The 60,948-nt window shown below is 49.4% G+C and overlaps 1 protein-coding gene across 1 annotated transcript; it reads left to right on the top strand.

Annotated features, from left to right (window-relative positions):
• Positions 1 to 4,620: 4,620 nt before the first annotated feature.
• LOC141145700 (uncharacterized) lies at positions 4,621 to 34,642 on the top strand. Its single transcript, XM_073632576.1, has 4 exons — positions 4,621 to 4,770; positions 5,889 to 6,015; positions 6,623 to 6,700; positions 26,280 to 34,642. Exons 1-4 carry the CDS (start codon positions 4,762 to 4,764, stop codon positions 30,710 to 30,712), a joined length of 4,647 nt encoding a protein of 1,548 aa, XP_073488677.1. The 5' UTR covers positions 4,621 to 4,761; the 3' UTR covers positions 30,713 to 34,642.
• Positions 34,643 to 60,948: the final 26,306 nt, after the last annotated feature.

The following is a 60,948-nucleotide window of genomic DNA, read 5'->3' as shown; positions in this document are numbered from 1 at the left end:
GATGGAGAGGACATCCAACAGATGGGAGGAGGAGGATGGAGAGGACATCCAACAGATGGGAGAAGGAGGATAGAGATGGACGGAGAGGACACCCAACAGATGAGAGGAGAAGGATGAGGAAGGACAGGGAGAACACCCAACAGATGGGAGGAGGGGGATGGGGGGGAGGTCACAACAGATGGGAGGCGGAGGATGGAGATGGACAGAGAAGACACCCAACAGATGGGATAATGGGGATGGACGGAGAGGAGACCCAACAGATTGGAGGAGGAGGATGGTGATGGACGTAGAGGCCACGCAACAGATGGGATGAGGAGAATAGGGATGGACGGAGATGACACCCAACAGATGGGAGGAGAAGGATGGGGATGGACAGAGAGGACACCCAACAGATGGGAGGATGAGGATCAACTGAGAGGATCCCCAGCAGATGAGAAAAGGAGGAGGAGGATGGATGGAAAGGACCCCCAGCAAATGAGAAGAGGGGATGTAGATGGACAGAGAGGATACCCAACAGATGGGAGGAGGAAGAAGATGGAGAGGACATCCAACAGATAGGAGAAGGAGGATAGAGATGGACAGAGAGGACACCCAACAGATGGGAGGATGGGGATGGATGAAGAGGACACCCAACACATGGGAGGAGGAGGAGGATGTAGATGGAAAGAGAGGACACCCAACAGATGGGAGGAGGAGGATGGGGATGGGTGGGGAGGTCACACAACAGATGGGAGGCGGAGGATGGAGATGGACGTAGAGGACACCCAAAAGATGGGAGGAGGATGGGGATGGACAGAGAGGACACCCAACAGATGGGAGGAGGAGGATGGGGCTGGATGGAGAGGACATCCAGCAGATTGGAAGAGGAGGATGGGGATGGACGGAGATGACACTCAACAGATGGGAGGAGAAGGATGGGGATGGACAGAGAGGACACCCAACAGATGGGATGAGGAGGATGGGGATGGACGGAAAGGACACCCAGCAGATGGGAGGATGGGGATGGATGGAGAGGACACCTAACAGAGAAGATGAGGAAGATGGAGAGGAGAGAGAGGACCCTACAAAGTGGAGGGGTAATTGTAGGGGGATAGAGGACACCGATATGGGGGGGATGAGAGGGCTCAAAAGGGGGAGGTTGATGGGTAGGGGGAAAAGGACACTTCTGTAGGGGGGAGGGGGGTGGACCGAGCAGACACCCAACAGATGGGAGGAGGAGAATGGGGAGAGGACATCCAACAGATAGGAGGAGGAGGGTAGGGGTGGACGCAAAAGATACCCAACAGATGGGAGGAGGAGGAGGATGGGGATGGACAGAGAGGACACCCAACAGATGAGAGGAGGATGGGGATGGATGGAGAGGATACCCAACAGATGGGAGGAGGAGGATGGGGATAGATGGAGAGGACATCCAGTAGATGGGAGGAGGAGGATGGGGATGAACAGTGAGGCCCCCCAGCAGATGGGAGGAGGGGGTGGAGAGGACACCCAATAGATGGGAGGAAGAGGATGTAGATGGAGAGGACAGCCAACAGATGGGAGGAGGAGGATGGAGAGGACATCCAACAGATGGGAGGAGGAGGATAGAGATGGACGGAGAGGACACCCAACAAATGAGAGGAGAAGGATGAGGAAGGACGGAGAGGACACCCAACCGATGGGAGGAGGAGCATGGGGATGGGGGGGAGGTCACAACAGATGGGAGGCGGAGGATGGAGATGGGCGGAGAGGACACCCAACAGATTGGAGGAGGAGGATGGTGATGGACGGAGAGGACACGCAACAGATGGGATGAGGAGAATAGGGATGGACGGAGATGACACCCAACAGATGGGAGGAGAAGGATGGGGATGGACAGAGAGGACACTCAACAGATGGGAGGATGAGGATGAACTGAGAAGATCCTCAGCAGATGAGAGAAGGAGGAGGAGGATGGATGGAAAGGACCCCCAGCAGATGGGAAGAGGGGATGTAGATGGACAGAGAGTACACCCAATAGATGGGAGAAGGAGGAAGATGTAGATGGAGAGGACATCCAACAGATGGGAGAAGGAGGTTAGAGATGGACAGAGAGGACACCCAACAGATGGGAGGATGGGGATGGATGGAGAGGACACCTAACAGAGAAGAGGAGGAGGATGGAGAGGGACAGAGAGGACACCCAACAGATGGGAGGATGGGGATGGATGGAGAGGACACCTAACAGAGAAGAGGAGGAGGATGGAGAGGGACAGAGAGGACACCCAGTAGATGGGAGGAGGAGGATGGGGATGGACGCAAAGGATACCCAACAGATGGGAGGAGGAGGATGGAGATGAACGGAGAGGACACCCAGCAGATGGGAGGAGGAGGATGGGGATGGACGGAGAAGACACCTAACAGATGGAAGGAGGAGGATGGGGAGGGACGGAGAGGACACCCAGCAGATGGGAGGAGGGGATGGAGAGGACACCCAACGGATAGGAGGAGGAGGATGGGGATGGATGGAGAGGACGCCCAACAGATGGGAGGAGGAGGAGGATGGGGATGGATGGAGGACACTCAACAGATGGGAGGAGGAGGATGGGGATGGACGGAGAAGACACCTAACAGATGGAAGGAGGAGGATGGGGAGGGACGGAGAGGACACCCAGCAGATGGGAGGAGGGGATGGAGAGGACACCCAACGGATAGGAGGAGGAGGATGGGGATGGATGGAGAGGACGCCCAACAGATGGGAGGAGGAGGAGGATGGGGATGGATGGAGGACACCCAACAGATGGGAGGAGGAGGATGGGGATGGATGGAGGACACCCAACAGATGGGAGGAGGAGGAGGATGGGGATGGATGGAGAGAACACCCAACAGATGGGAGAAGGAGGAGGATGGGGATGGATGGAGGACACCCAACAGATGGGAGGAGGAGGAGGATGGGGATGGATGGAGAGAACACCCAACAGATGGGAGGAGGAGGAGGATGGGGATGGATGGAGGACACCCAACAGATGGGAGGAGGAGGATGGGGATGGATGGAGGACACCCAACAGATGGGAGGAGGAGGAGGATGGGGATGGATGGAGAGAACACCCAACAGATGGGAGGAGGAGGAGGATGGGGATGGATGGAGGACACCCAACAGATGGGAGGAGGAGGATGGGGATGGATGGAGGACACCCAACAGATGGGAGGAGGAGGAGGATGGGGATGGATGGAGAGAACACCCAACAGATGGGAGGAGGAGGAGGATGGGGATGGATGGAGGACACCCAACAGATGGGAGGAGGAGGATGGGGATGGATGGAGGACACCCAACAGATGGGAGGAGGAGGAGGATGGGGATGGATGGAGAGAACACCCAACAAATAGGAGGAGGAGGATGGGGATGGATACAAAGGATACCCAACAGATGGGAGGAGGAGGATGTAGATGGATGGAGATGACATAGATGGGGGAGGAGGATGGGGATGAAGATATCTCTCTAGTTGCTGGTATGGGGACACCTTTCCTCACTTCCTGTCTGGGTGTCACCTTTCCTCACCTCCTGTCTGGGGGACACCTTTCCTCTTTTCCTGTCTGGGGGAAAACCTGTCCTCACTTCCTGTTTGGGGGACACCTTTCCTCACTTCCTGTCTGGGGGACACCTCTCCTCACTTCCTGTCTGGGGGACAACTTTCCTCACTTCCTGTCTGGGGACACCTTTCCTCACTTCCTTTCTGGGTGTCACCTTTCCTCACTTCCTGTCTGGGGACACCTTTCCTCACTTCCTGTCTGGGGGACACCTTTCCTCACTTCCTGTCTGGGGTCACATTTCCTCACTTCCTGTCTGGGTGTCACCTTTCCTCACTTCCTGTCTGGGGACACTTTTCCTCACTTCCTGTCTGGGGGACACCTTTCCTCACTTCCTGTCTGGGTGTCACCTTTCCTCACTTCCTGTCTGGGGGGCACCTTTTCTCACTTCCTGTCTGGGTGTCACCTTTCCTCACTTCCTGTCTGGGGGGCACCTTTTCTCACTTCCTGTCTGGGTGTCACCTTTCCTCACTTCCTGTCTGGGGGACACCTTTCCTCACTTCCTGTCTGGGGGATTACACCTTTCCTCACTTCCTGTCTGGGTGTCACCTTCCTCACTTCCTGTCTGGGGGACACCTTTCCTCACTTCCTGTCTGGGGGACACCTTTCCTCACTTCCTGTCTGGGGGACACCTTTCCTCACTTCCTGTCTGGGGGACACCTTTCCTCACTTCCTGTCTGGGGGACACCTTTCCTCACTTCCTGTCTGGGGACACCTTTCCTCACTTCCTGTCTGGGGACACCTTTCCTCACTTCCTGTCTGGGGGACACCTTTCCTCACTTCCTGTCTGGGGGACACCTTTCCTCACTTCCTGTCTGGGGGACACCTTTTCTCACTTTCTGTCTGGGGACATCAGGATATATAGAAGGTGAATGTGTGCAGAGGGGACACAGGCAGCCATGAACACCTGACAGAGGTCCCTCCTCCTGTATTCGGCCCCCAGGGGCCCCTCTATGGAGAGACATGTCGGTAGAATATCGGGCGGTGACATTTATATATTCGGCGGCATTATCGGACTCCGCCCCCTCACACACCCACCGCTGTCTCCGCCCCTTCCATATTTCACCTCCGTCACCAGCCCCGCCCCCTCCACTATTTCTCCCCTCAGGACGGGGCGGGGTGTATTGTACCGGAAGTGGGCGGATCCCGGAAGTAGTTTTCTCCGTCGGTATCGAGGAGCGCTTCCGCCTCTCAGAGATCCCCCGGAGAGGAGCCATGGAGCGGGTGAGACACCCGGAGAGGGGAGGGGAGAGAGAGACCCGCTACATACATTATATACTCCACACAGGGGGCGGGGCCTTTCCGGCTTCCTGGTCCCCGATATGTGGGGGGAGGGGCTGTGACCCCGGGGAGGGCGTGGATTGTGGGGGGAGGGGCTGTGACCCCGGGGAGGGCGTGGATTGCGGGGGGAGGGGCTGTGACCCCGGGGAGGGTGTGGATTGTGGGGGAGGGGCTGTGACCCCGGGGAGGGCGTGGATTGTGGGGGGAGGGGCTGTGACCCCGGGAAGGGCGGGGGGAGGGGCTGTGACCCCGGGGAGGGCGTGGATTGCGGGGGGAGGGGCTGTGACCCCGGGGAGGGCGTGGATTGTGGGGGGAGGGGCTGTGACCCCGGGAAGGGCGTGGATTGCGGGGGGAGGGGCTGTGACCCCGGGGAGGGTGTGGATTGTGGGGGGAGGGGCTGTGACCCCGGGGAGGGTGTGGATTGTGGGGGAGGGGCTGTGACCCCGGGGAGGGCGTGGATTGCGGGGGGAGGGGCTGTGACCCCGGGGAGGGCGTGGATTGTGGGGGGAGGGGCTGTGACCCCGGGAAGGGCGGGGGGAGGGGCCGTGACCCCGGGGAGGGCGTGGATTGCGGGGGGAGGGGCTGTGACCCCGGGGAGGGTGTGGATTGTGGGGGAGGGGCTGTGACCCCGGGGAGGGCGTGGATTGCGGGGGGAGGGGCTGTGACCCCGGGGAGGGCGTGGATTGCGGGGGGAGGGGCTGTGACCCCGGGGAGGGCGTGGATTGTGGGGGAGGGGCTGTGACCCCGGGGAGGGTGTGGATTGTGGGGGAGGGGCTGTGACCCCGGGGAGGGTGTGGATTGTGGGGGAGGGGCTGTGACCCCGGGGAGGGTGTGGATTGTGGGGGAGGGGCTGTGACCCCGGGGAGGGTGTGGATTGTGGGGGAGGGGCTGTGACCCCGGGGAGGGTGTGGATTGTGGGGGAGGGGCTGTGACCCCGGGGAGGGTGTGGATTGTGGGGGAGGGGCTGTACCAGTGCCATCTCCTGGTCTTGGTGGGTGGGGGTATTAGTGGGGGGCGGTTCTGTATTGGGTGATAATATAAGCTCCGCCCTTCTCTTCCAGGCTCAGGTGACGTTTGATGATGTCGCCGTCTATTTCACGGAGGAGGAATGGAGGAGTCTCCGGGAGGAGCAGAAGAGTCTCTACAAGGAAGTGATGAACGACAATTATCAGATGATCCTTTCCCTGAGTGAGTCCTCCCATCCCCCACCTTCCCATCCCCCATCATCCCCCATCATTCCCCATCCCCCATCATTCCCCATCCCCCATCATCCCCCATCATTCCCCATCATTCCCCATCCCCCATCATCCCCCATCCCCCACTATTCCCATCCCTCATCATTCCCATCCCCCATCACCGGATCCATCTCCACCATTCCCATCCCCCACCATCATCCCCCATCCCCCACTATTCCCATCATCCCCTTCCCCCATCTCCACCATTCCCTTCCCCCATCTCCACCATTCCCTTCCCCCATCTCCACCATTCCCTTCCCACCCCCCACCATTCCCCATCCCCCACCATTCCCCATCCCCCACCATTCCCCATCCCCCACCATTCCCCATCCCCCACCTTCCCCATCTCCACCACCCCCCATCTCCACCATTCCCATCCCCCATCTCCACCATTCCCATTCCTCTTTTCCTCTGTTTTCCTGGGATAATCTTCCTCTATTGGGGTGTTTCTCTCTCTGGAATCCCCTCCCCCCTATCACAGTACACGATCGGTCTGGGAATATTCTGGTTGGGGGTTGTGTGATTGACAATGTTGATCTTCTTTTTTTCTTCCCCTGCAGATCGTCCGGACCTTATAACCAACATTGAGTTGGGTTGTGAGCCGTACATCACCACAGCCCGGGACAGCACCATCCAAGGTAAGAATACATCAGTGTTTTGTCTGGATCAGAGTAAGGTTTGGATGTTCAGAATTGCCTCATATCATGGGGCCCCCCAGGGTTCAAAATCTGTTATCTCAGTGTGCTGCGCCCCACGGGGTCTAGTAAGCTTGTATGGAGGGGCACCATGTCCCTCAGGATCCAATATATTGTATGGAGGGGCACCCCGCACCTCAGGATCCAATATATTGTATGGAGGGGCACCCCGCACCTCAGGATCCAATATCTTGTATGGAGGTGCACCATGTCCCTCAGGATCCAATATATTGTATGGAGGTGCACCACGTCCCTCAGGATCCAATATCTTGTATGGAGGGGCACCCCGCTCCTCAGGATCCAATATCTTGTATGGAGGGGCACCATGTCCCTCAGGATCCAATATCTTGTATGGAGGGGCACCCCGCCCCTCAGGATCCAATATCTTGTATGGAGGGGCACCCCGCTCCTCAGGATCCAATATCTTGTATGGAGGGGCACCCCGCCCCTCAGGATCCAATATCTTGTATGGAGGTGCACCCCCGCCCCTCAGGATCCAATATCTTGTATGGAGGTGCACCCCCGCCCCTCAGGATCCAATATCTTGTATGGAGGGGCACCCCGCCCCTCAGGATCCAATATCTTGTATGGAGGTGCACCCCCGCCCCTCAGGATCCAATATCTTGTATGGAGGTGCACCATGTCCCTCAGGATCCAATATCTTGTATGGAGGGGCACCACGTCCCTCAGGATCCAATATCTTGTATGGAGGGGCACCACGTCCCTCAGGATCCAATATCTTGTATGGAGGGGCACCCCGCTCCTCAGGATCCAATATCTTGTATGGAGGGGCACCCCGCCCCTCAGGATCCAATATCTTGTATGGAGGTGCACCATGTCCCTCAGGATCCAATATCTTGTATGGAGGGGCACCACGTCCCTCAGGATCCAATATCTTGTATGGAGGGGCACCCCGCTCCTCAGGATCCAATATCTTGTATGGAGGGGCACCATGTCCCTCAGGATCCAATATATTGTATGGAGGGGCACCCCGCTCCTCAGGATCCAATATCTTGTATGGAGGGGCACCATGTCCCTCAGGATCCAATATATTGTATGGAGGGGCACCCCGCTCCTCAGGATCCAATATATTGTATGGAGGGGCACCCCGCACCTCAGGATCCAATATCTTGTATGGAGGGGCACCACGTCCCTCAGGATCCAATATATTGTATAGAGGGGCACCCCGCACCTCAGGATCCAATATCTTGTATGGAGGGGCACCACGTCCCTCAGGATCCAATATATTGTATGGAGGGGCACCCCGCCCCTCAGGATCCAATATATTGTATGGAGGGGCACCCCGCCCCTCAGGATCCAATATCTTGTATGGAGGGGCACCATGTCCCTCAGGATCCAATATATTGTATGGAGGGGCACCCCGCCCCTCAGGATCCAATATCTTGTATGGAGGGGCACCACGTCCCTCAGGATCCAATATCTTGTATGGAGGGGCACCACGTCCCTCAGGATCCAATATCTTGTATGGAGGGGCACCACGTCCCTAAGGATCCAATATCTTGTATGGAGGGGCACCCCGCCCCTCAGGATCCAATATCTTGTATGGAGGGGCACCCCGCCCCTCAGGATCCAATATCTTGTATGGAGGTGCACCCCGCCCCTCAGGATCCAATATCTTGTATGGAGGTGCACCACGTCCCTCAGGATCCAATATCTTGTATGGAGGGGCACCACGTCCCTCAGGATCCAATATCTTGTATGGAGGGGCACCACGTCCCTCAGGATCCAATATCTTGTATGGAGGGGCACCCCGCCCCTCAGGATCCAATATCTTGTATGGAGGGGCACCACGTCCCTCAGGATCCAATATCTTGTATGGAGGGGCACCACGTCCCTCAGGATCCAATATCTTGTATGGAGGGGCACCCCGCACCTCAGGATCCAATATCTTGTATGGAGTTGCACCATGTCCTTCAGGATCCAATATCTTGTATGGAGGTGCACCACGTCCCTCAGGATCCAATATCTTGTATGGAGGTGCACCACGTCCCTCAGGATCCAATATCTTGTATGGAGGTGCACCACGTCCCTCAGGATCCAATATCTTGTATGGAGGTGCACCACGTCCCTCAGGATCCAATATCTTGTATGGAGGTGCACCACGTCCCTCAGGATCCAATATCTTGTATGGAGGGGCACCCCGCCCCTCAGGATCCAATATCTTGTATGTAGGTGCACCACGTCCCTCAGGATCCAATATCTTGTATGGAGGTGCACCACGTCCCTCAGGATCCAATATCTTGTATGGAGGGGCACCCCGCCCCTCAGGATCCAATATCTTGTATGGAGGTGCACCCCGCCCCTCAGGATCCAATATCTTGTATGGAGGTGCACCACGTCCCTCAGGATCCAATATCTTGTATGTAGGTGCACCACGTCCCTCAGGATCCAATATCTTGTATGGAGGTGCACCACGTCCCTCAGGATCCAATATCTTTTATGGAGGGGCACCCCGCCCCTCAGGATCCAATATCTTGTATGGAGGTGCACCACGTCCCTCAGGATCCAATATCTTGTATGGAGGGGCACCCCGCTCCTCAGGATCCAACATCTTGTATGGAGGTGCACCCCGCTCCTCAGGATCCAATATCTTGTATGGAGGTGCACCCCCGCCCCTCAGGATCCAATATCTTGTATGGAGGTGCACCACGCCCCTCAGGATCCAATATCTTGTATGGAGGTGCATTACGCCCCTCAGGATCCAATATCTTGTATGTAGGGGCACCCCCGCCCCTCAGGATCCAATATCTTGTATGTAGGGGCACCCCCGCCCCTCAGGATCCAATATCTTGTATGTAGGGGCATCCCGCTCCTCAGGATCCAATATCTTGTATGTAGGTGCACCATGTCCCTCGGGATCCAATATTTTGTATGGAGGTGCACCCCGCCCCTCAGGATCCAATATCTTGTATGTAGGGGCACCCCCGCCCCTCAGGATCCAATATCTTGTATGTAGGTGCACCCCCGCCCTTCAGGATCCAATATCTTGTATGGAGGGGCACTCCTCACCTCAGGATCCAATATCTTGTATGGAGGTGCACCCGCCCCTCAGGATCCAATATCTTGTATGGAGGTCCATCCCGCACCCCCAGGATCCAATATCTTGTATGTAGGTGCACCCCCGCCCTTCAGGATCCAATATCTTGTATGGAGGGGCACTCCTCACCTCAGGATCCAATATCTTGTATGGAGGTCCATCCCGCACCCCCAGGATCCAATATCTTGTATGGAGGTGCACCACGTCCCATGGTATCCCTCTATTACAACCATCTGAAATAATCAGGACTGTACATGTTACATTGTCAGTGTTGTGCAGATGTTTGTCCTCCTCCTGGCCATAATGAGGAGTTTTCATTATAAAGTAACAATCAGAGAGCCGTGGCTGGAGGGACACACTGGAGCCGTCCATAGACATTAGTGGATATACAGAGCTGTGAAAGAGACAATTTCTTATCCATTGAGAGACACAGGAAGTCTTCACCTTCGGGTTATACTGCCACCTACAGGAGGCTGTATAACCCGAAGATGTCCGGTCCCTCTATGGCACCTCTCTGAGGTGACCGACCTCAGCCTGGCCTTTGGAGTGCCGCGTCCGAAACCAGGTCTTTGTTGGGGAGGCATGGAAGTGACCTTCAGGCGCTGGGTTCTGTGTTATTCTTTCCAGCCCCAAATCCAGGTATTGCCTCAACACTGAATCTGTAAATAGGCTGAACTCCGGGAGCTCCCTCTTTTGCATAGACCACGGGGCCCCATTCAATTCTGTTATATGCCGGTTTACGCCATGGAAGGGGTCAACAATGTGGGACTGACTGTTGCCATGATGCACTGGGTGGAATGTCATCAACACTATGCTTGTTCCTTTTATTCAGTGTTGAGGAGCCATCTCTCTGCAGCTGCGGCGGAGGAGCCATCTCTCTGCAGCTGCGGCGGAGGAGCCATCTCTCTGCAGCTGCGGCGGAGGAGCCATCTCTCTGCAGCTGCGGCGGAGGAGCCATCTCTCTGCAGCTGCGGCGGAGGAGCCATCTCTCTGCAGCTGCTGCGGGGGAGCCATCTCCCTGCTACTGGTACTGCTGCTGCTGTGGGGGAGCCGTCTCTCTGCTGCTGGTACTGCTGTGAGGGGGCCATCACTCTGCTGCTGGGGAGCCATCTCCCTGCTGCTGGTACTGCTGCTGTTGTGGGGGAGCCGTCTCTGCTGCTGGTAGATCGTCTCGCTGCTGCTGGTCGATTAGTCCCCTTTCCTACAAGTCCCGGACCTTGCTTTGCACCCCCTTGTATGTAGGTGCACCATGTCCCTCAGGATCCAATGTCTTGTATGCAGGGCCGGATTTCCCACAAGGCCACTGAGGCCAGGCCTCGGGGCGGCAGTGGTGCAGAGGCTGCAGCGAATTCTCAGCTTTCGTAGCCAGCCAGATAGGAGCTCAGTACAGAGGGGGGAGACTGTATGCTAAGTACTCCTTATCTGCATCGGGCTGTGCTGTGACGTCCTAGTCCGCCCAGGACACTCTCACCAACTTTGGCTGTAGAAGTTCTCCCCGGGAACAGGTCAGTGTGCCCCCCCCCACCGGACACGACTTCCATGGGTGCCAGGAGTACCTGGCTCTGATTCCCAGTGGAGCTGTCCTCTATGACTCCCATTTTAGGATTTCTATAGGTGTTCTCTATGACTGTCCCACGGGTGAGCCCTATGACTGTCCCACGGGTGAGCCCTATGACTGTCCCACGGGTGAGCCCTATGACTGTCCCACGGGTGAGCCCTATGACTGTCCCACGGGTGAGCCCTATGACTGTCCCACGGGTGAGCCCTATGACTGTCCCACGGGTGAGCCCTATGACTGTCCCACGGGTGAGCCCTATGACTGTCCCACGGGTGAGCCCTATGACTGTGCCACGGGTGAGCCCTATGACTGTGCCACGGGTGAGCCCTATGACTGTGCCACGGGTGAGCCCTATGACTGTGCCACGGGTGAGCCCTATGACTGTCCCACGGGTGAGCCCTATGACTGTCCCACGGGTGATCCCTATGACTGTCCCACCGATGATCTGAGTGGGGGCGGCATTGAAGGACTCGGCCTTGGGGTGGCAAAGGGAGTAAATCCGGGCCTGCTTGTATGAAGGGGGCACCACGTCCCTCAGGATCCAGTATCTTGTATGTAGATGCACCACGTCCCACAGTATCCCTCTATTACAGTCATCTGAAATAATCAGGACTGTACATGTTACATTGTCAGTGTTGTGCAGATGTTTGTCCTCCTCCTGGCCATAATGAGGAGTTTTCATTATAAAGTAACAATCAGAGAGCCGTGGCTGGAGGGACACACTGGAGCCGTCCATAGACATTAGTGTATATACAGAGCTGTGAAAGAGACAATTTCTTGTCCATTGAGAGAAACGGAAAGTCTTCATCTTTGGGTTATACTGCCACCTACAGGAAGCCGTATAACCCGAAGATGTCTGGGAGCTCCCTCTTTTGCATAAGCCACGGGGCCCCATTGAATTCTGTTACATGCTGGTTTACGCCCTGGAAGAGTTCAACAATGTGGGACTGACTGTTGCCATGATGCACTGGGTGGAATGTCATCAGCACTACGCTTGTTCCTGTTATCCAGTGTTTAGAAGCCATCTCTCTGCTGCTGCGGGGGAGCCATCTCTCTGCTGAAGGAACAGAGGAGGAGCCATCTCTCTGCTGAAGGAACAGAGGAGGAGCCATCTCTCTGCTGCTGCGGGGGAGCCATCTCTCTGCTGAAGGGACAGAGGAGGAGCCATCTCTCTGCTGCGGGGGAGCCATCTCTCTGCTGCTGCAAGAGAGCCGTCTCCCTGCTGCTGCGGGGGAGCCATCTCACTCCTGTTGCTCCTGCTGGGGAGCCATCTCCCTGCTGCTGGTACTGCTGCTGGTGAGCTGTCTTCCTGCTAGTTAGCCATCTCGCTGCTGCTGGTGGGCCATCTCGCTGCTGCTGGTGGGCCATCTCGCTGCTGCTGGTGGGCCATCTCCCTGCTGCTCCACTACATTGCCTGTGGTGACCTCCATCCATCTGACTCTCACCTACTGTCAGTACCTGGGATCTTTCCTCACATCCTGAGCTTATGTGGCCTTAGAATGTGGTCATCTCTCTATTTTTAGACAGCGAGGGGACAGTTCTGTTGAAACAGGTGACCTCGGCCTCCACTCCATTCATAGTTGCGGGTATTTTATTTCTTTGCCGTCCTTGTAAGCTGGAATCCTGTTATCCTTAGAGAGTCTAACCTACCACCGTAGTCCTCCCTACCCCCTCCAGGTGGGTCCCCTGCATCGTCAGCCAGGCTCTGGATTACAGTCCTCTATCTACCCCCACAGTGGATCGGTCAGTGGCCCACCGTAACCGGTATTGCAGGGCTCTCTGTATCCAAGGATCCCACCGCTCATCTGTTGGAATCCCTCTTTAACTCCTTGCTTCCCAAGGTATGTTTATAAAAAGACATGATAGACGAGGGGTTAAATCACGGCTGTTGCTGCATCGGTGAGCTCGGTAATAGCATTAAAAGCCAGAAAAGGGCTGATAACAGGGATCCAGGCGGCTTTAGAGCCAACTGATCCCTTTTTATGGGGCTCTCAAATGACGCACCCCCAACCACCCTCCCTCGTCATCCCCGCTGGCGGCACCCATGATGGTTCCTGGGATCTCCTGTGTGACGACACCCCGAGTATGTAAGGGGTTAAAACACAAAGTCAGCTACCGAACACTTCCATCAGCCGAACAAGGAACCCATACAAATAATTCTCCCCCAAATACGAGACAAGATATTCCTGCTTGAACCTCAAGATAGAGCGATTCTTTATTCAAACACATTATACAGATCCTACTTCAAAACACTTCCCCCCCCCACCCTTGGAAAACAGGGCGGGTTAAACTGTCCAATGACAATGGACACACAGTTCAGGCGTTCAAACTTCTCATCAGTACACAGTCTTATCAGCAGGGAGAGCTGTTGGAGGAATCCCCCCCCTCCCCCCATAGAGATACAAATCCTGTGATATCCAAGGCAGACACAATAGAACATTAGAATACAGCCCCACCCCAAACCAGCACAGCAAATAGTACACAAGCATGAGACAACAAACAATATATACACAACATTGTGAAGCAGTCACTATCTATAATATGGCACATACGGGGTTCCCAGAGTTTTGTGTTTTGGGGGGACATGGACTTGAATCCAAAGTAACATTACTTTCAGGGTCCTCAGGCATACAGCTCACAATGAGCACCGTTCCCCCAAATGCCAGGGCCCATAATCGGTGGGCAAGAGGCTGGCATTCAGTCCCCTCCAAAAGCCTCTGTCCCGGCTAGGTCTGTCACATTTCTCCCCTTTCGGCAGGAGACTAACACAGGAGGAGACCCCAGACAGGGTGACTTTGAAGTTACTCCATAGTTCAAGTCCTCTAATGCCTGTACCCACACAGTACCCCAAACAAATTGTTCCAAACAGAGTATTACCCGGCCAACCTCTGCCTCTCTCAGAGAACATATCTGCCGCTGGGGAGAGGCCTGGACTGGCCCTTCTCTCTGGAGTCTTTTCAGCCACTGGAGAGAAGGCAGGGTGTCTGGGCTCACTTCATCATGCTGTTGGGGATCTGGACCGACTGCCCACCATCTCTGGGGTATACAGGTGTGGACTGAAGCTCCATCCACCCTTACACGAAATTCGTCCTCTGTTAGTTGTGGGCAGAGGCCAGCAGTACTCTGCCCTGCTGGAAACCCCACACCATCTGCTCCAGGTAACTGTTGGGGAGGGAGGCCGACTGCCCCGGCTCCCTGGAACTCTGTAGTTTTTGCCAGTGCTGGGCAGAGGTTGGTAGCACTCTGCCCTGTTGCCAGCGCTTCAGCTGGGTTGGTGTCGTCATTCTGGGGCGCCGTCTGCTGTTAGAACTCCCTTTCCCTGGTATTGTCTCCCAGGTGCACAAACCCTTGTTGGGGAGGGTAAGTGGCTGCTTCTCCTCCCTGCATCTCTGAAATCCACTGGGAAGTGATTGTCACCTTCTCACCCTGAGCCTCCAGAACTGCCACAGGTGTGGGGCAGAGGTCTTGGACCCTCTGTCTGGTAACCAGCGCCTCAGCTGGGGAAGTTCCTTGCAACTCCACAGATACTGCTGTTGGTGCTGGGCAAAGCACAGTGAAGTTTGGCCCCAATACCAGCTCTTCTGCTGGAGGCTCATCCAGTTGTTCTTCAGCAGAAAAGTCTATCAAATCCCCTGTCTCTATAACTGGTGTCTGGGGATAGAAGTTCACCATCTCCTGTCCGTGGAACACAGAAGATGCTATCAGTGCTGGGCAGAGGTTAGCAGAACTCTGCTCTGTTGTCAGCACTTCAGCTTTGGGGATGGCAATCTCCAGATTTTTCACTGCCGATTCTTCAACAAGGATTTTGGAGTTGTCAACTGGTATTTCCTGATAGTCCCAGGCAAAGGGAGCCCAGCCCTGCTGCTGAGCAGAGTCTAACAGCTGTCTGTAGGCGATCTCCAACTCCCATTCCTGAACGGCCAGAAACTCCAAATCTTCCAGTGCCCTTCCGAGACATTCAGTCTTCACTCTCTGTGCTCCATTATTTCCTCCAAACGCCACTCCCGATCACTCCCAAAGTCAGGGTCCCTGGACAGCCTCCAATACAACAATCCCAGGCCATCGTAGTCAAAGCCTTCCGTGGGGCTGTCATCCGCTGTCCACGGGCACTCTTGGGCTACATACCACCGGAAGGCTCTGTAGCTCTTGTCCAACTGCATTTCTGCCCGGATCAGCCTGCTTAACTCGGCTGTCCACTCCTGCTTTGGTTGTTCCCCCAATAACAGCATTCGTACTTCATACTGCGACCAGTCCCTCACATGGATGGAGGGGAGAACCTTTCCCTGGTGTTGCTGCTCGAGAGCTAGCGCTTCCTTCCAGAGTTTGCATTGGATAGAATCAGACCATCCCAGCAGGACCTGCTCTGATACTGGTCCTCTGTGCTGTATCTGCATCTCTCGCAACCTCCTTCTGAATTCCTCATCCATGGTGGCTGGTATCTGTACCTCTCCTCTCCTGGTATCTGGACCTCTCCTCTCCTGGTATCTGGACCTCTCCTCTCCTGGTATCTGGACCTCTCCTGGTATCTGGACCTCTCCTCTCCTGGTATCTGGACCTCTCCTCTCCTGGTATCTGGACCTCTCCTGGTATCTGGACCTCTCCTCTCCTTTCAATTGGTGCTGCTTTTACTTCTGTTGCTGCAGCACCTCTTTGCTGTAGCCAATTTGCATCCACAGCCGCTATAACTCGGTCTATGATCTCCGCTGTAGGATGAGGACCATAATGTGCCAGTCTTATGTTAACAGCCCGATCAAACCATGCCACTTCGGGTGTCCTGTCTGTTATGCTGGGCCTTTCGGTTATGTTGGGTCTTTCGGCTCTATTCATTTCGACTAGTTCTGTGATAATGTCCCTCTTCTTACGGTTGTTGTCCAAACTGTTTTTATTGAAGAAAGATTACATCACAAACAGTATATTCCCCTATATCGTTTGTGGTGAGATCTTCAATAAAAACTATTTGGACGTAATGGAAGATCTGTGGTGCTTTGGCAAATATTTACATTGTATTACCAGACCACGGTGTCAGAATGATTTCCAGAGTTGTACTTCAGCCCGGTCCCTTTTCCCAAGATAACTTCTGTCACTTTTGGAACCAGTAAGTCCTAAAAGTTAGCATAGTATGCCATCAGATCTTATCATGCCAGTCCAGGGGGACTTTCTAGCTTCTGGGGTCGATTAGTCCCTATTTCTACTAGTCCCGGACCTTGCCCTGCACCCCCCTGTATGGAGGTGCACCACGCCCCTCAGGATCCAAAGTCTTGTATGAAGGGGGCACCCCGTACCATGGTATTCCTCTATTACAACCAGCTGAAATCATCCGGACTGTACATATTACATTGTCAGTGTTGTGCAGATGTTTGTCCTTCTCCTGGCCATAATGAGGAGATTTCATTATAAAGTAACCATCAGAGAGCCGTGGCTGGAGGGACAGACTGGAGCCGTCCATAGACATTAGTGGATATACAGAGCTATGAAAGAGATAATTTCCTCGTCCATTGAGAGAAAAGGAAAGTCTGTATAACTCGAAGACGTCCGGTCCCTCTATGGCAGCTCTTTGAGGTGGCCGACCTCAGCCTGGCATTTGGAGTGATGCATCCGGAACCAGGACTTTGTGGGAGAGGCATGGAAGTGACCTTCAGGCGCTGGGTTCTGTGTTATTCTTTCCAGCCCCAAATCCGGTAATTGCCTCAACACTGAATCTGTAAATAGGCTGAACTCCGGGAGCTCCCTCTTTTGCATAGACCATGGGGCCCCATTCAATTCTGTTACATGCCGGTTTACGCCATGGGAGGGCTCAACAATGTGGGACTGACTGTTGCCATGATGCACTGGGTGGAATGTCATCAACACTATGCTTGTTCCTATTATTCAGTGTTGAGGAGCCATTTCTCTGCTGCTGCTGCTGTGGGGGAGCCATCTCTCTGCTGCTGCTGCTGTGGGGGAGCCATCTCTCTGCTGCTGCTGCTGTGGGGGAGCCATCTCTCTGGTGCTGCTGCTGAGCTGTCTCTCTGCTGCTGTGGGGGAGCCGTCTCTCTGCTGCTGCTGCTGCTGTGGGGGAGCCATCTCTCTGCTGCTGCTGTGGGGGAGCCATCTCTCTGCTGCTGCTGTGGGGGAGCCATCTCTCTGCTGCTGCTGTGGGGGAGCCATCTCTCTGCTGCTGCTGTGGGGGAGCCATCTCACTTCTGCTGCTGCTGTGGGGGAGCCATCTCACTTCTGCTGCTGCTGGTGAGCCATCTCACTTCTGCTGGTGAGCCATCTCACTTCTGCTGCTGCTGGGGAGCCATCTCACTTCTGCTGCTGCTGGGGAGCCGTCTCTCTGCTGCTGCTGTGGGAGAGCCGTCTCTCTGCTGCTGCTGTGGGGGAGCCGTCTCTCTGCTGCTGCTGTTGCGGGGGAGCTATCTCTCTGCTGCTGCTGGTGAACGTCTCGCTGCTGCTGCGGGTGAGCCATCTCGCTTCTGCTGCGGGTGAGCCGTCTCCCTGCTGCTCTACTACATTGCCTGTGGTGACCTCCATCCATCTGACTCTCACCTACTGTCAGTACCTGAGATTTTTCCTCACATCCTGAGCTTATGTGGCCTTAGAATGTGGTCATCTGCCTGTTTTTAGACACCGAGGGGACAGTTCTGCTGAAACAGGTGACCTCGGCCTCCACTCCATTCATAGTTGCGGGTATTTTTTTTCTTTGCCGTCCTTGTAAGCTGGAATCCTGTTATCCTTACTGAGTCTAACCTACCACCGTAGTCCTCCCTACCCCCTCCAGGTGGGTCCCCTGCATCGTCAGCCAGGCTCTGGATTACAGTCCTCTATCTACCCCCACCGTGGATCGGTCAGTGGCCCTCCGTAACCGGGTAGTGCAGGGCTCTCTGTATCCAAGGATCCCACCGCTCATCTGTTGGAATCCCTCTTTAACTCCTTGCTTCCCAAGGTATGTTTATAAAAAGACATGATAGACGAGGGGTTAAATCATGGCTGGAGCTGCTGCTGTGAGCTCGGTAATGGAATATAACGGGGATCCAGGCGGCTTTAGAGCCAACTGATCCCTTTTATGGGGCTCTCAAAGTGTGCACCCCCAACCGCCATCCCGACCCATGATGGTTCCTGGGATCCCCTGTTCCTCTGATGAGCCCGGGACCGCAGGAGACGTCTGGTACTGTGAGAGTGGGAGGAGCTCAGGAAACTTCCATCGCCCTATCTCTCCTGTGACTAATGTCCTCCGGGAGTGACCGGTCTAACATCACTTCTGTCACGTCAATTGAGAATGAGATTAAAAAATCCCAGCGCCTTGGCTCACGGCTCACTTTAAACTGATGGCCTGTAAAGGACTTAAAGCCTCACCTATGGAGAATATGGGGTATTGCAGTTGTCTTCTATTTCATGGGCAACTTTAAGACTCGATACATTTCGTATCTATTTATGCAACACAACCCCCATCTTTTGTATTTTACCAAAAATGTGGGTATTGCGTTGTGTATGTTTTTGCACCAAAATTCGCTTTAGTGTATTTTTTTCTTGAAAACATCCGTTTGATAAATAGCAGCGCAAACATTGCGCAACATAAAACATAATAGAAGATCTTTCGTGCTTTGGCAAATATTTACATTGCATTACCAGACCACGGTGTCAGAATGATTTCCAGAGTTGTACTTCAGCCCGGTCCCTTTTCCCAAGAGAACTTCTGTCACTTTTGGAACCAGTAAGTCCTAAAATTTAGTATAGTATGCCATTAGATCTTATCATTCCAGTCCAGGGGGACTTTCTGGCTTCTGGGGTCGATTAGTCCCCATTCCAACAAGTCCCGGACCTTGCCCTGCACCCCCCTGTATGGAAGTGCACCACGCCCCTCAGGATCCAATATCCAATGCACCACGCCCCTCAGGATCCAATATCTTGTATGGAGGGGCACCACGCCCCTCAGGATCCAGTATCTTGTATGGAGGGGCACCCTGCTCCTCAGGATCCAACATCTTGTATGGAGGTGCACCACGCCCCTCAGGATCCAGTATCTTGTATGGAGGGGCACCCTGCTCCTCAGGATCCAACATCTTGTATGGAGGGGCACCCCGCTCCTCAGGATCCAATATCTTGTATGGAGGGGCACCCTGCTCCTCAGGATCCAATATCTTGTATGGAGGGACACCCCAACCCTCAGGATCCAATATCTTGTATGGAGGTGCGCCCCGCCCCTCAGGATCCAATATCTTGTATGGAGGTGCACCCCGCTCCTCAGGATCCAATATCTTATATGGAGGGGCACCATGTCCCTCGGGATCCAATATCTTGTATGGAGGGGCACCCCGCCCCTTAGGATCCAATATCTTGTATGGAGGTGCACCCCGCCCCTCAGGATCCAATATCTTGTATGGAGGTGCACCCCGCCCCTCAGGATCCAATATCTTGTATGGAGGTGCACCCGCCCCTCAGGATCCAATATCTTGTATGGAGGTGCACCCCGCCCCTCAGGATCCAATATCTTGTATGTAGGTGCACCCCGCCCCTCAGGATTCAATATCTTGTATGGAGGTGCACCCCGCTCCTCAGGATCCAATATCTTGTATGGAGGTGCACCCCGCTCCTCAGGATCCAATATCTTGTATGGAGGTGCACCCCGCTCCTCAGGATCCAATATCTTGTATGAATGTGCACCACGTCCCTCCAGGATTCAATATCTTGTATGGATGTGCACCACGTCCCACAGTATCCCTCTATTACAACCATCTGAAATCATCCGGACTGTACATATTACATTGTCAGTGTTGTGCAGATGTTTGTCCTCCTCCTGGCCATAATGAGGAGTTTTCATTTAAAAGTAACCATCAGAGAGCCGTGGCTGGAGGGACACACTGGAGCCGTCCATAGACATTAGTGGATATACAGAGCTGTGAAAAAGATGATTTCTTGTACATTGAGAGACTCAGGAAGTCTTCACCGTCGGGTTTTAACTGCTGCCTACAGGAGGATTGGACACTGGCAGGACAACTATGCCAGCCCTGGAAAAGCACCTCCCACTCCCAGAATATCTTCAGCCAGTGTCCTAGGAGAATTGATGTCTGGACTCTCTATGACAGCTCTCTGAGGTGATCGACCTCAGCCTGGCCTTTGAAGTGCCACTTCCGGAACCAGGACTTTGCGGGGGAAGCATGGAAGTGACCTTCGGGCGCTGGGTTTTATGTAATTCTTTCCAGCCCCAAATCCAGGTATTGCCTCAACACTGAATCTGTAAATAGGCTGGTCGGGCCGAGTACCGGGAGCTCCCTCTTTTGCATAGTCCACGGGGCCCCATTCAATTCTGTTACATGCCGATTTATGCCATGGAAGAGGTCAACAATGTGGGACTTACTGCTGCCATGATGCACTGGGTGGAGTGTAATCAGCAACACGCTTGTTCCTGCTATTTAATGTTGAGGAACCATCTCGCTGCTGCTGGGGAGACATCCTGCTGCTGGGGAGCCATCTCCCTGCTGCTACTCCCATTTGCAAATATTTGGTTCTTTCCAGCTGTTTCCCTACACTGCCTGCAGTCACCTCCAGCCGTCTGACCCTCACCTGCTGTCAGTACCTGAGATATTTCCTCATATTCTGGGCTCATGTGGCCTTAGTGCTATGTGGTCACCTGTCTGTTTCTAGATACAGAGGGGACAGTCCCGCTGAAACGGGTGACCCCGACTCACACTCCATTAATAGTTGTGGGTAGTTTTGTTTTGTGCCTTCAGGTGCCGCCCCTGCAAGCTGGAGTCCTGTTGACCTTACTGAGTCTAACTCAACACCGTAATCCTCCCTACCTCCTCCAGGTGGGTCCGCTGCCATGTCTTCTAGGCTCTGGATTACAGTTCCCTACCTACCCCCACTGTCTCTGCTTTCAGAAAATAAAGACTTTTTTTTGGGGGGGGGGGGGAGTTCTAAGCAATTTCCAGAAAAAAATGCAGATTGTAACATGTATGCAAAAAATGTTAAAAATATCCTCGGTAGGAGAGTGAGTAAAACTGGCTGATTGGCCCTCCGACCTATACTGGCTGCGACTTTCTCAGATTGTGGCAACACCCCGTACAAGTCATCTTTCTGCTGCAGCAATGGGTCCTTCATTGATGTGAGTGAATGGAGCCATACACTTCTGCTGTGATGGCGACTGGAAGCCCTGGTCAAAGTACTTTGGTGAAAGTGCTGGTCTGTAGACCCTCAATCCAAGGAGCACCTGACCAGCATGGTCTTCAAGGGACGTCTCTTCAGTTTAGCCCCTGATATTATTAAGGCATTCTCTGGAGGCAAGAGCATCCTCCTTCCTCAGATTAAGGAACCTGGAGAAAGGTAGGTCTGCAAAGTCTCCCCCCAATCGTACTTCTGGAGTATGTAATCATGGGGTTGATTTACTAAAGGCGAATTCACTTTGCACTACAAGTGCACTTGGAAATGCAGTCGCTGTAGATCTGAGGGGAAGGCTCTATTGATTTTATCATCCAATCATGTGCAAGCTAAAATGCTGTTTTTTTTATTTTCCTTGCATGTCCACCTCCAAGTGCACTGGTAGTGCAAAGTGGATTTGCCTTTAGTAAATAACCCCCCATAGCTTGGTTCTCAGCCCCTCGCAACGTGTGGGGTAAAAACTCAGGCCTTCATCAACATGAAGGTGCACCCTGAAGTGGGGGGGGACACTTGTTAATTAGCAGACCAACCTCTGCCAGCTCATGGTGTCTTTACCGGACCATAATAACAGTCCTTCTTTCCATCACACATGTTCCTGGAATATGGTTTGTGGTGAGATCTTTCTTCAATAAAAACCATTTGGACGTAATGGAAGATCTGTGGTGCTTTGGCGAATATTTACATATTACCGGACCACGGTGTCAGAATGGTTTCCAGAGTTGTACTTCATCCTGGTCCCTTTTCCCAACAGAACTTCTGTCACTTTTGGAACCAGTAAGTCCTAAAATTTAGTATAGTATGCCATCAGATCTTATCATTACAGTCCAGGGGGACTTTCTGGCTTCTGGGGTCAATTGGTACCCATTCCTACAGGTCCCCGTCTTTCCAGTGCTATGATTGTGCAGTCTTGCCCCTGCACCCCCCTATATGTAGGTGCACCACGCCCCTCAGGAGCCAATGTTTTGTATGTAGGTGCATCACGCCCCTCAGGAGCCAATGTCTTGTATGTAGGTGCATCATGCCCCACAGTATCCCTCTATTACAACCATGTGAAATCATCTGGACTGTACACGTTACATTGTCAGTGTCCTCCTCCTGGCCATAGTGAAGAGTTTTTATGGTTTCCATCACAGAGCGGTGGCTGGAGGGACACACTGGAGCTGTCCATTGACATTAGTTAATAACACAGATCAGTGAAAAAGATGATTTCTGGTCCTTTGAGAGACAAAGGAAATCTTAATCTTTGGGTTATACTGCCACCTACATGAGGCTTGGTCACTGGCAAAAAACTAGACCAGCCCAAGATGGCACCTCCCACTTCCAGCTTATCTTTAGCCAGTTTCCTAGGACAATGGATGTCTGGTCCCTATATGTCAGCTCTCCTAGGTGGCCATCCTCAGCCTGGCCTTTGGAGTGTCTCGTCTGGAAGCACTTGGACAGGACTTTGCGAGGGAAGAGTTAAAGTGACCTTCAAGTGCTGGGGTTCTCTATAATTCTTTCCAGGTCCAAATTCAGGCATTGCCTCAACACTGAACATTGAATGTGTAAAAAAGGCTGGCTGACCTGAGCACTGGGAGCCCCAGCATTTGCATAGGCCCCGAGATGCCATTAAATTCAGTTACATGCCGGTTTACGCCATGGAAGGGGTCAACAATGTGGGACTGACTGCTGCTATGATGCAATGGGTGGAGTGTCATCGGCACAATGCTTGTTCCTGTTATTCAATGTCGAGGGAAGCATCTCCCTGCTGCCGGGGGGGACCCATCTTCTTGCTCCTGGAGAGGGGAGGAGCCATCTCCCTGCTGCCGTAAGGGAACTATTTCCCATTTGCAAAGAAGCCATGTGGAGCTCCAATACTTGGTTGTTTCCCGTTGCCCCCCTACATTGCTGTGGTCACCTCCAGTTGTCTGACTCTTGCTTGCCTCCAGCTAGCAGTACCTGAGGTCTTTCCTTGTATCCTGAGCTTATGTGGCTTTAGTGCTATGTGGTCACCTGTCTGCTTCTAGACACAGAGGGGACAGTCCAGTTGAAACGGTTGACCCCGACTCCCACTACATTCATAGTTGTGGGTAGTTTTGTTCTGTGCCTTCAGGTGCCGCCCCTGAAAGCTGGAGTCCTGTTATCCTTATTGAGTCTATTTTACCACCGTAGTCCTCCCTACTGGTGGGTCCCCTGTATCAGCCAGGCTCTGGATTACCTAATTACCTACCCTACCTATCCTGACTATGGATCAGTCAGTGGCCCACTGTAACCGGGTAGTTGAGGGCTTTCTGTATCCAAGGACCCTACCGCTCACTTGTTGGAATCCCTCTTTAATCCCTTGCCTGCCAAGGTATGTTTATAAAAAGGCATGGTAGACGAGGGGTTAACTCACAGTCATGGCTGCTGCTGCGTCTGTGAGCTCAGTAATAGCATTAAGAGCCATAAAAGGGCTTTCTGATAACAGTGATCCAGGCAGCTTTAGAACCAGCTTATCACTTTTCTTGGGCTCTCAAAGTGCACACCCCTCCCCTCCCCCCCATCCTCAAAAGCGGCACCCATGTTGGTTCCCGGCTCCCCTGCTCCTCTGGGGACCCAAGGGCTGTGGGGAAACTTCTGGTACAGTGAGAGTGGGAGGAGCTCAGGAAATTGGGTAAATAGCCTGCTAAACTGTCAGAGAGGCCTTCATCAGCATGAAGGCACACCCTAACCTTTCAAAGTGGCTGGATGCTTGGTAACTTTTTTTCTGGACTCCTAAATTAGCGGACCAACCTCTGCCATACTATGGTGTCCTTACTGGACCACCCCCACCTTCTGGAAGAACCTATCATCGGACGTCAACCTTCTCCAAGCTTCTCCCTTCACTGCACTTAACTTACAGAGTTATTCCTGTTTAGGCAGTTGTTGGGGATTGTTGACAGATTCCGTTTAGACATTAGGTCATCAGCCTTGACATTACCATTTGGATTGAGTGGAGCTCTATGGGTGATGATGTCATCTAGAGGTCGACCGATATATCGGCCAATATTTGGTGTTTTTTACTTAATCGGCATCGGCTGATTGTGCTGATAAGAAAGGCCGATATAACTTCAGCGCGACTTGCAAATGACTTCTGTAATAGAAGTCAATACAAGTTGCCTGAAATCTGTGAAGCGACTTCTCCCCTCTCTGGGCAGCCAAATCTGATAAAAAGAACCTGAAGAGATACAATGTTTACACTTATGAATGGACTGAGCTCCGTGTGTAGAAGTTCTCAGTTTAACCAGTTAAAGACTAAATTTTTCTGACACTTGTTGCTTACAAGTAAAAATCCTGTATTTTCTGCTAGAAAATCACTTAGAACCCCCAAACATTATATATATATATTTTTTAGCAGAGACCCTAGGGAATAAAATAACGGTTGTTGCAATATTTTATGTCACACGGTATTTGCGCAGCGGTCTTTCAAACGCAATTTTTTTTTGAAAAAATACATTAATAAATAAAAAAAAAACTAAGCAGTAAAGTTAGCCCATTTTTTTTCATCCAAAAGTTTTGATTACCTGTTTTTGTATATTTAATATTTAAGATATAGTTTTTTTTTTCTAAATTCTACATACAAGTGAACTGATTGGAGGTTTGTTTTGTTTAATAAATGCTTAAATGTAAAAAATTTTCTGTATCACTTAAGGTTGCCTTCACACTAGAGCGGGCATGCGTTGACGGTATTCGGCTGCTAGCGGGGAGCTTATAACCAAGCTAGCGGCCGAGCAAGGGGTTAAATGCGCCCCTGAAGCGCCGCTGCCTAAACGCTTTGCAGGCGCTTCGGCAGCGGTGTGCATTCATTTCAATGGGCAGGAGTGGTGGAGGAGGGGTATACACCGCTCCAAAGATGCTGCTTGCAGGACTTTTTTTTAACATCCTGCCGGCGCATCACCTCAGTGTGAAAGCACTCGGGATATCACACGGAGACTGCAGGGGAGACGTTTTACAGGCACTTTGCAGGCGCTATTTTTAGCCCAAAAGTGCCTGAAAACGCCCCAGTGTGAAAGGGGTCTGTTAGATTTTATGAGGTGAAGGGGGAAGAAAAAAATAAAAATAAAAAAAAATAAATCGGCCTAATATATCGGCCCAAAAAAATCGGCATTACATATCGGCCACCGAGATTTCTAAATATCGGCATCGGCCAGAGAAAAACCCATATCGGTCGACCTCTAATGTCATCTAATGTCTGTGGGCCATGGTGTCACCTGACGTCTGTGAGTGTTGTGTGGTGTGATGTCTGTGGGCGATGAGGTCATCTGATGGCTGTGCGATGTTGTGTTGTCTGTGGGCCATGGTGTCATCTGACATCTGTGGGTGAGGGTGTAGCCCAATGTCTGTGAGTGTTGTTGCTGCCTGATATCTGTGGACCATGGTGTAGTGTTTTGTCTGTGAGCGAGCATGTCATCTGATGTCTGTGGGTCATGGTGTCGCCTGATGGCTGTAAGTGTTGTTTTGTGATGGCTGTGGGCCATGGTGTGATGTAATGGCTGTGGGCCATGGTGTGATGTGATGGCTGTGGGCCATGGTGTGATGTGATGGCTGTGGGCCATGGTGTGATGTGATGGCTGTGGGCCATGGTGTCCATCAGATATCTGTTGAAAACGTACTGCCTTACCATCCTAACCTATCCATAGTTTGCACTCAGAATGGGTAAAATGCAATATAGTCTGACTTGTATTGGCATTCCTGTATAGTGGCAGAAGTTATGAGCCTTTGTTCTCTGACATCTATTCATTGCTAATCCATTTTGCTTCATCTTCCATTAGATTCCTGGCAAGGTGAGCGGTTGGCAGCCTCTGACAGAAGCATATTCCAGAAGAGCATTGATAATACGAAGAGCACCGAACCCATACTACCACTGAAGAGACAGCGGAGATACCCCAGAGTGAACCCCTTCAGGTGGATAAAGAGACACAAGAAGAGTAAAAGTCGTTCTTCCCGAACATCAAGAAGGTCGGAGCAGAGAGAGAATGGAAATTTTAAAGAGAGTAACTACGAGGCCCCTCCAGTGCGGGGCGATGTCTGCACAGATGAAGCTGGGGGCAGCAGGGAGGGGCACTCCGAAATGTGCACAGAGGACTCCTCAATCTCTGTGCAAACCAGTGAAAAGGAAATGGAGCAGAGCGGCCGTCAGACTGAAGGTGGGAACAGAACAAGTAAAGACAGTCAAAGTTCTCGGACAGTTCAAATAATGGGCACCAAGTATAAACCAGATCTGAGGGTGACTCTGAGCATCTCAGAGGAGGAACCTGGTAGTGTAGCGGAGAGAGGCAAGGGGATAGCAGACCTGGAACATTACACACTTCATGCAGCTGAGGCTGAGAGAGCCACAAGCTCATCAGATACGACTCTGTTCCCTGACCAGCACAACACTGATCAGAGGGATGAAGATGGACATACTCAGAGCTGTAAAGGTGCTGCAAGTTCTCCTCTGTCCTTACCTGAAACCACAGATACTAGGAAGTCTCCTCATCTGAATGAGGAGAGGCACCAAGAAAAGACTAGAATGGATTCTGAATGTGAGGGAATGACTTTGCCACGGAAGAAAGTAAAACACGTCCAGTTCAGTGACACGGTTACCACGTTTATTATTGAGTCTGAAGAAGCTGAAATCGCAGAGAAGGAATTTTTTGATAGCATTAGGCTGCAGAGGAAAATCCGTCCTCGTGTTGTTATTGTGAGTAAGGACATTAACAGAAGCATCACAGCAGAGCCAATCATGGTTACCAAAAGTCAGGACTCCAAGCCTAAAGCCACCCAGCCAGAGTGGAAGACCACCGTGGTGCGTGACACTCTGGAAGGAGGGAGCCAAGACCTGAAAAGTCCACATTCCATGAAATACAACAAGACGATGAAGACCACAGAGGAGGTTGAAGGATCTCTGCCAAGCGCAGTATGTAGGAGAGACGCTGCAGAGCCATCCCCGTCTACAAGGCCTCCATTGCAACCAAAGGACAGAGAAGAAAGGTCTATGGTTACCAGGAGTCAGGACCTCAAGCCTTATGCCACCCAGCCTGAGCGGAAGACCACCAAGAAACGTGACACTCCGGAAAGAGGAAGCCAAGATCTGAAGAGTCCAAATTCCATTAAATGCAACAAGACGATGAAGACCATGGAGGAGGTTGAAGGATCTCTGCCAAGTGCAATAAGTAGGAGAGAGACTGCAGAGCCATCCCTGTCTACAGGGCCTCCGCTGCAACCAAAGAACAGAGATGAAGGGTCCATGGTTACCAGAAGTCAGGACTCCAAGCCTAAAGCCACCCAGCCAAAGCAGAAGACCACCACGGAACGTGACAGTCCAGAAGGAGGAAGCCAAGATCTGAAAAGTCCAAATTCTGTCAAATGCAACAAGATAATGAAGACCACAGAGGAGGTTGAAGGATCTCAGCCAAGCACAATATGTAGGGCAGAGACTGCAGAGCCATCCCCGTCTACAGGGCCTCTACTGCAACCAAAGAACAGAGATGAAGAGTCCTTTGTTGCCAAGAGTCGGGACTCCAAGCCTAGTGCCACGCTGCCAGAAAGGGAAACCACAGCGGTGTGTAACATGCTGGGAGGGGGAAGCCAAGATCTAAAAAGTCAAAATTCCATCAAATGTAGCAAGATGATGAAGACAATGGAGGAGGTTGAAGGATCCCCACCAAGTACAGTATGTGGGAGCAACACTACTGAGCCTTCCCCCTCCACAGAGCCACAGCTGCCGCCAAGCAAAAAGGACGTAGGGACGCAGATAGATCTGATTCACAAAGAAGAGCTGCAGCAACCAGCAAGTGAGATTCAGCTCACCCCACAACACCCAGCTGAAAGCGATCAGAACTTCATGAAATCTTATTCTTGCTCTAATTGTGGAAAAATTACCCACTGGACGAGGCTCAACGACCAGCAAAAAGCCGATGTAGAAAAGTCCTCTCTTCATATGTGCAGAATGTGTAGCAGGCAGAGAGATAAATCACCCTTTAGTCCAGACAAGGGTACACCAAATACAACTCCCACCAAATGTGCCACCTCAAGTAAAAATGTTGTGACCGGAAGCCCTGATAGAAAGAGGCCACATTGTTCGCTTCTGGACGATTCCCCCGACACTAGTTCACCTGCTAAGAAGAAGCAAAGGCAAGACGTAAAGGGTGATGTAGAAACACCAAGGAGCTCAACCAATCCCAATGGTCAGCTGAAGAAGGGTGAAGAGGCATCACAGAGGAACCTAACCAGCCATAATGTCCACCCGAAGAAAGGTGAGGCATCACCAAGGACATCAACCAGTGATCATGTTCAGCTGAAGAAGAGCGAGGAGGCATCACTGAGTACCCCAACCAGTCATAATGTTCAACTGAAGAAAGTTGAGGAGGTTTCACTAAGAACTTCAGCCAATCACAATGTCCAGCTGAAGAAAGGTGAGGCATCACCAAGGACTTCAACCAGTCTTAGTGCTCAGCTGAAGAAAGGCGAGGAAGCTTCACCTAAAACTTCAGCCAATCCTAATGCTCAGCTGAAGAAAGGTGAGGCATCACTGAGGACCTTAACCAGTGATAATGTTCAATTGAAGAAGGGTGAGGAGCCATCACTGGGGACCTCAACCAGTCATAGTGTTCAGCTAAAGAAGGGTGAGAAGGCTTCACCGAAACCGTCAACCAATCATAATGTTCAACTAAAGAAGGGTGAGAAGGCTTCACCGAAACCATCAACCAATCATAATGTTCAACTAAAGAAAGGTGAGGCATCACCAAGGACCTCAACCAGTCATTCTGGACACCTGAAGAAGGGTGAGGAGGCATCACTAAGGACCCCAATCAGTCATAATGATCAGCTGAAGAAAAGTGAGGAGGAGTCACAGAGGACCAAAACCAGTACTAATGTCCAGCTGAATAAGGGTGAGGAGGAGTCACTGAGGACCTCAACCAATCAGAATGCCCAGTTGAAGAATGGAAAGGAATCCTTGTCTAGGACCTCAGCCAATCATAATGTCCAGCTGAAGAATGCGGACAACAAGTTTTTAGCAGCACAGAACGCTCCCACTGATAACAATTTCAACCTATGCAGGCATTGTAGACATTGTGAATCCCCGGAAGATGCTAAACTCCACCACAAAGTAAAAACTATTAAAACTGCTACGAGAAGCTCTTCTACAAAAGTTCTTTCAAATCCAGATCCTAAAAATGATACACCAGAGAAAAGGAAATCCAACCAAATTCTTCAGAATAAGCAAAGTCCTGTTCAAGAGCAGAAACTCCCATCTGATTCCAAATCCAATAAAGGCACCACAACCCCCCAGGATCAGAAGAATGGTGCTCAGACAAAGAAAGATGCGTGTGTGAAGTGCGGAAAACTGTTTCTTAAAAGACAAAAGACCAAACCCCTGGCAAATATTCAGCATAAGAAACCTGTCCCTGGTGCCTCCACCATTTCCACAGATAAAATTCTGAAACTGGGTACAAAATCTGATGCTGTCAGAAAAAAACAGGTGAAGAAATCACTCGGTGAACCTAAAGCAAAGAAGCCTCGAAACGCTGAGGGCACCAAAAGTCCCAAACCCCCCAGAGGGGCCAGAGATAAGGATCTTTGCACCAAATGTGGTAAAAGATTAGCCTTGCATGTGGCGCCCAGCCAGGACGGCCCAAGTGAGGGCGGAAATGATGAGAATGAATGTGTTGTTCTTCCCAGGAAGAAGCGGAAGCGTCGTCTTGCTGGCATGGAACCTTTCACATGCAGCGACTGCGGCAAAATCTTCACCCGGAACTTCACTCTCCTGCAGCACCGACTAATACACACCGGAGAGCGCCCCTACGCCTGTAAAGTGTGCAGGAAGACCTTCAGGGACAGCAGCTATCTCATCGTTCACATGCGGTCCCACACCAAGGAGAAGCCATACACATGCACTGAGTGCGGGAAGTGCTTCACGCAGAACTCTGCCCTCCATGTCCACAGCAGGACGCACACACACGAGCGACCCTTCCAATGCCAGTGCGGGAAGAACTTCACTGACCGATCAACCTACCGCCACCACCAGAGGATTCACACTGGGGAGAAGCCCTATGCCTGTTCATACTGCGGCAAGAAATTCACACAGCAGCCACACATGAAGAGACACGAGACGATCCACACGGGAGAGCGACCCTTCGAATGTTTACAGTGCGGGAAAAGGTTTATCGAAAGGACAAAGCTGCAGAAACATGAACGTGTTCATCAGAAAGGGAAGGACTGAGCACCGGTGACGGGACCGAAAATGTTCCACCGGGGACAGAACATATCATAGAGAAGGGGGGAGAACCTTCCATGGTAGAGGCCCCATCACAGATCTGTGAGGACTTCTTATGAGGAACACAATGGCGGAGTATTAATGTAGAGAAGGACAAATCCCACGAACCAGAGCACATGGAACGTCCAACTGGTGCCTCACATTACCGACCATTATTACACCCAACGAGCTCCCAGTTGCATTTGTGTGCAAATATATGTGAAACCCCTCCAAACCCACAACGTCCTCCCCTCCATGAAGAGTTCCAATCTCCCCCACAGTGTCCCCCTCCATGAAGAGTTCCAATCTCCCCCACAATGTCCCCCTCCATGAAGAGTTCCAATCTCCCCCACAATGTCCCCCTCCATGAAGAGTTCCAATCTCCCCCACAATGTCCCCCTCCATGAAGAGTTCCAATCTCCCCCACAATGTCCCCCTCCATGAAGAGTTCCAATCTCCCCCACAATGTCCCCCTCCATGAAGATTTCCAATCTCCCACGCAACAGCCCCCTCCATGAAGTGTCCTCCTCCATAGGATGAAGTCTTCATCTGCCCCAACCTCCCAGCATAGTGGTTTCCATGTCAGCATGTGCCGCAGTGTTGGTACTCCTATAGAAAAGCACCTTGTTTGTGGATTGAGGCTTCCCCATATGTATGCAGCTGAGACCTCTGCTTTTTTTATTTTTTTTTTTATTTAATTTGACTAGGCTGTCTAAGACAGCAACCCTCAAAAGTCTTGTAGAGAGAGCCAACCAATCAACATTTTAAGAGTCTGAAATCAGCAAAGTCCCATATAAGGGAGGGTGGCTTCCAAGGCCAGAGCCGCATAGAGACGAACATTTCATAGAAGTCTGCTGTGCAGGCTTTGAACTCCACCAGAGCTACAAAGGGCCCCACAGATGGAGATCCAGATCCCTCAAAAGATGTTCTCTATTTTTATGTGGACTGATAATAAACTGTATGGAATAATTTATATTGTTTTATAATCTGTAATTTGGTGTACGGCCTCAGCGGGGGTTCGTACACCGATATAAGCACTTAAAAAAGAACCCTGGATACAAGCTGACTTCTGTATTGGCCATAGGGATCGGTGGGAGTGGCTCTGCAACACTTGTAGCAGTTTCATAGGATATACATATATAGGAGTAGATGTATCTCTGTATATAGAATCAGGATTCTCTTATTCTGCCCTGACTGCAGTCATCCGTTCACTCATTCTGATCTGATCCAGAGGAATCCCCTTATGAAGTGTCATGTCATCCAGTAGGGATCAAATTCCTTCCTGATCCCCCCTAAAAGCCATTGGATGTTCCCCCAGATCATCAATCTTCAGTATTATTACCTATAGATATTAATAGCCCATCGTGTCCTCAGCCATCCCTTTTTTTTTCTGAGCAATCAACACAATTGGCTAGAGTTGGTTCCAGTTCTTGTTGGAGCTCTTACTGTGGAGAATACTTTCCATATGTGGATGGTTAAACCTCTTCCTCCAGGCCCAGTGTCCCCTGGACGATCTGAGAAGATTGACGAATGTTTCTTGCACAGGAAATGCTTTGATAAGTATTAATATCTAGAAACCTGTCTGACAACCAACCACTACATGACCCTGATACCCAACCCGTTCCCCTACAACCAACTCTACATGACACCCTACTCTGTGTCTGACACCCACCACCAGATATGAGTCTGACCCCCAACCCGATCCCCTACAGCCAACTCTACATGACACCCTACTCTGTGTCTGACACCCACCACCAGATATGAGTCTGACCCCCAACCCGATCCCCTACAGCCAACTCTACATGACACCCTACTCTGTGTCTGACACCCACCACCAGATATGAGTCTGACCCCCAACCCGATCCCCCTACAACCAACTCTGCATGACACCCTACTCTGTGTCTGACACCCACCACCAGATATGAGTCTGACCCCCAACCCGATCCCCCTACAACCAACTCTACATGACACCCTACTCTGTGTCTGACACCCACCACCAGATATGAGTCTGACCCCCAACCCGATCCCCCTACAATCAACTCTACATGACACCCTACTCTGTGTCTGACACCCACCACCAGATATGAGTCTGACCCCCAACCCGATCCCCTACAGCCAACTCTACATGACACCCTACTCTGTGTCTGACACCCACCACCAGATATGAGTCTGACCCCCAACCCGATCCCCCTACAACCAACTCTGCATGACACCCTACTCTGTGTCTGACACCCACCACCAGATATGAGTCTGACCCCCAACCCGATCCCCTACAACCAACTCTACATGACACCCTACTCTGTGTCTGACACCCACCACCAGATGAGTCTGACCCCCAACCCGATCCCTTACAACCAACTCTGTTTCTGAGACTGATCCCCGAATATGAGTCTGACCCCCAACCCGATCCCCTACAACCAACTCTTTCTGAGACTGATCCCCAAATATGAGTCTGACTCCCAACTCTGTCCCCTACAACCAACTCTGCATGACACTACTTCGTGTCTGGCACCAACCCCCAAATATGAGCCTGACACCCAACCCTTTCCCCTACAACTAACTCAGTGCATGACACCAGACTCTGTCTCTGACACAAACCCCCCAAGTATAAGTCTGACTCCCAACTCTATCCCCCTACAACCAACTCTGTGTATGACACCCAACCTTGTCCCCTACAACCAACTCTGCATGACACCAGACTTGAATCTGACACCCACCCTCAAATATGAGTCCGACTCCCAACTCTGTGCCCTACAACCAACTCTGCATGACACCCAACCTTTTCCCCTACATCCAACTCTGTGCTTGATACCCAACTGTGTCTGACACCGGCCCCCAAATATGAGTCTGACTCCCAACTTTGTGTCTGGAATTAACCCCTATGTATGAGTCTGACATCAGACACTGTCTACAATCGACCTCTAAATATAAGTCAGACCCCTGTCTGCTACCTGTGCCTGACAACTTGACCCTGCATGACAACACAACCCCAACACTGGACAACACCCAACCCTGTGTCTGACTTTGAATTGACTCCTAAATATCATTCACTTGTTCCACCAACCCTCAATCCTGATGGACACCCAACTCTTTATCTGAAATAGGATCCTAAGTATGAGACCGGCCCTTGCCCCCAACCCTGTGCTTGACAACCAACCCTGTTCCTGGGTTGGGTGGTTGTCAGTATTAATGAGACGATAGTGACCTCTATACAGACAGCAGATGACGGCGGCTGAATCTTCCCCATAGAGGGGTGAGAATTGCACTTGTTTCTGCCTCCTATGGGGGTAACGCTTGTACCGCGCCATAGGAAATGACCACAATTATTGGAGAAATTGGCGGGAACTTAATCAATTTTATTATCCTTGATTTACACGGTGCAGCTGAATAGTGTTAGTGATCTTGTGGATTTTCTCTCTTAGGAAAGGATATGTGAGATGTCAATCCGCAGAGCTGTCAGGGTATTTCTGTACAGATGGGGGGGATGGGGGGGCATGTGATGAGTGGTGACTGGGACGGGGGGGGGGGTCCGGTCAGGAATAGTATTACACAAGTATTTAGTGGGCCGTTATGCCTGGTGGTGCTGCCTTCTATCCTCCCCCTGAAGGTGAACTACACCTAGGTGCCGCCACATCCAATGAGGTGTGTGACCTCAGCACACAGCAGCGCCCCCAGCAGGCAGCGCAGAGACAAGAGTGGGATATACGGCACAGCACATGGGGATCTGGAGGATAATATAGACAAGAATTAGACACATCGGGAGTCGTCTTTCCCACATATCAGAAACTAACGCCTTGGTTTTTGTATCTGTATGTTGCCTGTGCTGTTATTTTACATGAATCATTTTTAATGTATCTAAAGAAAATGTAATAAAAAAAGAAAATCTCGCCTCCTCCATCCGATTGGTCCGTCTGTTTCATGTATGAATTGTCTGTGTGCACCAACCACATACAGTACCTTGAAAAAGTATTCATACCCCTTGAAATTTCCCACATTCTGTCATGTTACAACCAAAAACGTAAATGTATTTTATTGGGATTTTATGTGATAGACCAACACAAAGTGTCACATAATTGTGAAGTGGAAGGAAAATGATACATTATACAAATAAATATGTGAAAAGTGGGGGGGGGGGGGCATTTGTATGCCCCCCCCCCCCTCCGGAGTCAATACTTTGTAGAACCTCCTTTCTCTACAAGTCTTTTTGGGGATGTCTCTACCAGCTTTGCACATCTAGAGAGGACATTTCTGCCCATTCTTCTTTGTAAAATATCTCAAGCTCTGTCAGATTGGATGGAGAGCGTCTGTGAACAGCAATTTTCAAGTCTTGCCACAGATTCTCAATGTGATTTAGGTCTGGACTGTGACTGGGCCATTCTAACACATGAATATGCTTTGATCTAAACCATTCCATTGTAGCTCTGGCTGGATGTTTCGGGTCGTTGTCCTGCTGGAAGGTGAACCTCCCCCCCGGTCTCAAGTCTTTTGTAGACTCTAATAGGTTTTCTTCTATGATTGGCCTGTATTTGGCTCCATCCATCTTCCCATCAATGAATAAAAGCATCCCCACCACATGATGCTGCCACCACCATGTTTCACGGTGGGGATGGTGTGTTCAGGGTGATGTGCCGTGTTAGTTTTCCCCACACATAGAGTTTTGCTTTTAGGCCATAAAGTTGAATTTTGGTCTCCTCTGACCAGATCACCTTCTTCCACATGTTTGCTGTGTCCTCCACATGGCTTCTCACAAACTACAAACAGGACTTCTTATGACTTTCTTTCACCAATGTCTTTCTTCTTGTCACTCTTCCATAAAGGGCAGATTTGTGGAGAACACGACTAATAGTTGTCCTGTGGACAGATTCTCCCACCTGAGCTGTGGATCTCTGCAGCTCCTCCAGAGTTACTATGGACCTCTTGGCTCTTCTCTGATGAATGCTCTCCTTGCCCGGCCGGTCAGTTTAGGTGGACGGCCATGTCTTGGTAGGTTTGCAGTTGTGCCATACTCTTTCCATTTTCCGATGATGGATTGAACAGAGCTCCGTGAGATGTTCAAAGCTTGGGAGATTTTTTTATAACCTAACCCTGCTTTATATTTCTCCACAACTTTATCCCTGACCTGTCTGGTGTGTTCCTTGGCCTTCATGATGCTGTTTGTTCACTAAGGTTCTCTAACAAACCTCTGAGGGCTTCACAGAACAGCTATATTTACCCTAGGTTCACACTGATGTGGGTTTGAAATTGTGCAGTTCGACTTCAAGGGCGATTTGACAGAGATCTGTGTGGGTTCATGCACAGATGTCTATTCAAATCGCCCCCGAAGTTGCCAAAAGTAGTACATGAACTACTTCTGGGATTCACTTCTGCGGTGGCGCACCGATTCGGAGGGTGCCATTGCCGCTGATTTGACATGTCAAATCGCATGCCAAATTGGCCCAATGTGAACGTGGACTTATACTGAGATTACATGACACACAGGTGGACTCTATTTACTAATTAGGTGACTTCTGAAGGCAATTGGTTCCTCTAGATTTTAGTTAGGAGTATCAGAGTAAAGGGGGCGCCATACTAATGCCCCCCCCCCACACACACTTTTCACATATTTATTTGTATCATTTATCATTTTCCTTCCACTTTACAATTATGTGACACTTTGTGTTGGTCCATCAGATAAAATACCAATAAAATACATTTAATTTTTTTTTTTTAAATCAGATCATCTTTTATTGATTTTTATATTCAAACAATACAAAACACACAAACATCCCATGTACATATTTTATAACCAACATATATTCCAAAATCAGGCAAACGAAAAAAAACAACCCCCCTCCCCCCCCCCCCCCCCAATAATATCCTAATTATTAATCTATCCAGCCACTCCCAATCTATCTTTTAATCCCAAATTGACCACCATTTCCATACTTTCTCACATTTTTCTGGGCCTCTATGTAGAAATATCTGTTCCTCTTTGATTATAGTTTCCTTTATTTGTGTTTTCCGTTCCGCTAGAGTTGGGGGAGATGATGACATCCATTTTTGTGTTATAAGCTTCCGAGCCGGAAACAGACTCCTCACTATTGATGGGTATTTACAGGGACCCTAGAAGGCATATACCTGGTTCCAGAGGTAACTCTATCCCATAGATACCATTGATAGTAGATACAACTCCCTGCCAATATCGGTGGAGTTTTGGGGCCTCTCCATAACATATGTATTAGGTTAGCCGGACCCCCGTTACACCTAGGACATGAAGGGGTTTCTCTACGCCTCCAGTTAAATAACTTCTCTGGTGTATGATAGGTCCTATGCAAGATGAAGAGTTGGGTTAATATTTATGTAGAAGATAAGGAGACTCTGGCGACTGCACACAGTGCCGCCTCCCATTGGTCGTCCGATACCGACCCCAAATCTCCTTCCCATTGGGCTCTTTCTGGTATATCCACCTTTTCTTGAAAAGTACTCCGTATAGTTGTGATATGAAAGCCTTTCTTTGCCTCCTGCTTAGACAGCAATATGATTATAAATGTATTAAAGCGAAGTTCCAGTCATAATAAAATGTTTACACTGTTCAGCTGCATTAAATACAAAGACTAACCTTTGGAAAAAAAAATGTTATTCACCTTTTCAGGTCTGTTGCTAGGGGGTCCCTCGTAATCTGCCTCTTCCTCTCCAAGGCGCCTGACGTCATTTCCCTCGGCGCCCGCGCTCGCTAGTGCTCCTGGGAGATGTCTGTCATCATTTCCCAAGAGTCACTGGGCAGCGCCGAGGGCTGTAATTATCTCAGTTGTCATAACAACGGGGCGGGACCTTCCTCCGTCGCCGCCCATTATGGCTACGTTACAAACAATCGGCGCTAGGCCGCCGTTGAATCACACATGCGCGAGATAGAGAGGTGCATGCTGGTTACCCAGCATGCACCTCTCCATGCATATTCCAGGAAGCGATCTCGATTGGGCTTCACATGCCCACATTAATGATGGAAACGGCCACAAACGGAGGAAAGAAATATTACAGTAACAAATTTATATCTTTCAATAATCTATCTAGATCATTGTATAATGTTGTTTTAATTTCGTTAGCAATAACACTAGGACCCAAAAAGTTTCTCCGGAACTCTGCTTTAAGTATCATTTCATGAGAGCGAGTCTGCGCCTGCATAGCATGTCTAAGCTGAAGAAATTGAAGGAATCTTTGGGTTGGAATCCCATATTCCTTACCTAATTGGGTAAAAGTTTTTAGCACATCATTATGAAATAGTTGGCCTATAAACCTCACCCCTTTGGTCTTCCGTAAATCAAATCCTTCCAGTTTATTTAATTCCCCATAACTAGACAAGCAGTATCCAATGTCTGGTAACTGCTGAGCGGCATATACCTTGTGGATTCCCCGGTATTCCAATACAGGTGGTTCTCGGGATCTATCAGGATAATCAAGGTACTACATGAGCCTGCTGGAACGGCCACCAACATCAGCATCCTAGTCACTCCCCCCCAGAGCCTACATTTACGTTATTGGTTGTAACAGGACAAAATGTGGAAAATTTCAAGGGGTGTGAATACTTTTTCAAGGCACTGTACATCAGGGAGACCTCCCATCACAGAACCCCCCGCTGAAGGGTAGTACATGCCGTCTTCTCTCAGCTTTTATGGACAACTGAAAAGGTTTCCCAATGTGTCTTGAGGATTTATGGTAATAAAATCCTGTCTAATCATTATCTGACACCCAACCCCCGTCCCGTACACCTATCTCTGGGCCTGGCATCGAGACCCATATATGAATCTGATCCTTGTCCAATACATGTGCCTGATTACCCAACACTGCCTGACAACGCAATCCCATCTCTGACAACCCCACTCTGCATGACACTCAGATATAAGTCTGCCACCCAACTCTGTCCCTGGCCTTGAGCCCGAAATATGAATCTGACCCCTGTCTGATTATTCAACTCTCCCTGACAACACAACCCCAAACTCTTTGTCTGGAACCACCCTCCAAATATGAGTCTGACAACCCAACCCCGTCCTGTATAACTATCTCTGTCCCTGGCTTCGAGCCCCCAATATGAATCTGACCCTGTCCGATACCGGTGCCTAATAACCTAACACTGCCTGACCACACAATCCAAACTCTGTGTTTGGAACTAACCCCATCTCTGGCACACTGACCACACCCTGTATGACACCCAAATATGAGTCTGACACCAAACCCCGTCCTGTACAACGATCTCTGTGCCTGGCATCAAGCCCCAAATATAAATATGAACCCTGTCCGATACTGGTGGCTAATAACCTAACACTGCCTGACAACACAATCCAAACTCTATGTCTGGAACCAACCACCATCTCTGACAGTCCGACCCCAACCCTGCATGACCCCCAAAATGAGGTCTAACACCAGACACCATCCTGTACACTATCTCTGTGCCTGGCATTGAGCCCCAAATATGAATCTGACCTCTGTCTTATACCTATGCCTGATTACCCAACCCTGCCTGACAACACAACCCCAACTCTGTGTCTGGAACCAACCCCCAACTATAAGTCTGACACCCAACCCCATGTCTGACAACCTGACCCCAACCTTGCATGACCCCCAAATATTATTCTGACCCTTGTCCAATACATGTGCCTGACAACACAATCCCAACTCTGTGTCTGGGACTAACCCCCAAATATGAGTCTGACAACCTGACCCGCAAACATGAGTCTGACACCCAACCCCCATCCCGTACAACTATCTCTGTGTCGGCATTGAGCCCCAAATATGTATCTAAGGCAATATCCCCAACGCACGTGTTCCTGAAAATGGCTGAAAAATGAACAGGTACTGTACAACCACCGGCTGGAGATCGGAAGGACTTCAAGGCAAGGGATATGTCACCAGCACACCATGGACCTCCATGAAAGGGTCCAACTCTTTATTGATTTCTGCTGTGATGTGATCAGATAGCAAGTTTTGGAGCCATGTATCACGTGCCTGACAAAGGGGTCCTGCTTGGCTCCGAAACGTTGCTATCTTCTGCTGTGATCTGATTGGTCAATAAAGTACTGGACCCTTTTATGGAGTTCCTTGGTTTGCTGGTGACATATCTCTTGCCAAATATGAATCTGGCCCTTGTCCAATATCTGATAACCCAACACTGCCTAAAAGCAGAACCCTAACTCTGTGTCTGGAACCAACCTCCAAATATGAGTCTGATACCGAACCTATCTCTGACAACCCAAACCCAACCCTGCATAACACCCATCTCTGTGACTGGAATAGACCCCCAAATATGAGTCTAACACCCGTCCATTGCCCTGAGCTGGACACCCAACCCTGTGCCTGACACCCGCCTTTGTCCCTGTGTGATACCAAACTTTGTTACACCCAACTGCCTTATATGGGCCTGATACCCTACTCTGAGTCTGGAACTGACCCCTATGAGTGTGACATCTAACCCTGTATCTGGTAAAGACCCCCAAATAAATTAGTCTGACAATCCAACACTGTGCCTAATATGACCCCAGTCCTGCACCCAACATTGTGTCTGAAACCTGGATATGTGGTTTTACATGTAAAATCACATTAGAGTACATTGTGGGACACAGAGCATCTTCACCAGTCATTACAACAGGGATATGCTGCCACCTCCAGGTGATTGGACACTGGCAGGAAAAAAAAGACGGTTCCCTCCCAGGCATAACCCCTCCCCGTTAGGCAAGGCATCTGTTTTTGTAGACATCAGGAAGCCGTTAGCCTGCTGATATGTACTGTAAATCGTGACATTTCTGGAATCAGCGGTCCCAGTCAGCCCAGAGGGAACTGTGCCAGGAAACACTACTGAGCTGGTTACCCCACTTCAAATCTGCCGGTGCCCCTCCACCCCCAAGAGGAAGTGTGTCTTTGTGTGGCCTCTGTAGTCCTTGCTGCGACTTGTAGTACCTTCAAGCACAATATTCCCCTCGTACACATACATGTAACTGGCAGTAGTGCTGGGTGCTGTAATGACCACAGACTGGAAACTGTGGATGATCAAAGTGAAGAAATGTCATCAGCACACCAAGGATTCCTTGAAAGGGTCCAAAGCATTATTATTGTGGTCACATGATAAACATGCAGCAATGTTTTGGAGCCACGCAGGGCCCTTTCCTCAGGCAAGTGACGCTTGTGACCTGATAAAAGGGCCCTGCGTGGCTCTGAAACGTCATATGTTTATCATGTGACCACAATAAAAATACTTTGGACCCTTTCATGGAATCCTTGGTGTTCTAACATTTCTGCACTTTGTAGTACCTTCAGACACTAGCAAAAAACAGAAGCCTTGCTCAACGGGGGGAGTTATGTCTTGGAGGAAACTTCCTGTCCTGTTTTATTATTGCCAGTGCCCGATCACCTGAAGGTGGCAACATAACCCAATTGTTTTGACTGATGAAGATGCTCTCGTGTCCTGTGATATATGGTAAAGAAATTAGTCTGACCCCATCTCTGATAAACCAACCCCAATCCTGTGTCTGGTACCCAATTCTCCATATCAACATAAAAACAAACAAAGGCGCCTCTAAGTGCAGAAGATGAACAATTTTAATACCCCAACTGGGTTAAAAACACTTACAAAATAGAAGTAAAAAACAGGCACATCGTGGGTAAGGCTGCATTGGAAGAGGTCACGATCAGAGGAAGCCTTCAGGAGGATGGATGTAGTCACTGTCAGCAGCGATGTAAAACACAGGGAACAGCTGTGAAGCCGGCGTCGTCAGCGTGTGAGGGCTGCGAACCCGGAAGTGATGTCATCCGCTGGGTGGCTCTGTGACCAGCCTGAACCGCAAACGAAAGGCCAGAGAGGGGATGTGATGTCATCAGTGAGGGACGCGTTTCAGAACCGTCATTCGTTCCTTTCTCAACCTCGGATTGCACTGATGGCTGGGGAGGATATATACAAGCACACTGGCAGTGGATTGGCCGGGGGGCGGGGACAACTAGATTAAATAAGCACACTGGCAGTGGATTGGCCGGGGGGCGGGGACAACAAGGTTAAATAACAATAGGTCTAGTAAATACATGTGAATATAGACACACACCTGCAATAACATGCTGAGAAACAAAAGAACAACAATGGAAGAAAATAAAATCAAGGATGGTGATGTTGAAGATTAAAAACGATCTGTATAACAATCCAAGTGCCCAATGTGTGGGTCTGACAGATCATAGGAAATGTTGCACATAATAAATTGTCCGCAAATGGGTAACAAGAAAAGAGGGGGGGGGGGGAGAAAAGGGAAAAAGGGGGACCATGCATAACATTAGTCATATTAAAATAAAAATGTATAAAAATATATATAAATACCATAGATTCGAATGAAGGAAAGTATGTGAAAATAAAAAATCTATGTAAAAAATATATATATAAAAAAATATATATATATAAATTGGTAATAATAAACCATCTTATTATTATTAAAAGTGGGGGAGGAGGGGAAAAGATTGGATAAGTGTGGTAAAAAGATGTATTATCAAGGTATGGCATTAACTTCGGTAAAAAATGTATAGTCAAAGTATGGCACTAACTTCGAAGTCTTCATTTAACCCTCCAGGGGCTAAGACATTTAATAAAAATATCCAATACATTTCTCTATGGCATAGTCGTCGGTAGCGTTCAGCTGGGGGGAGATCTTTTGACATTGCCTCAATAACCCATACTCTGAGGCCGCTGGTGGACTTATCATGGACGTGTAGATAATGTTTGGGGACACTGTGATTATCTAGTCCGCCTTCAATAAAGCGACGGTGTTCACCAAACCGTTTCCGTAGTGGCCGGATGGTGCGCCCTACATAAAATAAACCACAGGGACAAGTAAGGCAATATATGACATGGTCAGAAGAACATGTGTGGAAGCCCTTTATTGGATATGTTTTGCCTTTGACGTGAAAATCTTTCTGGCCATGTGTCACAAACCGACAGGTCTTGCAGAGGGGTTTGCGGCACTGATACATCCCAGAAATAGCCAGGAAGGTGGGCATATGGTGACCAGGAGGTGGAGGTCTAGGCCTGAGTTTGCTGGTCGCTACCTTGCTCTTAATATTGGGTGCCTTCCTATAGGCAAATTGAGGTCTATTAGACAGAGTGGAAACTAGATGTTCGTCTTGTAATAGTAGAGGCCAATGTTTTTTAACAATATTTTCCATTTGTTTGTGTTGGGTATGGAATTGAGTAATGAATCGTGGATTACTATTGTCAGTGTTATGGCGTGGATGAGAATATTCAGTAGGCGGTTTACTCTTATATTTTTGATACGCTGTATCCACGAGATCAACGGGGAATCCCTTTTCAAGAAATTTTTCTTTTAGGATGAGACCTTCAGTGTCATAATCACTCTGTAATGTACAGTTCTTATTAAGCCTACAGAACTGGCTCTTAGGTACGTTGTTTAACCAAAGAGGGTGGTGGCAGCTTTTATAGTGGAGGAAGGAATTTCCAGCTGTTGGTTTGGTGAAGTTTTTGGCGTGTATCTCCTTACCTATCCAAAACAGTTCGAGGTCCAAAAAGGCTAATTTGTTAGGGTCAATGACAGAGGTGAAGGTGAGGCCCATATTATTGGTGTTGCAATATGTGACAAAGTCTGAAAATACTGATACGCTGCCATCCCAAATGATGATCACGTCATCTATATAGCGGCCATAAAAAACAATATGGGAAAAAAACGGATTGTTGTTCCATATATATTGTAGCTCCCAGTGCCCCATGGTAAGATTCGCATATGAGGGAGCAAAATGCGCCCCCATAGCTGTCCCCTGTAGCTGCAGATAGAAGTTGTCCTCAAATTTAAAATAATTGTGTGTAAGACAGAAGGAAGTGGCCTCAACAATGAAGGAAGCTTGCCTAGGATTAAGCATGGGATCTTGGCAAAGAAAAAACTGTAGGGCATTGAGGCCTACTTCATGAGGTATAGATGTGTAGAGAGATTGAACATCTAAAGAGGCCCAGTGGTAGTTTGTATCCCAGGAGTAGGTGGTTAAAGTTTCCAGTAGATGAGCGCCATCTCTAATATGTGACTGGAGGGATTGGGCCAGTGGCTGGAGGAATTGATCTATGTACTGTGATAGTCCACTGCTAATGCTGTCCATAGAGGCCACAATCGGTCGCCCAGGTGGTGTTTTAAGGTCTTTGTGCACCTTGGGCAGATGGTAAAAGTAGGGAGTGAAATGTACTTCTTTAACTAAAAAAGAGGCCTCTTGTTGTGTGATGATGTTTTCCTTCAGTGCTTTTTTAACCAGAGAAGAAGCTTCGATAGTGAATACGGGTAAGGGATCTTTATTGAGTCTGATATATGTGTTGGTATCAGATAATAGTCGCATGGCTTCAGAGACATAATCAGCTCTATTCTGTATCACTATACCTCCCCCTTTGGGTGAGATTGGAGATGGAATTTTTATTCTTATTTTAAATAATAAGAATAAAAATTCCATCTCCAATCTCACCCATCATGAACAAAGAGCTCTTGACACACTCACCAACAATTTAGAACTGGTCATAAAGAGTGCTGACAAAGGGGGAGGTATAGTGATACAGAATAGAGCTGATTATGTCTCTGAAGCCATGCGACTATTATCTGATACCAACACATATATCAGACTCAATAAAGATCCCTTACCCGTATTCACTATCGAAGCTTCTTCTCTGGTTAAAAAAGCACTGAAGGAAAACATCATCACACAACAAGAGGCCTCTTTTTTAGTTAAAGAAGTACATTTCACTCCCTACTTTTACCATCTGCCCAAGGTGCACAAAGACCTTAAAACACCACCTGGGCGACCGATTGTGGCCTCTATGGACAGCATTAGCAGTGGACTATCACAGTACATAGATCAATTCCTCCAGCCACTGGCCCAATCCCTCCAGTCACATATTAGAGATGGCGCTCATCTACTGGAAACTTTAACCACCTACTCCTGGGATACAAACTACCACTGGGCCTCTTTAGATGTTCAATCTCTCTACACATCTATACCTCATGAAGTAGGCCTCAATGCCCTACAGTTTTTTCTTTGCCAAGATCCCATGCTTAATCCTAGGCAAGCTTCCTTCATTGTTGAGGCCACTTCCTTCTGTCTTACACACAATTATTTTAAATTTGAGGACAACTTCTATCTGCAGCTACAGGGGACAGCTATGGGGGCGCATTTTGCTCCCTCATATGCGAATCTTACCATGGGGCACTGGGAGCTACAATATATATGGAACAACAATCCGTTTTTTTCCCATATTGTTTTTTATGGCCGCTATATAGATGACGTGATCATCATTTGGGATGGCAGCGTATCAGTATTTTCAGACTTTGTCACATATTGCAACACCAATAATATGGGCCTCACCTTCACCTCTGTCATTGACCCTAACAAATTAGCCTTTTTGGACCTCGAACTGTTTTGGATAGGTAAGGAGATACACGCCAAAAACTTCACCAAACCAACAGCTGGAAATTCCTTCCTCCACTATAAAAGCTGCCACCACCCTCTTTGGTTAAACAACGTACCTAAGAGCCAGTTCTGTAGGCTTAATAAGAACTGTACATTACAGAGTGATTATGACACTGAAGGTCTCATCCTAAAAGAAAAATTTCTTGAAAAGGGATTCCCCGTTGATCTCGTGGATACAGCGTATCAAAAATATAAGAGTAAACCGCCTACTGAATATTCTCATCCACGCCATAACACTGACAATAGTAATCCACGATTCATTACTCAATTCCATACCCAACACAAACAAATGGAAAATATTGTTAAAAAACATTGGCCTCTACTATTACAAGACGAACATCTAGTTTCCACTCTGTCTAATAGACCTCAATTTGCCTATAGGAAGGCACCCAATATTAAGAGCAAGGTAGCGACCAGCAAACTCAGGCCTAGACCTCCACCTCCTGGTCACCATATGCCCACCTTCCTGGCTATTTCTGGGATGTATCAGTGCCGCAAACCCCTCTGCAAGACCTGTCGGTTTGTGACACATGGCCAGAAAGATTTTCACGTCAAAGGCAAAACATATCCAATAAAGGGCTTCCACACATGTTCTTCTGACCATGTCATATATTGCCTTACTTGTCCCTGTGGTTTATTTTATGTAGGGCGCACCATCCGGCCACTACGGAAACGGTTTGGTGAACACCGTCGCTTTATTGAAGGCGGACTAGATAATCACAGTGTCCCCAAACATTATCTACACGTCCATGATAAGTCCACCAGCGGCCTCAGAGTATGGGTTATTGAGGCAATGTCAAAAGATCTCCCCCCAGCTGAACGCTACCGACGACTATGCCATAGAGAAATGTATTGGATATTTTTATTAAATGTCTTAGCCCCTGGAGGGTTAAATGAAGACTTCGAAGTTAGTGCCATACTTTGACTATACATTTTTTACCGAAGTTAATGCCATACCTTGATAATACATCTTTTTACCACACTTATCCAATCTTTTCCCCTCCTCCCCCACTTTTAATAATAATAAGATGGTTTATTATTACCAATTTATATATATATATTTTTTTATATATATATTTTTTACATAGATTTTTTATTTTCACATACTTTCCTTCATTCGAATCTATGGTATTTATATATATTTTTATACATTTTTATTTTAATATGACTAATGTTATGCATGGTCCCCCTTTTTCCCTTTTCTCCCCCCCCCCCTCTTTTCTTGTTACCCATTTGCGGACAATTTATTATGTGCAACATTTCCTATGATCTGTCAGACCCACACATTGGGCACTTGGATTGTTATACAGATCGTTTTTAATCTTCAACATCACCATCCTTGATTTTATTTTCTTCCATTGTTGTTCTTTTGTTTCTCAGCATGTTATTGCAGGTGTGTGTCTATATTCACATGTATTTACTAGACCTATTGTTATTTAACCTTGTTGTCCCCGCCCCCCGGCCAATCCACTGCCAGTGTGCTTATTTAATCTAGTTGTCCCCGCCCCCCGGCCAATCCACTGCCAGTGTGCTTGTATATATCCTCCCCAGCCATCAGTGCAATCCGAGGTTGAGAAAGGAACGAATGACGGTTCTGAAACGCGTCCCTCACTGATGACATCACATCCCCTCTCTGGCCTTTCGTTTGCGGTTCAGGCTGGTCACAGAGCCACCCAGCGGATGACATCACTTCCGGGTTCGCAGCCCTCACACGCTGACGACGCCGGCTTCACAGCTGTTCCCTGTGTTTTACATCGCTGCTGACAGTGACTACATCCATCCTCCTGAAGGCTTCCTCTGATCGTGACCTCTTCCAATGCAGCCTTACCCACGATGTGCCTGTTTTTTACTTCTATTTTGTAAGTGTTTTTAACCCAGGTGGGGTATTAAAATTGTTCATCTTCTGCACTTAGAGGCGCCTTTGTTTGTTTTTATGTCATTTTAGACCCTGCTTCAAGTCTTTTAAAGTTGCAGCCCTTTTTGCTGAAGATCACCATCCTTTCATCCCTTCCTACCTACACTTCTCCCGTTCATTTTTGGACTGCCGATCCTTAATAGAGACATCATTTGGACTACGCTAGTCCTGTGCGCCCTATACCACCTTTTATTTCCAATTCTCCATATCACCTGACTTTGTGTCTGGAACTGACCCCCCTAAACAAGTATCTGACACCCGTCCTCGACCCGTTACAACCCTTACACCCAATTCTCCATATCACCTGTGGTTGTGTCTGGAACCGACCCCCCCAAACAAGCATCTGACACCTGTCTTCAACTCTGACACCCAATCCTGTGCCTGACACCCATCTTCAACCCTAAAAGCCCAACATTGTGCCTGATACCCGTCTTCAATCCTGACACCCCATTGCAACCCTGACACCCAATCCTGGGTCTGGGACCCAACTCTCCATATCACCTGACCTTGTGTCTGGAACCGACCCCCCAAACAAGCATATAGTTTAGTATAGTAGGCGAGGAAAAAAGACACAAGTCCAACCTATGTGTGTGATTATGTGTCAGTATTACATTATATATCCCTGTATGTTGTGGTCATTCAGGTGATTATCTAATAGTTTCTTGAAGATATCGATGCTCCCCGCTGAGACCACCGCCTGTGGAAGGGAATTCCACATCCTTGCCGCTCTTACAGTAAAGAACCCTCTACGTAGTTTAAGGTTAAACCTCTTTTCTTCTAATTTTACTGAATGGCCACGAGTCTTATTAAATTCCCTTTCGCGGAAGTTTCCTCCCTATTGTGGGGTCACCAGTCCGGTATTTGTATATTGTGGGGTCACCAGTCCGGTATTTGTATATTGTGGGGTCACCAGTCCGGTATTTATATATTGTGGGGTCACCAGTCCGGTATTTATATATTGTGGGGTCACCAGTCCGGTATTTGTATATTGTGGGGTCACCAGTCCGGTATTTATATATTGTGGGGTCACCAGTCCGGTATTTATATATTGTGGGGTCACCAGTCCGGTATTTATATATTGTGGGGTCACCAGTCCGGTATTTATACATTGTGGGGTCACCAGTCCGGTATTTGTGCCTATCTTCTACTAGGACCCCCAGGTCCTTTTCCATCCTAGATCCCCCCAGAGGTTCTCCCCCCAGTGTATAGATTGCATTCAGATTTTTGCCACCCAAATGCATTATTTTACATTTTTCTACATTGAACCTCATTTGCCATGTAGTCGCCCCTCCCCCATTCATTTGTTCAGATCTTTTAGCAAGATTTCCACATCCTGCAGAGAAGTTATTGACCTGCTTAGCTTAGTATCGTCTGCAAATACAGAGATTGAACTGTTTATCCCATCCTCCAGGTCGTTTATGAACAAATTAAATAGGATTGGTCCCAGCACAGACCCCTGGGGGACCCCACTACCCACCCCTGACCATTCTGAGTACTCCCCATTTATCACCACCCTCTGAACTCGCCCTTGTAGCCAGTTTTCAATCCATGTACTCACCCTATGGTCCATGCCAACGCACCTTATTTTGTACAGTAAACGTTTATGGGGAACTGTGTCAAATGCTTTTGCAAAATCCAGATACACCACGTCTACGGGCCTTCCTTTATCTAGATGGCAACTCACCTCCTCATAGAAGGTTAATAGATTGGTTTGGCAAGAACGATTCTTCATGAATCCATGCTGATTACTGCTAATAATATCATTCTTATTACTAAAATCTTGTATATAGTCCCTTATCATCCCCTCCAAGAGTTTACATACTATTGATGTTAGGCTGACTGGTCTGTAATTCCCAGGGATGTTTTTTGGGCCCTTTTTAAATATTGGTGCTACATTGGCTTTTCTCCAATCAGCTGGTACCATTCCAGTCAATAGACTGTCTGTAAAAATTAGGAACAACGGTCTGGCAATCACTTGACTGAGTTCTGACACCCATCTTCAACCCTGAAAGCTCAACACTGTGCCTTACACCCGTCTTCAATTCTGACACCCCATTACAACCCTGACTTCCAATCCTGGGCCTGGGTCTCAATTTACCATATCACCTGACCTTGTGTCTGGAACGGAGCCCCCAAACAAGCATCTGACACCTGTCTTCAACCCTCACACCCAATTGCAACCTTGACACCCAATCTTGTGCCTGACACCTGTCTTCAACCCTGACACCCCATTACAACCCTGACACCCAATCCTGGTTTTAAAATCCAACTCTCCATATCACCTGACCTTGTGTGTCTGGAACCTACCCCCCAAACAAGCAATTGACACCATCTTCAACCCTGACACCCTATCCTGTGCCTGAAACCCGTCTTCAACCCTGACACCTTATTGCAACCTTGACACCCAATCCTGTGTCTGACACCCCATTACAACCCTGACGCCCAATTCTGGCTCTGGAACCCAATTCTCCATATCACCTGACCTTGTGTCTATCCATACCATACCCCAGCAGCAATCTCACTGGGAAGGAAGTCATATAATTATTTATTACTAACGATGACCTGTGATGTCACCAACTCCAGTTACAGTATTTGACAAAAGTAAGTAACCCCTCAGTGACATTTGTGTAAATCTTTTCTTCTATCTTTTCATGTGACAACACTGAAGAAATGACACTTGTCTACAATGTAAAGTAGTGAGTGTACAGCTTGTATAACAGTGTAAATTTACTTTCCCCTCAAAATAACTCAACACACAGCCATTAATGTCTAAACCGCTGGCAACAAAAGTCAGTACACCCCTAAGTGAAAATCTCCACATTGGGCCCAATTATCCATTTTCCCTCCCCGGTGTGTGTGATATTTTGTGTGGCCACCATTATTTTCCAGCACTGCCTTAACCCTCTTGGGCATGGAGGTCACCAGAGCTTCACAGGTTGTCACTGGAGTCCTCTTCCCCTCCTCCATGATGACATCACAGAGCTGGTGGATGTTAGAGACCTTGCGCTCCTCCACCTTCCATTTGAGGATGTCCCACAGATGATCAATAGGGTTTAGGTCTGGAGACATGCTTGGCCAGTCCATCACCTTTACCCTCAGCTTCTTTAGCAAGGCAGTGGTCATCTTGGAGGTGTGTTTGGGGTGGTTATCATGTTGGAATACTGCCCTGCGGTCCAGTCTCTGAAGGGAGGGGATCATGCTCGGCTTCAGTATATCACAGTACATGTTGGCATTCATGGTTCCCTCAATGATCTGTAGCCCCCCAGTGCCGGCAGCACTCATGCAGCCCCAGACCATGACACTCCCACCACCATGCTTGACTGTAGACAAGACACACTTGTCTTTGTACTCCTCACCAGGCCTGGACTGGGACAAAAAATAGGCCCGGGCATTTTGGACTGAGCAGCCCATGACATGTTACCGGCCCCTTCCCCACTCTCCACCCTGACAGATCCCCTGAGAGAGGGGAGGGGGGAACCCAGCAGAGGTGTGGGGGGTGGGGGGGTGAGGTGGGACCAGGAAAGAGCATGGGGGGATGGAGAGCACAGGGAACAACCTTGAGAACATGGGGTGGGATGAGAGCACAGGGGAGAGGCAGAGAACACAGGGAGGAAAAGGAGAGCACAGGGGGGCGGCAGAGAGCATGGGGGGAGGTGGAGAACACTGGGGGGGGCGGCAGAGAGCATGGGGGGAGGTGGAGAGCACAGGGAGGGCGGCAGAGATCATGGGGGGAGGTGGAGAGCACAGGGGGGGCGGCGGAGAGCATGGGGGGAGGTGGAGAGCACAGGGGGGGTGGCGGAGAGCATGGGGGGAGGTGGAGAGCACAGGGGGGGCGGCGGAGAGCATGGGGGGAGGTGGAGAGCACTGGGGGGGGCGGCAGAGAGCATGGGGGGAGGTGGAGAGCACAGGGGGGCAGCGGAGAGCATGGGGGGAGGTGGAGAGCACATGGAGGGCGGCGGAGATCATGGGGGGAGGTGGAGAGCACAGGGGGTGGCGGCAGAGAGCATGGGGGGAGGTGGAGAGCACAGGGAGGGCGGCGGAGATCATGGGGGGAGGTGGAGAGCACAGGGGGGGCGGCGGAGAGCATGGGGGGAGGTGGAGAACACTGGGGGGGGCGGCAGAGAGCATGGGGGGAGGTGGAGAGCACAGGGAGGGCGGCGGAGATCATGGGGGGAGGTGGAGAGCACAGGGGGGGCGGCGGAGAGCATGGGGGGAGGTGGAGAGCACAGGGGGGTGGCGGAGAGCATGGGGGGAGGTGGAGAGCACAGGGGGGGCGGCGGAGAGCATGGGGGGAGGTGGAGAGCACAGGGGGGCAGCAGAGAGCATGGGGGGAGGTGGAGAGCACATGGAGGGCGGCGGAGATCATGGGGGGAGGTGGAGAGCACAGGGGGTGGCGGCGGAGAGCATGGGGGGAGGTGGAGCGCACTGGGGTGGCAGCAGAGAGCATGGGCAGGGTGGAGAGCCCAGGGGGGCAGCAGAAAGAAGCAGGATAGGACGAGCAGTGGGGGCGGCTGCATATAGAACAATCATTCTCTCCCTCTTCCTCCTGCAGTCTCGGAATGCCTGCTTCTCCTCTAACTCTCGCAGGCATTCCGAGACTGCAGGAGGAAGATGGAGAGAGAATGATTGTTCTATATGCAGCCGCCCCCACCGCTCTTCCTATCCAGGTTACAGGGGGGGTGGACGTTTTCTGTCATCCGGTGTTCGGCTCCAAGGTGCCTGCAGCAGGTGTCTGCTCTGGCCCCTCCCCCTTTGCAGTCACGCCCCCCGGCCCCGAGGGCTGACCTATACGGGCGGCCGTGGAAAGGCTGAAGGCGTCTCATCTAGCTCCTCCCCCCAGTGCCGATGGCTGAGCTTAACTGGCAGCCAGGCGGCCGCGGAGAGGCTGGATGAGTGGCGTGGGCTCAAAGAGCAGCCCAGCACCTTGGGCTGTGCAAGGACTTGCAGCCTGGCAGCCCCGGCGGCCGCGGCCCACCGGGCAAGTGCCCGATTTGCCCTATGGCCAATCTGGGCCTGCTCCTCACCTGGTTGCCCCCACACACGCTTGTCACCATCTGAACCAAATACGTTTATCTTGGTCTCATCAGACCACAGGACATGGTTCCAGTAATCCATGTCCTTAGTCTGCTTGTCTTCAGCAAACTGTTTGTGGACTTTCTTGTCCATCATCTTTAGAAGAGGCTTCCTTCTGGGATGACAGCCATGCAGACCAATTTGATGCAGTGTGCGGCGTATGTTCTGAGCACTGACAGGCTGACCCCCCACCCCTACAACCTCTGCAGCAATGCTGGCAGCACTCATACGTCTATTTCCCAAAGACAACCTCTGGATATGACGCTGAGCACGTGACCTCAACTTCTTTGGTGGACCATGGCGAGGCCTGTTCTGAGTGGAACCTGTCCTGTTATACCGCTGTATGGTCTTGGCCACCGTGCTGCAGCTCAGTTTCAGGGTCTTGGCAATCTTCTTATAGCCTAGGCCATCTTTATGTAGAGCAACAATTCTTTTTTTTCAGATCCTCAGAGAGTTATTTGCCATGAGGTGCCATGTTGAACTTCCAGTGACCAGTATGAGAGAGTGAGAGCGATAACACCAAAATTTAACACACCTGCACCACATTCACACCTGAAACGAGTCACATGACATCGGGGAGGGAAAATGGCTAATTGGGCCCAATTTGGAGATTTTCACTTAGGGGTGTACTGACTTTTGTTGCCAGTGGTTTAGACATTAATGGCTGTGTGTTGAGTTATTTTGAGGGGACAGCAAATTTACACTGTTATACAAGCTGTACACTCACTACTTTACATTGTAGACAAGTGTCATTTCTTCAGTGTTGTCACATGAAAAGATACAAGAAAAGATTTACACAAATGTCACTGAGGGGTGTACTTACTTTTGTCAGATACTGTATAACCAGCAAAGCTAAACAACAGGCCAACCAGGATAGATCTGTCCAGCCCGTTCGGTAATCCTGGCACCCCTTTACAGTCAGGCCTTTATTCAAATAGGTAGCAAAGTTTGGTCACAGACCCCCCCAGAGACACTGATGGGGTCATCGCTCTATTGGTACTCCTTCCAGCAAGCTCCCAGTGTCAGTCCAAAGCACAGTGATTTGGGTCAGAACCCCCCATTCCTCTCTCACCCAGAGATACAGGAAGGTCAAATAATGAGGAAAAAATGGATTTTTAAAACAGCTTACCTGTAAAATCCTTTTCTTGGAGTACATCACGGGACACAGAGCACCATAGTAATGACTATCTGGGTTTATATGCTACCTTCAGGTGATTGGACGCTGGCAACCAATAGTAAGAAGGTTCCTCCCATATAACCCCTCCCACACGGGAAGTACCTTAGTTTAGTAGCAAGCAATGAAGATCCCAGAAAGAAGGGAGGGACCTCTGTGTCCCGTGATGTACTCCAAGAAAAGGATTTTTACAGGTAAGCTGTTTCAAAAAGCCATTTTTCTTTATTGTACATCACGGGACACAGAGCACCATAATAATGACTATCTGGGATGTCCTAAAGCAATGTATTTGAGGGGGGGGGGGACAAAGTATTCCTAGATCCCCTTTTGGCCCAGGACCTATAAAGCTGCTTGCAGCACGCTGCGGCCAAAAACAGTCTCCTTATGAGATCTACCATCATCCACTTGTGGCGCACTGCCCATGATGCACTGACCCCTCTAGTAGAGTGAGCTTTTAGATACCGAGGTGGAATCTTGTCTTTTAACCCATAAGCCTGGATAATGACCTGGCGAATCCACCTAGAGATAGCTGAACTAGTCGCTGCCTGTCCCTTCTTAGGACAAAAAAGGAGTCAGTTTTCCGAAATGGAGCTGACATCCTTAACCACTTGACGACCGCCTCACGCCGATTTACGTCGGCAAGGCGGCACGGACAGGCAAAATCACGTACATGTACGTGATTTGCCTTCTGCGGGTGGGGGGTCCGATCGGACCCCCCCCCCGGTGCCCGAGGCGGTCGTCTTTTGTCCAGCGGCGATCAGAGGTGAGGGGGAGGCCATCCGTTCGCGGCCCCCTCTCTCGTGATCGCCGCCGGCCAATCACATCATTCCTTTGCTGCTGTATGCTAAACATCAGCAAAGGAAATTATGTCATCTCTCCTCGGCTCGGTAATTTCCGTTCCGGCGCCGAGGAGAGAAGACAGGTATGTGAGTGCACAACACTACACAACACAGTAGAACATGCCAGGCACACAAAACACCCCGATCCCCCCCCGATCGCCCAAACCAGTCGTAGTCAAACCAGCACTGCAGTAACACTTGGTGACGTGGCGAGTCCCATAAGTGCAGTTCAAGCTGGTGAGGTGGCAAGCACAAGTAGTGTCCCGCTGCCACCAAGAAGACAAACACAGGCCCGTCGTGCCCATAGTGCCCTTCCTGCTGCATTCGCCAATCCTAATTGGGAACCCACCACTTCTGCAGCGCCCGTACTTCCCCCATTCACATCCCCAACCAAATGCAGTCGGCTGCATGAGAGGCATTTTTATGTCCTCCCGAGTACCCCTACCCAGCGAACCCCCCCAAAAAAGATGTTGTGTCTGCAGCAAGCGCGGATATAGGCGTGACACCCGCTATTATTGTCCCTCCTGTCCTGACAATCCTGGTCTTTGCATTGGTGAATGTTTTGAACACTACCATTCACTAGTTGAGTATTAGCGTAGGGTACAGCATTGCACAGACTAGGCACACTTTCACAGGGTCTCCCAAGATGCCATCGCATTCTGAGAGACCCGAACCTGGAACCGGTTACAGTTATAAAAGTTAGTTACAAAAAAAGTGTAAAAAAAAAAAAAAAAAAAATTATAAAATAAAAAAAAATAGTTGTCGTTTTATTGTTCTCTCTCTCTCTATTCTCTCTCTATTGTTCTGCTCTTTTTTACTGTATTCTATTCTGCAATGTTTTATTGTTATTATGTTTTATCATGTTTGCTTTTCAGGTATGCAATTTTTTATACTTTACCGTTTACTGTGTTTTATTGTTAACCATTTTTTTGTCTTCAGGTACGCCATTCACGGCTTTGAGTGGTTATACCAGAATGATGCCTGCAGGTTTAGGTATCATCTTGGTATCATTCTTTTCAGCCAGCGGTCGGCTTTCATGTAAAAGCAATCCTAGTGGCTAATTAGCCTCTAGACTGCTTTTACAAGCCGTGGGAGGGAATGCCCCCCCCCCACCGTCTTCCGTGTTTTTCTCTGGCTCTCCTGTCTCAACAGGGAACCTGAGAATGCAGCCGGTGATTCAGCCAGCTGACCATAGAGCTGATCAGAGACCAGAGTGGCTCCAAACATCTCTATGGCCTAAGAAACCGGAAGCTACAAGCATTTTATGACTTAGATTTCGCCGGATGTAAATAGCGCCATTGGGAAATTGGGGAAGCATTTTATCACACCGATCTTGGTGTGGTCAGATGCTTTGAGGGCAGAGGAGAGATCTAGGGTCTAATAGACCCCATTTTTTTCAAAAAAGAGTACCTGTCACTACCTATTGCTATCATAGGGGATATTTACATTCCCCGAGATAACAATAAAAATGATTAAAAAAAAAAATATGAAAGGAACAGTTTAAAAATAAGATAAAAAAGCAAAAAAATAATAAAGAAAAAAAAAAAAAAAAAAAAAGCACCCCTGTCGCCCCTACTCTCGCACTAAGGCGAACGCAAGCGGCGGTCTGTCGTCAAACGTAAACAGCAATTGCACCATGCATGTGAGGTATCGCCGCGAAGGTCAGATCGAGGGCAGTAATGTTTGCAGTAGACCTCCTCTGTAAATCTAAAGTGGTGACCTGTAAAGGCTTTTAAAAATGTATTTATTTTGTTGCCACTGCACGTTTGTGCGCAATTTTAAAGCATGTCATGTTTGGTATCCATGTACTCGGCCTAAGATCATCTTTTTTATTTCATCAAACATTTGGGCAATATAGTATGTTTTAGTGCATTAAAATTAAAAAAAGTGTGTTTTTTCCCCAAAAAATGCGTTTGAAAAATCGCTGCGCAAATACAGTGTGGAAAAAAAAAAATGAAACACCCACCATTTTAATCTGTAGGGCATTTGCTTTAAAAAAATATATAATGTTTGGGGGTTCAAAGTAATTTTTTTGCAAAAAAAAAAAAACTTTTTCATGTAAACAATAAGTGTCAGAAAGGGCTTTGTCTTCAAGTGGTTAGAAGAGTGGGTGATGTGTGACATAAGCTTCTAAATGTTGTGCATAAAATGCCAGGACAGTTCAAAACCCCCCCAAATGACCCCATTTTGGAAAGTAGACACCCCAAGCTATTTGCTGAGAGGCATGTTGAGTCCATGGAATATTTTATATTGTGACACAAGTTGCGGGAAAGAGACAAATTATTTTTTTTTTTTGCACAAAGTTGTCACTAAATGATATATTGCTCAAACATGACATGGGAATATGTGAAATTACACCCCAAAATACATTCTGCTGCTTCTCCTGAGTACGGGGATACCACATGTGTGGGACTTTTTGGGAGCCTAGCCGCGTACGGGACCCCGAAAACCAAGCACCGCCTTCAGGCTTTCTAAGGGCGTAAATTTTTGATTTCACTCTTCACTGCCTATCACAGTTTCGGAGGCCATGGAAAGCCCAGGTGGCACAAACCACCCCCCAAATGACCCCATTTTGGAAAGTAGACACCCCAAGCTATTTGCTGAGAGGTATAGTGAGTATTTTGCAGACCTCACTTTTTGTCACAAAGTTTTGAAATTTGAAAAAAGAAAAAAAAAATTTCTTCATTTTCAAAAACAAATGAGAGCTGCAAAATACTCACCATGCCTCTCAGCAAATAGCTTGGGGTGTCTACTTTCCAAAATGGGGTCATTTGGGGGGGTTTGTGCCACCTGGGCTTTCCATGGCCTCCGAAACTGTGATAGGCAGTGAAGAGTGAAATCAAAAATTTACACCCTTAGAAATCCTGAAGGCGGTGATTGGTTTTCGGGGCCCCGTACGCGGCTAAGCTCCCAAAAAGTCCCACACATGTGGTATCCCCATACTCAGGAGAAGCAGCTGAATGTATTTTGGGGTGCAATTCCACATAGGCCCATGGCCTGTGTGAGCAATATATCATTTAGTGACAACTTTTTGTAAATATATATATATATTTTTTTTTTTTTGTCATTATTCAATCACTTGGGACAAAAAAAATAAATATTCAATGGGTTCAACATGCCTCTCAGCAATTTCCTTGGGGTGTCTACTTTCCAAAATGGGGTCATTTGGGGGGGTTTTGTACTGCCCTGCCATTTTAGCACCTCAAGAAATGACATAGGCCGTCATAAACTAAAAGCTGTGTAAATTACAGAAAATGTACCCTAGTTTGTAGACGCTATAACTTTTGCGTAAACCAATAAATATACACTTATTGACATTTTTTTTACCAAAGACATGTGGCCGAATAAATTTTGGCCTAAATGTATGACTAAAATTGAGTTTATTGGATTTTTTTTATAACAAAAAGTAGAAAATATCATTTTTTTTCAAAATTTTCGGTCTTTTTCCGTTTATAGCGCAAAAAATAAAAACTGGTGATCAAATACCATCAAAAGAAAGCTCTATTTGTGGGAAGAAAAGGACGCAAATTTCGTTTGGGTACAGCATTGCATGACCGCGCAATTAGCAGTTAAAGCGACACAGTGCCAAATTGGAAAAAGACCTCTGGTCCTTAGGCAGCATAATGGTCCGGGGCTCAAGTGGTTAAGTAAACCTTGATCGCTTTTACCACATCCAGTGAATGAAGCGACTTTTCTTCCCTAGACTTAGGGTTTGGAAAAAAGGAAGGCAAAATGATATCCTGATTCAAATGAAAATTGGAAACTACCTTAGGCAAAAAAATCGGGACAGGGGCGCATGACCACCTTATCCTGATGTAAAAACAAAAAAAGGTTCTTCACAAGAAAGGGCGGCCAACTCTGACACCCTTCTAGCCGAGGTTATGGCCACCAAAAAGACCAATTTCCTAGTTAATAGGATAAAAGGAATACGCTTAATAGGTCCAAAAGTTTGACTCTGTAGAGCCGATAGTACCAAGTTCAGATCCCAGGGGCATAAGGGTGGTTTAACCGTGGGCCTCAAGTGCGTTACCCCCTTGACAAAAGGTCCACACTAAAGAATGGGATGCAATTGGTCTCTGGAAAAAAGGTAAGGCCAAAATTTGTCCTTTAATGGTCCCTAAAGCTAGGTTTAAATCAACTCCTGCTTGAAGGAAGGCAAGGACCCTCCCAATCGTATACCTGCGAGGGTGCCATCTTCTCCCCTCACACCAGGAAATGTATGACTTCCAGATCCTATAGTAAATACTTCTAGAGACTAGTTTCCTAGCATTTATCAGAGTAGACAAGACTGAACTTCTAATACCACAATCTTTCAGTATCCTGGTCTCAATAGCCATGTCATCAAATTTAGCGACCGTAAAGAAGGATAGAAAATGGGACCTTGGGATAACAGGTCTGAACGGTATGGGAGGCACAACGTGTCCCCCACTGCCATCTTCACAATCTCCGTGTACCACGACCTCCTGAGCCAATCTGGGGGCCACCAGGATCACCGTGTTTTGTTCTTCCTGTATCCTGCGTAGCAGGTGCGGCAGAATCTGGATCGGAGGGAAAGCATAGATTAGGGAATACTGATTCCAGGGAACCACCAACGTGTCTGTCCCGACAGCAAGTGGATCCTTGGTCCTGGACACAAGCCTGTCCAGCTTGGCATTGAATCTGGATGGCAGTAGATCCACATCTGGGGTCCCCCAGTGCTGGCAGATTTGAAGAAAAACTTCTGGATGAGGGGACCACTCCCCTGGCAACAATTGCTGGCGACTTAGGAAGTCTGCCTGCCAATTGTCCACACCCGGTATAAAGACCGGCGAAAGAAACGGCACATGCCTCTCTGCCCAAGTTAATGTATGATTCACTTCTTTTTGGGCTGCCTGGCTCCGGGTGTCTCCTTGGTGGTTGATGTATGCTACCACTGTGGTGTTGTCGGACTGGACTCGGACAGGAAGATCCCGCAATCTGGATGTCCAAAATAGGAGAGCCAAGAGGGCGGCCCGAATCTCCAACAGATTGATAGGCAAGGTCCTTTCTGCTTCGGACCATACTCCCTGGACGGATGCCTCTTCCAGGACTGCTCCCCAGGCGAGACGACTGGCATCCGTAGTTACCACCCTCCAGGTTAGAGGCGGAAAGGATTTTCCGCTCTTCAAGTTGCAGGTTTTTGACCACCAAGAGAGGTCCCGTTGTACCCGTGGGGATAGAGACATGGGACGATCCAAGGCTTGAACAGTCTTGTCCCAGGCCTCCAGAATATTGTTCCGGAACAACCTGGAGTGGGACTGCGCATAGGGAATTGCGTTAAGATGACACCATCTTGCCCAGCAATCTCATGCACAGTCAAATCGAAGGTCTCTCTTCTCTTTTTACTTTTTGGACAAGCTCCACTATTGAGTTGACCTTTAAGGGAGGTAAACACACCCTTTCTTTAGTGGTGTCCAAGATCAGGCCCAGATACACCAAGACCTGAGCCGGACAGAGGGCCGATTTGTCCACATTCAGAATCCAGCCTAGGAACCGCAGGAAACGAACCATTGTTGTAACGTTTTTAACTAGGATGGAGCAAGATCGGTCCTTTAACAGAAGATCGTCCAGATATCCTACCACTGAGAACTTTTGGGACCTTAGGAATGCCAATACCGGGGCCAGAATCTTTGTGAAGACCCGAGGGGCCGTGGCTAGACCGAATGGCAATGCTACAAACTGGAAATGATGCCCCTCTACTGCAAAACGCAGAAATCTCTGATGTGGAATGAAGATCGGTACATGCGGGTACCTTGATGTCTATGGATGCTAAGTTATCCCCTTTTCTCAGAGATGCGATTACTGAACGGGGCGACTCCATATGGAAGGACCGGACATTTAAAAAGCAGTTGAGGGACTTGAGGTCCAGAATGGGCCTTACCTCCCCGTTCGGCTTCGGCATGGTGAAAAGGTTTGAGTAAAACCCCTTGAATCTTTCTCTGTGCGGAACCTTTACAATTACCCCCTGCTTTTCCAGATGCTCCAAAGCCAGGAACAGGCATTTCTTTTTCTCTGGATCTGACGGAATTCTGGACTCCAGAAACAGAGTTGGGGGAAATTCCCAGAAGTCTATTTTGTAACCCTGTGTTACAGTAGAAATGACCCACCTGTCCCAAACCAGTTTCTCCCAAGTATCTGAAAACAACCGAAGTCTGCCCCCCATCTGTAAGAACGGGGGCGCCCCCTTCACAAGGTAGACTTGGAATTGGACTTGGCGGTTTCTGGGTCCAAGGTCTTTTTTGACCCTGAGGTTTTTTAAAACTAGGCGGCTGAGGCTGTCGATACCGCTTGGGAGAAGAAGCACTTGGCCCTGGAGCGTTGGGAATCTTAAAGGAAGGCTGCTTATTCCTCCTTTTAATAGGAATGAAGGAGCTCTTTCCTCCTGAGATATTTTGGATATATTTATCCAAATCCTCACCAAATAGGCGTTCCCCATGAAAAGGAAAAGCTGCGAGCAGCCTTTTGCATGGTGTCTCGGCAGACCAGTTCTTTAACCACAAGACTCTGCGCATATGTATTGACAGTAGCGAAAAACGAGACATCTGCTGGATCGAGTCCTTCAATGCGTCTACTGCAAAACAAGGCGCGAGAAAGCTCCGACAATTCCTCGGTAGATTCCTCCTGAAAAGGTACGTTCCTAACCAATCTTTTAAAACGGTCCTTCAGGGACTGGCAAATACCGATAGCCACAACTGCCGGCTGTACTGCTGAACCGGCCACCGCA

This window comes from Aquarana catesbeiana, linkage group LG05 (assembly GCF_042186555.1).
Source record: "Aquarana catesbeiana isolate 2022-GZ linkage group LG05, ASM4218655v1, whole genome shotgun sequence".
NCBI lineage: Eukaryota > Metazoa > Chordata > Amphibia > Anura > Ranidae > Aquarana > Aquarana catesbeiana.
The sequence above is the reverse complement of the archived record's forward strand: the minus strand, read 5'-3'. Positions and strand labels throughout refer to the sequence as shown.

What these genes read in the sequence shown, in the direction of transcription:
- LOC141145700 (XM_073632576.1), top strand. An exon ending in TCAGATGATCCTTTCCCTGA is followed by an intron (nt 6,016 to 6,622) that starts GTGAGTCCTCCC and finishes CTTCCCCTGCAG; the next exon opens with ATCGTCCGGACCTTATAACC. An exon ending in CCGGGACAGCACCATCCAAG is followed by an intron (nt 6,701 to 26,279) that starts GTAAGAATACAT and finishes ATCTTCCATTAG; the next exon opens with ATTCCTGGCAAGGTGAGCGG.